General features: G+C 25.9%; 1 protein-coding gene and 1 pseudogene across 5 annotated transcripts; both read left to right on the top strand.

The window, feature by feature from the left end:
• Positions 1 to 21,592: 21,592 nt before the first annotated feature.
• LOC149511919 (1,4-alpha-glucan-branching enzyme 1, chloroplastic/amyloplastic-like) lies at positions 21,593 to 32,211 on the top strand. 4 transcript variants are annotated; one of them, XM_089753327.1, is made up of 14 exons: positions 21,598 to 22,675; positions 22,817 to 22,911; positions 23,717 to 23,776; positions 24,410 to 24,490; positions 25,300 to 25,403; positions 25,595 to 25,714; positions 26,680 to 26,801; positions 27,064 to 27,192; positions 27,752 to 27,786; positions 28,549 to 28,628; positions 29,190 to 29,283; positions 30,765 to 30,886; positions 31,060 to 31,179; positions 32,191 to 32,211. In XM_089753327.1, exons 2-7 carry the CDS (start codon positions 22,858 to 22,860, stop codon positions 26,756 to 26,758), a joined length of 498 nt encoding a protein of 165 aa, XP_089609453.1. In that variant the 5' UTR covers positions 21,598 to 22,675; positions 22,817 to 22,857; the 3' UTR covers positions 26,759 to 26,801; positions 27,064 to 27,192; positions 27,752 to 27,786; positions 28,549 to 28,628; positions 29,190 to 29,283; positions 30,765 to 30,886; positions 31,060 to 31,179; positions 32,191 to 32,211. The 4 variants fall into 4 exon arrangements, with proteins under 4 accessions (XP_089609456.1, XP_089609453.1, XP_089609455.1 ...); XM_089753330.1 differs by lacking the exon at positions 29,190 to 29,283 and having other exon boundaries at positions 21,593 to 22,675; positions 26,468 to 26,801; XM_089753329.1 differs by lacking the exons at positions 29,190 to 29,283; positions 30,765 to 30,886 and having other exon boundaries at positions 32,191 to 32,210.
• Positions 26,767 to 39,094, top strand: LOC149511920 (1,4-alpha-glucan-branching enzyme 2-2, chloroplastic/amyloplastic-like; annotated as a pseudogene). Its single transcript, XR_016333115.1, has 17 exons — positions 26,767 to 26,801; positions 26,935 to 26,956; positions 27,064 to 27,192; positions 27,262 to 27,324; positions 28,569 to 28,628; positions 29,167 to 29,283; positions 30,765 to 30,862; positions 31,060 to 31,156; positions 32,191 to 32,270; positions 32,802 to 32,918; positions 33,410 to 33,492; positions 34,237 to 34,358; positions 34,531 to 34,650; positions 35,419 to 35,548; positions 35,654 to 35,763; positions 36,037 to 36,165; positions 37,077 to 39,094. The product of XR_016333115.1 is annotated as a 1,4-alpha-glucan-branching enzyme 2-2, chloroplastic/amyloplastic-like (transcript).
• The last annotated feature ends 32,995 nt before the right edge of the window (positions 39,095 to 72,089 follow it).

The following is a 72,089-nucleotide window of genomic DNA, read 5'->3' on the forward strand; positions in this document are numbered from 1 at the left end:
TATATATTATAAACTATCATAATTAAATAAATAGATAATAATTTATTATTATTTTAAATAATATTATTAATTATTATATTATATACTATAATTATATTTTATTAGCAATAAAATAGATATATCAAATATTATCAAAAAATAACTAATATATATTATAATTCAAAATAATTTAAAAATATTATTATGAACAATAATATTATTTTATTATATACTATTATATAAATATTATAAAATATATTATATTTTAAGTATTAGATATAATAATTCATTTTATTTTAAAATATTAAATAATATTAAAATTAAATTTGTTAATATAATTATCTAATAAATTAAAGATTTTAATTATATTATTAATTTAAATATATAGTATATAGTATATAGTATATTTTTACTTTAGTAAAATGAAAATAGTATATTTGTTAATTAAATTTATGATACTTGTAATTAAAATAAGGTTTTTTTATAATACTATTTTTAATAAATAATATGACTATTAATATTAAATTGAATTAACAAAAATATAAATACGAAAATAAACTTTAAAACATAGCTAGTTTTATAATAAATTCATAATATATAATTAATATAGTTTATTAATTTATAAATTAATTTGTAACGTGATAAAATATCATTTTATAATTGTTAAATGACTTATGATAATAGTAACATATAATATTAATAATTATGTAATTATTAATAAATCATTATGGCTATATTATTATTTTATAAGTTATTAAATATGATATATTTATTTTATTATTTATAAATAACTAATATTAAATAATTTACTATAAATAATACTAAATATTAATATTACCTAAATTAATAAGTAAGAAATTTTAAAAATAAATATATTTATTGAATTAGTTAAAATAATTATGTAATAATTATTATTATTCAAAATAATAATAAAATAATACTATATCCAGTTACAAAATGTGAAGAGTTTATTATGATATTAATATAAAATAATTTCAATATTTTCCAATGTTAACTATTAATAATTATTATGTTATTATTACAAATATTTTTGTTATTAATAATATTAATTTTACTTATTAATAAATTACTAATAAATTAATATTTACACTATAATATCTATATAATAATTTTAATATTATTATATTTAAGTAATCAACTCTATAAGTAAAAACTTATTATTAATTTATAGTTGGTTTATTTTATGTTATATACAATATTATTTATAAATAATAAATTGTTATTTAAACTTATAATGATAAGTTTAATGATATAACAATAAGAATGGATATGATTTAATAATAAATATGTGTTATAAATTATTTTTAACTATTTATAAATATAAAATTATTTGTAAATAATTACTTTATTAACAAATTATTTTAATTTGAAATATAATATTATATTTATAGTCTTAATATAATTAAATCATTTCAAACATACCTATGACCTTTTGTTTCTAATTCTGATATATAAGGGTTTATTCAAAATTAATTTAATTAATTAAAGCTTTATACCAATTTTATGATTATTCATTATTATAAATATATATAATAGGAACATTAATTCAAAAAAAAAACAAATTATAATAAAATTATTAATTATTAATAAGTAATTTATTATTAATAAATAATAAATTATATTTATAATTTAATTGTAAGTATGGATAATCTTTTATGATTATTATAATAAGTACTATTTAATAATTATTGCTTATAATTTATATTATTGAAATAATAATTATATAATATTATTATATTATTTATTATTATTATTAATTAATTTATATATACTTATAAATATACATATAAGTAATATATTATATTAATTATAGTTATAAATATAATAAACAAAAGTAGAATATATAATAAGATTAATAAATTTGTAATTATTTATTTTAATTTGGTTTGTATATATAAATTTGTTTAAAGATTAAATTTAAAATATTTGCAAAATAATTACAATTTTGTAATTATATTATATATATAATTATTAATTTATATAAATATTAATTATAATTATAAATATTTTAATAATAAATTATATACTATAATTATATTATTATAATATTATAATATATTATATAATAAATTTATTTTTTAAATCTTTTATTAATTCTAGAAATATTAATAAATGAATAGATAATAATAATATCTATTATTAATAACAACTATTTCAATTATTTCCAATATAATCATAATGTTAATTATAATTAACAATACTGAATAAAATTAGTATAATTAAAATATTATGACTAATAATAATTAAATTATAATAATCTAATTTTGAAAAAAGCCTTTTTCAAAATTAAGTTATATAAATTATATCATTTTTATTATGTACTATATAAATCCTAAACCGATTATTATATGTAAAATAATATAAATTAACAACTTATTACTATATTTAATATATTGTAATAAATTTAAATAATAAATTTATATTTAAATATATAAATATAATATTTTTATAATTATATAATTATAATTAATTATAATTATTAATTATTAATTATTAATTATAAATTTAATATTTATAAATATAGTTAATAATTTAAAATTTTATAATAACAAATAATATTTATATATATTATAACACTATCATAAATTATTATAAATAATTTATCAGATTATTTGACTATAATATAATAATATAATTTATTAAAATAATTTTTTTAGTTCATACATGCTTATTCAGAATAAAATAATACTAATAATTTATTAACATTCAAAAAATTAATAAATAAATTACATTACTTTATTTCGAATAAAATTGTATGAATAGACAACACTGGTTATTAATTGTTCAAATTAATAAGTAATTTATTAATTACTTATTTAATTTATTATAAAAATTAAATAAGTTAAACAATAACCTTCAAACACCAACACCCAAGCATCAGCTTATGCCCAAGCGCAAACCCTAACACCCTATGCCACCTAGCCTTAGTATAGACCCTACCTAAGATATCGGCTAACACTAAAAAATCCCTTCACCTGGCCTTCACTTACTCTAGTATAAACCCTACCAGTACCAACCGAACCTGCACACACCAAACTTTTCTCCTGTTGGTACTAGCCCTTGGCCTACCCCTTAACATTAATCCCTACTCTCACGCAAATCCAATCTCATCCTCACTTGGATCACCCACTTGAGCAATAAAGCACCATCGACCCCAGCCAAAACATACCACTAACACTAAGCCAAACACCAACATCAACCTCACACACCACAAAATAGTTTTTTCCCATCCAAAATGTCCCTTATCAAATAATATTTAACAATAAATATAGTTATGTCAATATTTTAATAACAAAATATTAATAAATTGTTTTATAAGCTATTTTCAAAAATTAATTAATAAATTTAACAATTAAAATATTAAATCTCTTACTTATATTAAACTCATATTTTAGTTAAATTAGTTTATTTTTTAAATTTTTACGTATTACCTATAACTTTTAAATATGTTTACTGAATAAGTTCGAATAATTATGGCTATTTGAATAATTATTTATTTAAAATAATTATGACCATTTGTTTTGTCATAAACAATTGTTTTAGTTCATAAAAGTTTTTCGATATAAAATAATACTACTTTAGTAATATTTCAAAAATTAAAAAGTAACTAATTTAAAAGAATAAATTAAGTTACCCAATTAGCTTAAATAATTATAGCCATTTAAACAACTATCTATTTTAAATTATTATTACCTTTTGTTTTGTCATAAAATAATTGTTTTTCAACATACAAGCTTATTTGAAATAAAATAATACCAATTTATTAATATTTGAAGAATTAATAAGAGATTTAAAAAAATAAATTAGTTTATTGAAACTAATTCAAATAGTTATGACTATTTGAACAGTTTTCTATTTCAAATTGTTACAACCTTTTGTTCTATCATAAAATAATTGTTTCTATTCATACAAGCTTATTCGAAATAGAATAATACTAATTTAGCAATATTCTAAAAATGAATAACTAAGAGATTTAAAAAATAATAATTTAGTATAGGGAATATTATTATTTTATTGAAATTATAATTAATAATTAATAATAGATCTAAAAAATAAATCTTTTTAGATATCTATTAATTAATAAAAATCAATAATTAAAATATCTAAATTAAAATCAATATTCAGATAATTATATATAAATTTAATTGTTAAATATTTTATTATAAATTAATATAATCTAATTAAATATTTATTAAAATCATAACCCCTTAAATTTAATATGAATTATTGATTAATAATTTATTTATTTATTTTATTTATCATAATAAAAGTTCATACTTTTAATAATTTAATACAATAATCCTTATTAATTATAAGGATTTATAATAATTATTAAAATATTTAATTGTTCAAATCGTTATCAATTAATAAAAAGCTTAATATTAATATCAATATTAAATTAGTATTAATATTAAACAATATTGATAATTGTTCTTATCAATTATATTATTTGAAATAATAAAACTATAATTAATAATTATTTATTATTATAATTAATATTATTACTATTATAATAATAATTAACAATATTATTATTTAAACTAACTAAGAATTTATAATTAAATTATTAATTATATATTATTTATAATTATATTGTAAATAGATTAAACGGGTTCATCAATAATAGTTATATATAATTGTTATAATATAATTTAGTTATGTTAATATATTATTAATAATTATTTATTATATTTAAATTTATTGATTAATAAATTATTATAATAATTCCTATTTTTTAATATTACTATTACTTATAATCTATTAATTATAATACATAATTATTAGTATCATTATAAAATTGAATAATTATCTAATTTATTAATATAATTATATATTATAGTTATATTAAATTATAGTAATATTATAATTATATGATTAAATATTAGATAAACTTATTTATAGAAAAAATATATTTATAATATATTATAGTTTATAATTTATAATTTATTCATATAATTATAAATCTAAATAACTAATATTTATATGTTATAATGTTACTTATAAATATATATTATAACTATTTATTATAATTAAGTAGTCTTAATTATTTATAAATAAATAATTCTTTAAGTATAAGTAAACTATTTATTATAATAAATTTTATTATAAATAATAAAAGCTTATTATAAATTATCCAATTTAATATTAAGTTATTACTTAATTATTATTTTATTGTATTATAATATAATATTTAGTGCAAGCCTCATCTATTGATATATAAAATAACAATATATATTATAAATATTTCAAATCATTATGATCTTTTGTTTTGTTATAAAACAATTGTTTCTATTCATACAAGTTTATTTGGAATAAAATAATACTAATATGTTAACATTCTAAAAATTAATTAGTTTAAATAGTCATATCCATTTGCAATATTATCTATTTCAAATTGTTATGACATTTTATTTTGCTGCAAAACAACTATTTCTTATCGATCAAGTTGAAATAGTTATGATTATCTAAACAATTATCTATTTCAAAACATTATGAAAATTTGTTTTGTCATAAAATAATTGGTTATGTTGATGCAAGCATATTTGGAATAAAATAATATAAATTTATTAATATTCCAAAAATTAACAAGTAAAATTTTAGAAAATAAAGCTATTTTGTTAAATTAATAAATTATTATTGATAATTTTAATAATTATAATATTTTTATTAAAATTATTATTCTTATATAATATAGTAATAATTAATTGTTCTAATTAATATTTAAATTAATTAACTTATTAAAACTAATCATTACTATTTAATATATTATAATTTTATTAAGAAAATTATTTGTTTAATATGCTTATTTATTAAACCCAATTATTGGATAATAATTATATATTTTATTAATTAAACCATAATTATTACAAAAATTATATTATGATTAAGCTTGTATGATAATAAGATAAAGATATTAATATGAATTATTGATTTTAATTTAATATAACTAATAAATAAATAATTATATTTATTAATTTTCAAAATATTTAACAAATATTTTAATAATTATTATTAAATATATTCTTACTAGTTATATTTAATACTATAATATATATTAATTTTAAATATTAAATCTAATTTATTTATATAATTAAAATAATTGTTATAATAAAATAATAATCAATTTATAATAATATAATAATATTATTATATAAGTAATTATATATCATATAATAGTTATTAAATTACATATATTATAAACTATATTTAATAATTGACCTATGAATAAAATATAATTTAATTATATTTAATTTTAATTATTTATAAATATAATTATTATTTTATTTATAGTAATTATAAATAAATATTATTTATATAATATAATTAGATTATTGATTCGATGAACATATATTTTTTAATTTTTTTACTTATTAATTTAGAAAATATTAATAATTTATTATTATTAATATTTAACAATAAATATAGTTATGTCAATATTTTAATAACAAAATATTAATCAATTGTTTTATAAGCTATTTTCATAAATTAATTAATAAATTTAACAATTAAAATATTAAATCTCTTACTTATATTAAACTCGTATTTTAGTTAAATTAGTTTATTTTTTAAATTTTTACGTATTACCTATACCTTTTAAATATGTTTACTGAATAAGTTCAAATAATTATGGCTATTTGAACAATTATTTATTTAAAATAATTATGACCATTTGTTTTGTCATAAAACAATTGTTTTAGTTCATAAAAGTTTTTCGATATAAAATAATACTACTTTAGTAATATTTCAAAAATTAAAAAGTAACTAATTTAAAAGAATAAATTAAGTTACCCAATTAGCTTAAATAATTATAGCCATTTAAACAACTATATATTTTAAATTATTATTATCTTTTGTTTTGTCATAAAATAATTGTTTTTCAACATACAAGCTTATTTGAAATAAAATAATACCAATTTATTAATATTTGAAGAATTAATAAGAGATTTAAAAAAATAAATTAGTTTATTGAAACTAATTCAAATAGTTATGACTATTTGAACAGTTTTCTATTTCAAATTGTTACAACCTTTTGTTCTATCATAAAATAATTGTTTCTATTCATACAAGCTTATTCGAAATAAAATAATACTAATTTAGCAATATTCTAAAAATGAATAACTAAGAGATTTAAAAAATAATAATTTAGTATGGGGAATATTATTATTTTATTGAAATTATAATTAATAATTAATAATAGATCTAAAAAATAAATCTTTTTAGATATCTATTAATTAATAAAAATCAATAATTAAAATATCTAAATTAAAATCAATATTCAGATAATTATATATAAATTTAATTGTTAAATATTTTATTATAAATTAATATAATCTAATTAAATATTTATTAAAATCATAACCCCTTAGATTTAATATGAATTATTGATTAATAATTTATTTATTTATTTTATTTATCATAATAAAAGTTCATACTTTTAATAATTTAATACAATAATCCTTATTAATTGTAAGGATTTATAATAATTATTAAAATATTTAATTGTTCAAATCGTTATCAATTAATAAAAAGCTTAATATTAATATCAATATTAAATTAGTATTAATATTAAACAATATTGATAATTGTTCTTATCAATTATATTATTTGAAATAATAAAACTATAATTAATATAAATATCAAATAAAATAATATTAATCTAATTAATTACATGAAAATTAATTAAAATAATTAATTATAATTATTAATTATAAATATTTGTTTTATGATAAGCTTAAAATTTAATAATGTTTAATTAAGTCAAAATATAAGAATTATAATAAAATATAATATATATTATTTAATATTTTATAATTAAAACTTATTAACATATAAATTATATTTAATTATATAATTTTTAAAAAATAATACAATATTATTGTATTAATTATTATAATAACTATTTATTACAAATTCCAATTATAATATAAATATAATATATAATTGGAAATTAATTGTTTATCAATTTAAAATAATAATAGACTAATTATTTATTTACTTTTTAAATCTCTTACTAATTAATTTTCTAAATATTAATAAATTAGTATTATTTTATTTTGAACAAACTTATCTTAACAAAAACAATTGTTTTATGACAAAACAAAAAGTAATAATGATTTGAAATAAATAATTGTTCAAATAATTATAATTATTTCAACTGGTTCGGTAAATAAAATTAGTTTCTAAATCTCTTATAATTTTTGAAGTATTAATAAATTAGTTTTAATATTAAATGTATTATTTTATTAATAACTAATATTTAAATGAACATTTAAAGATTTGTTAATATTATTAATAAAGTAGTAATATCAATTAGTACTTATTAAATAGTTTATTCTTATCGATTAATATTATCGATATTATAGTATAATTTGAATAATATTAATAATAAAGCTTATCATTATTAAATAAGATAATCATTTAATTAATATTTTAAATTATTATTAAATATTAATTATTTATTTTAAACATTAAATTTTAATAATTATAATTAATAATTATGTTATTAATAGTTATTATTTAAAGTAATAATTATATCAATAACATTTAATATAATAAATTTATTAACGATAATTTGGAAGATTTTTATATATATTAATTTAAATATTAATATTATTCATATTATAATAATTATTATTCAAATTAGGATATAAATAGTATAATTAGTATTGTTTTTAACCGAATAAGCTTCTATTATTAGAGATAATTGTTTTATGATAAAACAAAGATCTTAATGATTTAATATTGATAATTATTCGAATAGTCATAACTATTTAAACCGGTTCGGTAAACAGATTTATTTTTTAAATCTCTTATTAATTTTTGAAATATTAATAAATTAGTATAATTTTATTTCAAATAAGCTTGTATGATCAAAAACAATTATTTTATGACAATACAAAAGGTCATAATGATTTAAAATATTAACTGATTCACTAAACATATTTATTTTTTAAAATTTCTTACTTATTAATTTCAAAAAATTAATAAACTAGTATTATTTTATTTCATCTAGGCTTGTATTAACTAAAATAATTATTTTATGACAAATCAAAATAATTAAATTATTCAAATAGCTATTTATTTAATCAATTAATAAATAAACATATTTAATTTTTAAATCAATTACTTAAATAGTAAAAATTAAACAATAAATTTAGTAACAAAATATTTAATAGATAATTATTAAATATTTTAATTAATAGATATAATATTGACATAGCTATTACCTATTTTTAATCAGGAAACCAAAAAAATAATATATTATATAAATATACAATCTATTAAATAGATTTAATAATTAATAAATTATTTAAAACAATTGCAATCAGTAATAGCATAATAATATTAATAAGTATATAATATATTATTAATAATTAATAATATAAAATTAATAATTGTTTATAATTATTACTAAATTAATTACTAATATCTTATAATAATTACTATTTTGAATTATAATGTAATAATAATAATTATAGTATAATTATTAGTTAATATAGAGATTATAATATTAATAATTTAAATAGTAACTAATTTTATAATAATTAATAATTATAGGTATTATAATCTCTATATAACAATAATTATTAATTTTATAAATTGATATATTGTTATTATTATTATTATAATTAATCTAAATTAGATTAATTAGTTATAATCGCAACTATTTTTTGAATCTCTTATTAATTTTTAAAATATTATTAAATTAGTTTTATTTTTACCTAAATAAGCTTGTATGATCAGAAACAATTATTTTATGAGAAAATAAAGATCATAATGATTTGATATTGATATTTGTTCAAATAGTCATAACTATTTGAATTGGTTTGGAAAACAACTTTAGTTTTTAAATCTTTTGCTTATTAATTTTTGAAATATTAATAAAGTATATTATTTTATTTTAGATAAGTTTTTATCAACTAAATAGAAATAATTATTTTATGACAAAACAAAAGGTCATAATGATATGAAATAGATAATTGTTCAAATAGACATGACTATTTGAACTTGTTCGGTAAATAAATTTATGTTTTAAATCTTCTACATATTAATTTTTAGAATATTAATAAATTAGTATTATTTTATTTCGAATATGCTTGTCTAAATAGAAACAATTGGTTTATGAGAAAACAAAAGGTTATAACAATTTGAACATGTTCAAAAAATAGATTTATTTTTTAATTATTTACTTATTAATTTTTGGAATGTTAATAAATTTATATTATTTCATTTATAATAAACTTGTATTAACAGAAATAATTATTTTATGATAAAACAAAATATCATAACAATTTGAAATAGATAATTGTTCAAATAGTAATAATTATATGAACTTGTTTGGTAAATAGATTCATTTTGAATAAATTAATATTATTTTATTTCGAAAAAGCCTATATGAACTTATACAATTATTTCATGATGAAACAAAAGGTCATAACATTTTGAAATAGATAATTATTCAAATATAACTATTTAAACTTGTTCAATAAATATATTTATTTTTAAAATCTTTTACTTATTAATTGTCAAAATATTAATAAATTAATATTATTTTAATCTAAATAAACTTGTATGAACAAAAATAATTATTTTATGACAAAACAAAAAGTCATAATAATTTGAAATAAATAATTGTTCAAATAGTTATAACTATTTGAACTTATTCAGTAAACAGATTATTTTTTAAATCTTTTACTTATAATTGTTTGAATATTAATAAATTTGTATTATTTTAATGAAATAAGCTTATATAAGCAAAAAAAAAATTATTTTATGACAAAACAAAAAAGTTATAGCAATTTGAAATAACTAATTATTCAAATAGTCATAACTAATTAAACTTATTCGATAAATAGATTTAGTTTTTAAATCTCTTATTAATTTTTAAAATAATAAATTAGAATTATGTTATTCTAAATTAGCTTGTATGAATAGAAACAATTATTTTGTAACAAAATATAAGGTCACAATGCTTAAAAATAGATAATTGTACAAACAATTATAACTATTTATATTGGACAAGCTAACATATTCATTTTTTAAATCCGTTACATATTAATTTTTAGAATATTAATAATTAGCATTACTTTATTTCAAATAAGACTTTATCAATAGAAACAATTATTTTAAGACAAAATAAATGGTCATAATGATTTGAAATAAATAAATTTTAAATTGTTATAACTAATTAAACTAATTCGGTAAATAGATTTATTTTTTAAATCTCATATTAATTAAAATATTAATAAATTAATATTATTTTATTCTAAACTAGATTATATGAACGAAAACATTCGTTTTACGATAAAACAAAAGGTCATAATGATTTGAAATAAATAATTATTCATATAGCTTTAACTATTTAAATTTGTTCAACAAACAAATTTATTTTTTAAATCTTTTAGTTATTAATTTTCATAATATTATTATATTAGTATTTTTTATTCTGAATAAGCTTGTATGAAAATAAATAATTGTTCTATGACAAAACAAAAGATCATAATGATTTGAAATATATAATTGTTCAAATAATCATAACTAGTTGAACCAGTTTGGTAAGCATATTTATTTTTTAAATCTCCTACTTATTAATTTTTGAAATATTAATAAATTAGTATTATTTTATTCTAAATAGGCTTGTATGATGAAAAACAATTGTTTTATGATAAAACAAAACTTCATAATGATTTAAAATAGATAATTGTTTAAATGGCCATAATTATTTTAACTGATTCTAGAAATTGATTTATTTTTTAAATCTCCAACTTCTCAATTTTTGAAATATTAATAAAATAATATTATTTTATTTTGGATAAGCTTTTGTGAACTGAAACAATTGTTTTATAAACAAAAGGTCATAACAATTTTAAATATATAATTGTTTAAATAGTCATAACTTTTTGAATTTGTTCGGTAAACATATTTAATTTTTAAAATTTTTTGCTAATTAATTTTTTGAATGTTAATAAAATAGTATTATTTTATTTCGAATAAGCATGTATGAACTGAAACAATTATTTTATGACTAAACAAATTGTCAAAACGATTTAAAATAGATAATTGTTCTAATAATCTTAACTATTTGAACTGGTATGGCAAACATATTTATTTTTTAAATGTCTTACTTATTAATTTTTATAACATTATTAGTTTTGTAATATTTTACTCTAAATAAACTTATATGCACTGAAACAATTGCTTTATGACAAAACAAATATCATAATGCTTTGAGATAGATAATTGTTCAAATAGTCATAACTATTTGAACTAGTTTGGTAAATAATTTAGTTTTTAAATCTCTTATTAATTTTTAAAATATTAATAAATTAATATTATTTTATTTTGAATAATTTTGTATGAATAAAAACAATTATTTTATGACAAAACAAAATATCATAATGATTTAAAATAGATAATAGTTCACATGAACATGACTATTTGAACTTGTTCGATAAATAGAGTTATTTTTCAAATCTCCAATTTATTAATTTTTAGAATATTAATAAATTAGTATTATTTTATTGTGAATAAAATTGTATGAATATAAACAATTGTTTTACGACAAAACAAAATAACATAACGATTTATAATAAATACTTGTTCAAATAATCATAACATTTAAACTCGCTAGGTAAATAGATTTAAAAAATAAATCTTAATAACTTAATATTATTTTATTTTGAATAAGCTTATATAAACTGAAATAATTTTTTTATGACATAACAAAAGGTCATAATAATTTGAAATAAATATTTATTTAAATAGTCATGGCTATTTGATCTAGTTCAGTAAATATATTTATTTTTAAAATTTTTTACTTATTAATTGTCAAGATATTAATAAATTAATATTATTTTAATTTGAATAAGCTTGTATGAATAGAAACTATTATTTTATAACGAAACAAAAAGTCATAATAATTTGAAATAAATAATTGCTTAAATAATCATAACTATTTGAACTGATTTGATAAACAAATTTATTTTTTAAATTTCTTATTATTTTTTGAAATATTAATAGATTAATTTTTTTATTTTGAACAAACTTATATGAACAAAAACATTTGTTTTATGACAAAACAAAATGTCATAATGATTTGAAATAGATAATTTTTCAAATAATCATAATTATTAGAACTAGTTAGGTAAATAGAATTATTTTTTAAATCTCTTACATATTAATTTTTGAAATATTAATAAATTCATTTTATTTTATTTTGAATAAGTTAGTATGAATTCAAAAAAACCTTATTTTAGGACAAAACAAAATATCATAACGATTTGAAATAGATAATTATTCATATAGTCATAAATATTTAAACTAGTTCGACAAACAAATTTATTTTTTAATTCTCTTAGTTGTTAATTTTTGAAATATTATTAGATTATTATTATTTTATTTCGAATAAGCTTGTATGAATAAAAATAACTATTTTATGATAGAACTAAAGGTTATAATGATTTAAAGTTTACAATTATTCAAATAGTCATAACTATTTGAACTAGTTCAATAAAAAGATTTATTTTTTAAATATCTTACTAATTAATTTTTGAAAGATTAATAAGAAAAAATTATTTCATTCCGAATAAGCTTGAATGTTCAAATACAATTATTATATGGCCAAACAAAAGGTAATAATGATTTGAAATAGATAATTATTGACATTGCCATAATTATTTAAACTACTTTGATAAACAGATTCACTTTTTAAATCACTTATTAAAATTTAGAATATTAATAAATTAGTTTTATTTTATTTCGAATAAGCATGTATGAACTAAAATAATTATTTTATGATAAAATAAAAAATCATAATGATTTGAGATAGATAATTGTTCATATAGTCTTAACTATTTGAACTATTTTGACGAACAAATTTATTTTTTAAATCTCTTAGTTATTAATTTTTGGAATATAATTAAATTAATATTATTTTATTTCGAATAAGCTTGTATGAACTGAAACAATTATTTTATAACAAAACAAAAGGTTATAAGAATTAAAATAGATAATTATTCAAACAGAAACTAGTTCGATAAACAGATTTCTTTTTTAAATCTCTCACTCATTAATTTTTGAAATATTAATAAATAATGTATTATTTTATTTCGAATAGGCTTGTATGGTGAAAAACAATTGTTTTATGACAAAACAAAAGTCTTATAGATTTGAAATACATAATTGTTTAAATAGCCATAATTATTTGTACCGATTTGATAAATTGACTTGTTTTTTAAATCTCCACCTTATCAATTTTTTTAATATTAATAAAGTACTATTATTTTATTTCAAATAAGCTTTTATGAACTGAAATAATTATTTTATGATAAAAAAAAGTTATATTTACTTTAATTAGATAATTGTTCCAATAGTCATAACTATTTAAACTTATTCCATAAACATATTTATTTCTTAAATCTTTTACTTATTATTTGTCAAAATATTAACAAATTAATATTATTTTAATATGAATAAACTTGTATGAATAGAAACAATTATTTTATGACAAAACAAAAAGTCATAACAATTTGAAATATAAAATTGAACTTGTTCGATAAAAAAATTTATTTTCTAAATCTTTTACTTATTAATTGTCTTAATATTAATGAATTTGTCTTATTTAATTTGAAATAAGCCTGTGTGAATAAAAAATTATTTTATGACAAAACAAAAGGTTATAGTGATTTCAAATAGATAATTATTGAAATATTCACAATTATTTAAACTTGTTCAATAAATAAATTTATTTTTTAAATCTCTTAATTATTAATTTTTGAAATATTAATAACTTAGTATTATTTTATTTCAAATAAGCTTATATGAATTAAAATAATTTTTTAATGACAAAACAAAAGGTCATAATGATTTAAAATAGATATTTATTCAAATAGTCATGACTTGTTGAATAAATATCTATTTTAAATCGTTATGACCTTTTGATCTAGTTTGATAAACATATTTATTTTTTAAATCTTTTACTTATTAATTATTGAAATATTAACAAATGAGTATTATTTTAATTTGAATAAACTTGTATGAACAAAAACTATTATTTTATAACAAAACAAAAAAGTCATAACAATTTGAAAGAAATAATTGCTCAAATAATCATAACTATTTGAACTGGTTTGATAAATAAATTTATTTTTTAAATCTCTTATTAATTTTTAAAATATTAATAGTTTAGTATTTTTTTATTCTGAACAAACTTATATAAACAAAAACATTTGTTTTATGATAAAAGAAAAAGTCATAACAATTTGAAATAGATAATTATTCAAATAGTCATAATTATTTGAACTAGTTAGGTAAACAAAATTATTTTTTGAATCTCTTACATATAAATTTTTGAAATATTAATAAATTCAATTTATTTTATTCCAAAAAAGCTAGTATGAATTGAAAAAATTATTTTATGACAAAACAAAAGCGATTTGAAATAGATAATGGTTCATATAGTCTTAACTATTGGAATTAGTTCGGCAAACAAATTTATTTTTTAAATATCTTAGTTCTTAATTTTCTAAATATTATTGTATTAGTACTATTTTATTTCGAATAAACTTGTATGAATAAAAATAATTGTTTTATGACATAATAAAATGTTATAACAATTTAAAGTATACAATTATTCAAATAGTCATAAATATTTAAATTGGTTCGATAAATAAATTTATTATTTAAAACTCTTATTAATTTTTGAAAGATTAATAAATTAGTATTATTTTATTTCGATTAAACTTGTATGATCAAAATTCATTTTTTAAATCTCTTAATTATTAATTTTTGAAATATATATAATTGTTTATTTCAAATAAGCTTATATGAACTGAAATAATTTTTTAATGACAAAACAAAAAGTCATAACGATTTGAAATATATATTTATTCAAATAGTCATGACTATTTGATTTAGTATGGTAAACATATTTATTTTTTAAATTTTTACTTGTTAATTATTAAAATATTAATAAATTAGTATTATTTTAATATGTATAAACTTGTATGAACAGAAACTATTGTTTTATAATAAAACAAAAAGTCATAACAATTTGAAAGAAATAATTGCTCAAATAGTCATAACTATTTGAACCAGTTTGATAAACAATTTTATTTTTTAAATCTCTTATTAATTTTGAAATATTAATAGTTTAGCATTTTTTTATTCCAAACAAACTTATAGAAACAAAAACATTTGTTTTATGACAAATTGATTAAAAAAATTTAGTAAAAAAATTCTAAATTTGAATGAAACAATGATGTTATTATATAAAAAGAAAATTATCTCATATATTGTAATTCATTGATAAATTAATAGTAAATCATAAATAACTTAGTAGTAATTCAATTGATAACCTAATAGTAAATAATTGATAACTTAATAGCTAATTATTAAAAAGTTAGTAATAGATCAATGGTAATTAGTAAATGCATAATAATGTAGTAGTAAATCATTGAATTTAGTAGTAAATTACTAATAACATACTAATAAATCACTTATAATTTAGTTGTATATCAATGATAATTTAGTAATAAATTAGTTAATTATTAATAATGTTATAGTAAATCATCGATAACGTCATAGAAAATTAGTTATAACTTTATAATAGATTATTAATAACTTAAAAGTAAATCATTCATAACTTAATAGTAAATCATTGATAATTTAATAATAAATCACTAATAACATAGTTATAAAGTAGTGATAACTTAAACGTCAATTGGTGATAATTTTTTTATAGTTGAAGTTTTTAATAATTAAACTTTGGTTACTAGCAAGAGTGAAGTCAAAACTTACAAATAAATTATTTACAATAATAAATCAGTGTTAACTTAGTCGTAATTTATTGATAACTTAATGATAAATAAATTATAATTTAATTATAAGTCAGTGATAATAATAAATTAATGATAACTTATAATAAATCAATTTTAGCTTAGTAGTAAAGTATGGATAACTTAATAATAAATTATTCATATTTTAATAGTAAATTAATGACATAACTAAGTTGTAAATTATTGATAATATATAGTAGTAAATCATTGCTAACTTAGTAATTTTTTTTTTGTTTTGTTGAATATTGATATAGAGCTATATTTTTTCTAATATATGTAACATATTTGATTCATTTAAAAAATTATATTTATTGCCACTTAATATTAAAGTATTGAATTACAAATATTTTTGGATATTGTACACATATATAAATAATTAAAACAATATTCATGTACCAATTACTATAACAACATAATTTTATTGGAAAAAATAAGTTTTTGAAGTGACAATTTGGAATGACTTTATCTAAATTTGAATGTCATCGATCGTCTACTTGATAATAAATTAATTGTAACTAGATTAATGCTATGTCTTTACTAAAAATAAATTGTTCTGTTACGTGGTATCTTTATAACACTAATAGCAACTATACAAAAAATTATTGTCTTTAAAGATACTTTTAAAATGAAAAAAACAAATAGTGAGTCTAAACTTATTAGAAAACACCATAGAAAAATTACCTATAAGTTATTTTCTCAAGTATATAATATTTTAAATTAAAATATATGATTTATTAATATTAATAATAGTACAAATTCTATAAATTATAATTTTATAACAATATCAGTTAAAGGATTAATTTTTTATATGACTTATACTATACATATAATTAAGTGTTCGTCGAATAAAAAAATTACTCTATTTTAATTAAAAAAGAGTTCAAATATTAAAAATATATTCATTATCAATTTTGAAGTCTAAGATTTAAAATATAGTTAAACTTTAAAATATAATAATATCTTTTGATATTTGTCTAAAATATGTCAAATCTATTAACTTTAGAATTCTTATATTTCATTATTTTAACAAACAATAAAATATTGAACCAAAATTAATTGAGAAATGTAGTTCAATATTTAAAGAACAACATAAAAATACTATTTAATTATGATAAAATATACCTTTAAGTAAAGTGTGTTATTTAAACCCTTATTATAACATATTTTAATAAGTTATGCATATTTAATGGCTTTTTAAGAAATCAATTTTCGATATTAAAAGTAGTTTTAGTCAATATCCCTTATAAATATATAAATAAACATCATTGCTAATTATATCGAGATAATAATAGTTCTTGATTACTTAAAATCTTTTTTTTAGAATATGTTTATAAATTAATATTTTTTAATTAGTAAAATTCATGTAAGTATGCATTTTTTTACTATAAAATTAAACTACAAAATGATTTATATGACATAAATAAGTACAAATAAAAATATGAAGTAAATGATCATGAAAAAGAAAACATTATGTATTTACTTTATTTGAAGCAACAAAAACTTTATAACAATATGGTTTCAAATCAAAATAAAGAATTTAAATTTTCAATAGCAAATAGATGAAAAGCAAGAGTTTAAATGAATTTAATGATGATCAATTACTTCACAAATTTATAAAATTGAAGATAAAAATCCACTACAAAAAAAGTTAAAAGAAAAAGCTTGAGAAAAAGCATAAAATAAAGAAGAAAAAGAAGTACAAAATCCAATTTGATTGTGATAGAAAACAATTATATGAAAAAATTAAAAAAAAAAGAAAAATATATAAAAAATGAATGAAGATGATGACCTAAAACCAAAAAACTTAAAAGAAAACTTCTAGAAAAAGTTAAAATAGAGAAAGATTAAATATTTATTCTTTATTAGAATTTTAATTTAAAATTTTTGTTCTATTTATTTTTTTCAAACTTAAATTTATATTTCCAATTTAATTTAGTATAATGATAGTTATTTCAATTTTATTACTATAAAAGTATTAAAATGATTTTTATTATATTAGAATTGTAATTTAGTTAACAATTTTGAGCTATATAATATATATTTATAACAAATTTCTTGATTTTAAAGGTTTGTAAGTAATAATTTAATATTTTATATCAAAAAAATTTTTAAGTACTTAAATGAAGATGATTTAAGGATCTATCCCATTTGCTTGTAAAACTACATTTTGGCATCTTCTGCTTCATGGTTTGCGCTTGGAGGAATGTCTTTTTTGATGTTCCAAGTAGGTGGGGAGCTTAATTTTCTCCAGATAATTGAGATTGCTTTCTACAATATAGTAATGATCAAAAATTTGATATGGTATGCATGAATTAGTCTTGCATATAACAGCAGCTAAAAGTGACAACCAAGATAAAAAAAATGCATTGTGTACTAATTTTCTAATAAAAAAATATAAGCTAGTTAATTATCTTCTTACCTTGGGAACTGTTAGACATGATTCTCTTATGGAATGATCAATATGAAATACAGTTTGGTCATTTTTGCTTTTGTTTCTTTGATCCATTCTTTTATCCTATATCAAGTATCGAACTATCCAAATTTTCCTTCCAATTGTTGCCAAATGCAAAGGCATATTTCCATCATTATCAGGCTGGTTTATGAGTCCTTTTGTTTCTACTGTTTCCAGCATATACCTGATGACATTACCTTTCCCACTAAGGATAACAACATGTAGAGCATTGCACCCATATAAATCAAGAAGTTATACAGATTCTGGACATTTTCAAATGATCTTTCTTATAATATTAACATGACCATTGCTAGTTGCAACATGAAGTGGTGAGTGACCATGTTTGTCCAATATATATACAACATTATTATCAAGATCTAGTAATTGTTTCACTATTTTATGGTCTCTTAGAGATGCTGCATAGTGGAGAGAGGTTCTTCTATGATGGTCAACTTCTTTGATCAACGTGGTTTGGCTCTTAGGAGGGCTTGCATGATACCTTACGTTTACATAAAAAATTTGTTAAGATAAAGCAAACCAGAAGCATTATCAAAGGGAAATACTTAGCAAAAATCTAATATCTCTATTTTGGTATAGAAATTAGAATTGCAAGAGTTTTGAAACAGCAAGAACTACAATGTTGTGTAAGAGAAATTTGTGAAAATAAATGAACCAAATATGAAAATTACCATATGGCTTTCACTGACAGCAGCATGCAAAGTTATTTAGCCATCAAACCCCCATAAGCTACGAACTTATTTGTTGATGTCATAATTTCATTCACTATCTCTAGCTTTCCTTCTCTGGAAGCAAGATACAAAGGCAATTCACCAGCAAAATTTTCTAAAAAAGTCAACTTAGGATCGATCTTTAGCAAGAGTTAAACCACTTTAAGATGAACATTCTTGAGAGCTTCATGCAAAACTATGTTGTTTTCCTTGTTAACCATTCTCAGAATCTCAAACTTGCTAATGATTTCATCTTCATCAGTTTCTCTCCAACCTACCTTTGTAGCAATATGTAGAGGTATATCTTCATCTAAATTCTATTTTATCAGAAGTGATCCATGCTTGTCATAAATCTCACTGATAATAATCTTGTGTCTAAATTTTACAGCTATGTTTTCTTGGGGAGTTACCTTTAAAAGTAGTATTGGATTTTGATATAGAAAATGTTTGAGGGAATAAACTTTGCCTAACTTTACATATTGGTTGAATTTTGGATCCATTGAATGATCATATCTAGAATTGTTAATAGGTAAAGCTTTTGATTCCCTAACTACATTATGAAAAAAAAAGTTATATTCTCTTTTACAATCTAGCTCTATACAACATTTAGTCAAAATATCACTGGCTTGCCTTTTCATAGATTGAAATATAGCTTTTGCTTTAACTTTTACTAAATGAAAATAAAATATACATAGGTAGAAAATCATTCCAGGTAACAATTCAATATAATTGGCCAACATGGACTATTTTAAAGGGTCCAAGTTTGTGACTTGACCGAAGCATAATATTATAGAAAATTACATGAAGGAAAAAGACAATGGAAAGTTATGTACAAACTTAGAAAGAAAAACAAAATTTTAAAGTTTCCAAATGTGACAAGCTTCATGACTTTTCAAGCTATATGCAATTTAATAGTCTAAAGTTTTGTTCTTGTTTCTTTGGATAAAAGTTACTTAAAGGCACAAAACATGAAAACAAATGCTAATCTTCTAAATATAAAATATTTGAGGCAGCTTAACAAAACAGGGCTATCTCATTTTGCAAAAAAAATTTTCTACTGCATTTGCCTCAACATTATCCTAAGCTATATGACTGATTGAAATTATTGAAATCAACATTTATTTTGTTGCCAAACATAACCATAAACCATAAACCGACCAATTTCAAAACATAATAATTCATTTCATATGACACAAAAAATGTGTATTTATCAGATTTTGTTTAGATTAAATTTAAAATTGAATCAAAATAATTTGTTAAACAATTTTTATTTTATTTGAATCTATTCAATTTAAAAAATATTATAATTAATTATTATCTTAATAAATATTTTGAATTTATTAAATTATCAAATAAATTGAACAAATTAAATCTCATTCTAATTAATTTGGATTTAAAATTATTTTATCCAAATTATTCTAAGAGGGCTTAATAAAATAGTGTGCCCTATCTCATTTTGAATTCTTATTATTTTATTTTTTAATTTTAATTTCTTTGAAAAAGGGTCAAAATAATAATAAATAAAAACAGAAAGCTTGAAAACCCTGAACAGTCAAAATTCAAAAAAATCCACTATTGAATTCAAGTCAATTGCCCACTGTATTGTTGTCTAACTTTGCAGCACAAAAACTGTAAAGTCTTTCTCAAATCTCATAAAATCGAAAATTTGAATTAAAGTGTTTCTCAAATCTAAAAAAATTGGGGATTTGAACTGGATCTGACAAAAAATTCAGGCAAGAGAGGAGGCCAATCTTTTCTAAAAAAACTTTTGAAAGGCATTTTTTTCTTGAGGTCAATTTTTGGATCAAAGAAGGCAATGCCAAAAATCCAACAAGCCATTGCCTCCACCGGCAACCATGTGTACCACCATACCTTCCCACTTTAAACCACCACCATCCTATTCCCTTTCCTTTGCCAGCCGATCACCAACCCAACCCCGTCGATCTCCCAACCACCCCCCCAGGAACAGCTCTCATCTCCCACCTACCCACCACCCACAGCCCTACTGAGATAGCCATCGAAACTGCCAACAAATAAATAGCAACTGTCACATCCAAAAACAAAAAGTCAAAAAGCCAAGCCAACAAAGCCAAAAAAAAAAAAATTCCAAACAACCACAGTCCTCTACTGAGGAATCCATCGGGAAAAAAAAAAAGAAACAGAAAAGGGCCCGTTGAGGATGAAAAGGGCTTTCGGTCATGGGATTTTTTTTTTTGTTTTTATGAGTGATTTGGGAGAGTATTTTTAAGATTTTTTGAAATGAGAGAAAAGAGCTATTTTTTTGGGCGGTGGGAGCGACAGCAGCGTATGGAGGTCAGCGCGGGTGAGGAGACTTTTGGATGATCTGAACCGGTAGAAAGGAAGGATGGAAAGGGAGAAACAACATACTTTGGTTTCAGGACGACCGGAGTGAACGGCGGTTTAAAATTTCGGGTTAAAGTTTCAGATCTAAGCTATTATGAGGTGATTTGCGAAAAACAGAGGCTGAATCTGAGACAAGAAGGAAGAGAGGAGTCCACGGCTGAAATTTTGGAGTCAACTGACGCCGAACGGCGGCCGGGTCGGCTACCGTCGCCGGGATCTGGGTTGGGGGAGAGCGGCCGGGTGTGTCTTTTTTGTTGAGAAAATGTTGCATTTGATACAAAAAAGGGAAAACTCAGGTTTGATGCTCCTGACCCGACCCTCTTACAATGTTTTTATTTAGCAAAGTGATCAATGAATATGGAATTGTCTAATGATGTTATAGATAAGGTATATGTCACTGACATTTTTATTATCTTGTATATCTTATTTAATTATAGGTATGCACAATACAAAAGAATATTAAAGGAAATTGATAAGTATGAAAGTGTTTTGGAGTCATTTTCTCTTGGCTATGAGAAGCTTGGCTTCACATGTAGGTTATCATTCTTCCAAATATCTAATTGTTAGCATGTGCTTATTTTTCATAACTGTAATGTTCCATATTAATTGTAGCTCCCATGGTTGCATGTTATTGCTTTTTATGCTAAATGTAATTTGTTTTGATTTATTACTCTTTCCAGTTCAAATGAGCAATTTTCAATTAAATAAAATTAGTGTTGGAATATTCTTGTGATTGATTTGTGTGGGATTAGTGTACATGATTTTCTAGATCTTTTATCTTTATATGTTTAAAATTTAGGCAGATCAATCTAAAAAAAAAACCAGTTCCTTGATGCTTAACAAAGTGTGGAGCAAGTATTTGGTTCTTTGGTGCAAGGAAAAAATGAGAATTTTATTAAAGCCCTTAGAATTAGTCCTTTCTCTATTATTTCACTTTTATATGTTTATTTTATTTATTTATTTATTTATTTGTTAATGTCTTATCCTTGTTTCCTTTATCATTTCTTTGTATTACATTGCTTAATAGCTGTCTTGTTAACTTTAATTTTTAGTAAAAATGTTATTCTCCATTCATGTTTTTTTTTTTGTCTTAGAAGTTGTTTTATGATAAACTGATATTGCTATTTTTTGATATAATCTCATCTGGCTTTAAGTGAGACAAGAATAACTTACAGGGAGTGGGCACTAGGAGTTAGGGTTTTTTATGCATCATTTTAACATTTTGAGATTTTAACCATTAATCTTACTAACTTCTATGCAAAAAAAGTCTTATTAACTTCTAGGTGTTTTGCTTTCTCTTCAATTTTTGTGATTTTTTACCGCGTTTTCTTTTTCAGTCAGCAACACTGATTGGAAATTTTAACAATTGGAATCCTAATGCAGATATTATGAGCTGGGTATGTTATGCTTTCTTGTGCAAGAATAAATGCCACTTGTGCATTGAATTGATATTTTCCATGTCTGTAAGAATTGACCTGCCATTGATGGGTTACTTGACATTAAGTGAAGTTCATAATAATTGAGCAATAATTTAGTAGGTGCACCTGCAAGTGATTTTCTTTGATTGCTTTCTGAATCTTCTCCTTCTATACATGACATAAATAATGCAGTCACAAGATGGAGTTGGTGCAGTCAAAATATCAGTAACTCCACACTTTGTTTCTGAGGCAGTTTTCTTGCAATTTTATATCTATTGATGAACTACACATCATTTGTGTTGCTTTTAATGAGCTACTGTCTCCCCTGTTTTTCTCTTTGACTCAGACCAATGTGCTCTACGATGTATGCCTAAGAAACTATAGTGTTCGCAATACTAGCCATTCATAAGTAAATGCTTATATCTTCTTTAAATGCACATGCTGAAAGAAGTTAAAAGTTATGTAAGTTTGGTTTGTCAAAACACTTAGCTTAATGTTGAATCTGAATGTAAACATGTGTGTTGATTTACATTGGCAGTGATCTATTGTCTATTTCTATATTTAAATAACATCTAGTGTTTAATACTACAAATATTAATTGTTTTCTAACAGAATGAGTTTGGTGTCTGGGAGATCTTTTGGCCTAATAATGCTGCTAGTTCACCACCAACTCCCTATGGTTCTCAAGTGAAGGTAAACTACCTATAGATGAATATAAGTTTGGCTCTTGAAAGTTATTGTGCTTACATTCAAATGCTACTTGTTTATTATTTCCTTTTTCCACTTTTTAAGTCAGTAAAAAGAAACTATAAAAACTTGCAACTCTTTCCTTGTAGATCAACAATGTATTTAACCTTTTGATCATGACCTGTGGACCAGGAACCTTTTAAGTATGATGCTTTTTTTTTTTACACTGATCCTATTGCATGTGTATATGGTTTGAATAAATCATTGGTTTGTACTACAACCTTCTCGATAATTAATTACTAGAATTCATGACATAAAGGCATTGAAGTATTTAATGGGGTGGTCTCCGAGTCAAGCAAAATTATTCAAGGTAGCTAAGTTCAAATCCAACTAACTTCCGGCCTAAAAAGAAGGGAGAAAGAAAGAAAAGATGAAGATGAAAAAAAAAAAAACATTTCTCTGGTATTACTAAATAATGAATATTACTTTAGTTACTGAAAATGCAAATGCCAAATAGCTAGTGACTTGGATCTTTGTTAACTGCTTTATGTATAGAAATATCTTAAATAGCAGTTTCAAATCAATAACATGGAAGTTGGTTCGATTGCATTTTATTATGATTCTTCACCCATTTCTAAAACCCATTAAGAAGCCTAAATTTGCAATTAAACCAAAATTTATCTCTAGTTTTCATCATACTGTCATTCCAAGAAAATTTGTCCCACAAACACCTTCAGTCTTTATCTTCCATGCTACATTATGATATGGCTAATCCGTTTCCTAGTTTTCTTAATATTATCAACTCTGAGATGCAGGAGCCAATAATTAACACATATGCCAACTTTAGAGATAATGTGCTTCCCCACATTAAAAGACTTGGATATAATGCTGTTCAAATCATGGCTATTCAAGAGCACTGGTATTATGCTAGATTTGGTTATTATCTCCATCAAAATGTCAGCTCATCTTTATTTGTTGCTGTTTATGTTTGTTAACTTGTACTAAAATGTTATGTTTTGGATATAAACATAAATATTTCTTCAGAATTTAGTTTTGGTTATGGAAACTAACCTCTTCTACTTTTAACAAATTGCATTTAATATGTTGTAGGTATCATGTGACAAACTTTTTTGCACCAAGCAACCATTTTGGAACCCTTGATGATCTTAAGTCACTGATAGATAGGGCTCATGAGTTGGGTCTACTTGTTCTTATGGATATTGTGCACAGGTAATAATTGGACTTGCAGGAGAATATCATTTCTAGAAAGACACCCTTCAGCTTTATTAGCTGTTACAGTTTTTGTGCAAACGATTTTTCCCAGCTTTTTGGTACCAAAAATGAAAATATAAACTCTTTTTCTTCTTTTTTCTTGCTTAGATTGTATTGTCCTTCTTCTAGTAGACTTGATGCAAATAAGGCCATGAGAATTTGGGATGTTATTGGTCCTTACTCTTACTATGTTTTTTCTAGTTGTTTTTGGCTTCCTAAAAGGTTTCTAAAGAACAAACCTAAATGGGAGAAAGCAAAGTCATAATTGTTTGAAAATATATATGATTAAATGCAATAGAATTTGTAGTATAATTGTTCTATTAAAAGAGGAATCATAATATTTTGTTCTACAAGAGATTATATTTTTTATTTTTAATTGTTTTAAAGTATTATTGTCTTTTCTACCCAAATGTACTTTCTGCTTCTGGAAGCAAAAAGCTAGTAGCAAAACAACTACCAAATGGAATCTTACTGTATTGTTTACAATGAAAGTTTTTATCTTTTGCATGTCATTAATGTTAAATTATTTTCTAAGCTGTAGCAAATTTTTATTCAAGTATTTGCTCTATTGCTTTGAGTAAGTAACTTTTGCTATAAGTCTCAGTTAATTTTTATTCTTTAGTTAAATTAAGTTATTAATTAATTTTGTCATCCATCTTTGTATCTGACTGATGTTTGACGAATATGGCCATGGATCTAATAATGTGTTAGATGGATTGAACATGTTTGATGGAACCAATGCTCATTACTTCCACTCGGGGTCAAAGGGTCACCACTGGATGTGGGATTCTCACCTTTTTAATTGTGGAAGCTGGGAAGTATGTACTTCTATTGAAACTTCTCTTAAACAATAGCTTGTTGAAAGATTTTGGCTTCCTTCCATCCTATTGTGTGTAAATATTAATTTTTACTTGTTGCTTTAGGTACAAAGGTTTCTTCTTTCAAATGCAAAATGGTGGCTGGAAGAATACAAGTTTGATGGGTTCAGATTTGATGTTGTGACTTCAATGATGTACACTTATCATGGGTTGCAATTAATATCTGAGTGAGTTTGCAAATTTTCTATTCTGCTTGGTGTTATATAATAAGTTACTCGCATGTTTAGATGTTAATTATTGAAGTTTTGACTTTATGTTATATAGAGAAGTAGAACTGATGTAACATTTGGTTCTTGTAAGTGGTGAAGCATCGTTTCTCTATGTTTGTTTCTTAGCTAAATTCTCTTGAGGACTAAAGGTTTTTAGTGTCATTGCATTTTTATAATGTATTATCCCGGCTTAACCTTTGTTTTCTTGAACTTGCTGTAGATAGCATTTACTAGAAACTACAATGAATACTTCGGAAATGCAACTGATGTTGATGCTGTTGTCTATCTGATGCTGGTTAATCATATGATTCATGGGCTATATCCTGAGGCTGTAACCATTGGTGAAGATGTATGTTCTATAACTCCTTTTTGAGTCACATTGAGCATACTTCGATTTATAATCGTTTATCTGTTCCAGAATTATGATATCTGCTTTAAGTCCCCTATCTCTTCTACAACAATACTTGTTGAACTGGGTTGCGTAAATGGAATGGGGTTTCAATACTTTTTTATGTGATCTGTGAAGATGCTAAGTGTAGAAATGGTTTTGAAAAAGTTTGCACACGTACTTGTGTGTGAAGCTTACCAACATTTGTGTATTGTACATGTTTTTCTAATTCTCTACTGCTGCATCACTTCTCTTCATGCATCAATTGAATCCATATGCCATGAATAAGTAGGTTACCTTGCTAGTAGTTAAGTGTTTTGATATTGTAGAATGAACTAAAGAATTGTTAAAAATGCTTGTTGTAAATTGAACTAATTTTTATTGTAGACCAAGAGTTTTGGAAACATAGCAACTAAAGATGCCAAAAATGAAAATTCCAAAAACACTTGAAGGGAACAAACAAGCATCTCTAGAAATCTTAAAATATCCTTGCTTTTCACATATTTTATCTTTTGTGCAGATAATTCACCTAAAGAGCTACTAGCACAATAAAAGGTAATTTATGTTTTACCCTTTAGAAATATTAGCATAGTAAGGAACATTTAATAGATAAAATGTTTATATTGGAGTGATTTAGTTGCAGATTTTCATATATTATTTGCAAAAATAACATTCTTTAAGTTCTATGAATATTGAAAAGGAAAAGAAACAATAGTTGAAGGTAGACTTCCACCATCTTAAAATGTCATCTGTCATAATAATCAATTCTCCTCTTCTTTTCTTTTTTACTCTGACCCATGTGCTCTAAGAGGTATGCCTTAAGAAACTGTAGGATTTGCAATACCAGCTGTTCATAAGTCAATGCTTGTATCTTCTGTAAATGCACATGCTGAAAAAAGTTGAAAGTTATTTAAGTTTGTTTGTCAAAACACTTAGCTTAATGTTAAATCTGAATGTAAATATGGGTCTTTTTATATGTATGTGGGCATGAATATTTTTCTTAATGGACCAAAGATTAGGTGTATAGTCTGGTGCAGTTGATATTCTTAAAAGCTCCAAATAGAAAAGTTAAGAAGATAAACGTTGTCAAAGTTTTTATAATTAAGTGCAAAAGCCACCTTGCTTATGTAACAATTAATTGTATCAGCTAATTCATATATTTTATGCCATGCAGTCTCAAGTATAAAAGGGAAGGTGACTGTGTTCTAAGTACTTAGAAAGCTGTGTTGATTTACATTGGTAGTGATCTATTGTCTACTTCTATATTTAAATAACATCTAGTGTTTAATTCTACAAATATTAATTGTTTTTTAACAGAATGAGTTTGGTGTCTGGAGATCTTTTGGCCTAATAATGTTGACGGTTCACCACCAATTCCCCATGGTTCTCAAGTGAAGGTAAATTACCTGTAGATGAACATAAGTTTGGCTCGTGAAACTTATTGTGCTTACATTCAAATGTTACTTGTTTATTATTTCCTTTTTCCACTTTTTAAGTCAAAGTAAAAAGAAACTATAAAAACTTGCAACTCTTTCCCTGTAGATCAACAAGGTGTTTAGCCTTTTGATCATGATCTGTGGACCAGGAACCTTTAAGTATGATGCTTCTTTTTAACATTGATCCTATTGCATGTGTATATGGTTTGACTAAATCATTGGTTGTACTAAAACCTTCACAATAATTAATTACTAGAATTCATGACATAAAGGCATTGAAGTATTTAGTGGGGTGGTCTCCAAGTCAAGCAAAATCATTCAAGGTAGCTGAGTTCAAATCCAACTAACTCCCATCCTAAAAGGAAGGGAGAAAGAAAGGAAAGATGAAGATGAAAGAAAAACCATTTTTCTGGTGGACTGTTATGATCATGTCAATTATCATTCATCCAAACCTCTTTTTCCAAGTGTACATTTTAAGTTTTTGACCACATAATTCTAGACTCATATGGAAACTCCATCTAGGATTAAGGACTCCATTCCTGCTTGGATCAAGTTCTCTGTTCAAGCACCGGGTGAAATCCCATACAACGGAATATACTATGATCTGCCAAAAGAGGTATAGTTGGTGGCTATTTGCTCTTTTGGTTTTGTTGGGAAAATTAGATAACTTATTCTTTTCAAACTATAAGCAGCTGAAATATTTGGAGCTTGGGGAAAATCAGAAATACCAATTAATGTTTATGATAATTTTAAAATGACTGCATGTGTATGAAGATACATAGACAAAAGCATGCATGCCTGCACACAAATATGATTAATTGATTATATAAACAAATAATGAATTTCTTATTCATCTTAGAGTAGGTTGTTTTGATGAACGTCTTCTTTTATAACATTAATATTAAGAGCAATGCCCTTAAAGGTTTTTAAGAAAACAATTTTGATTGGTTCTTTTTCATATATGAAGTCAGTTTCTAAATTGTGTTATCGCTTGTTCAAGTTTAATCACTGCACAGCACAGTCAACTTAGTTTAGTCTGTAATATGTGTCTTATCTCAAATTTTTGTACTCTCTAACTTGACTAATGATTTTTATACTATAATAGGAAAAGTATGTATTCAAACACCGCCAGCCAAAAAAACCAAAATCACATAAGTTCATGAATCACATGTCGGAATGAGTAGCATAGTATGCATCTTTCTTTCCCTTGCATGTAGCAAATTGTTATTCAACTCTTCTGTATCTGCACTGAATTGCATTTCCTTGATTTATTTAATCTTAAAAAAGGAAACCTTAAGTTTGATAAAAAGCTTCATTAAATGCTATCATGTGTGGGATCATATTTTTTATGCTATTTCTTTCAACCCTTCCTATGAAGTGTTCTTGCAAGGTTTTGAGACTGAACAGTAAAGCAAGAGGTTTTATAAGACAATACATTTTACAAGAAAACTTATCTTAGTATCTGTATTTAAACTATCAATTTTACACCCCCCCCCCCCCCCCAAAAAAAAAAAAAAAGGAAGATAGAGAGACATTTTGGCTTGTGTTGAACATCTTTAAGAGCATCAAACAGTATAGCTGTCTGGAAAGGCCTGTAAATTTTGAAATGGAACTTTCCTACATCCCATAGGCAGGGTGGCCTCTCTTAAAGAGAAAATCTGTCAAATTAAGCTAGCAAAGAGCCACGTAGGTGTATACGGCCTACTTTTCATGTTCTTTGGTTAAAGGAAGTCCTTCCATTTGAATTATACTAAATAATGAGTATTACTTTAGTTAATGATAATGCAAATGCCAAACAGCTAGTGACTTGGATATTTGTTAACTGCTTTGTGTATAGAAATATTTTAAATGGCAGTTTAAAATCAATAACGTAGAAGTTGGTTTGATTGCATTTCATTATGATTCTTCACCCATTTCTAAAACCCATTAAGAAGCCTAAATTTGCAGTTAAACCGAAATTTATCTCTAGTTTTCATCATACTGTCATTCAAAGAAAATTTGTCCCATAAACACCTTTAGACTTTATCTTCCATGGTACACTTTGGTATGGTTAATCCATTTCCTAGTTTTCTTAATATTATCAACTCTGAGATGCAGGAGCCAATAAATAACACATATGCCAACTTTAGAGATGATGTGCTTCCCCGTATTAAAAGTCTTGGATATAATGCTGTTCAAATCATGGTTGTTCAAGAGCACTCATATTATGCTTGATTTGGGTATTATCTCCATCGAAATATCAGCTCATCTTTATTTGTTGCTGTTTATGTTTGTTAACTTGTACTAAAATGTTATGTTTTGGATGTAAACAGAAATATTTCTTCAGAATTTAGTTTTGGTTATGGAAACTAACCTCTTCTACTTTTAACAAGTTGCATTTAATAAGTTGCAGGTATCATGTGACAAACTTCTTTGCACCAAGCAGTCGTTTTGGAACCCCTAATGATCTTAAGTCACTGATAGATAGGGCTCATAAGTTGGGTCTACTTGTAATTGTGGATATTGTGCACAGGTAATAATTGGACTTGCAGGAGAATATCATTTCTAGAAACACAGCCTTCAGCTTTATTTGTTGTTACAGTTTTTGTGCAAACGGTTTTTCCCAGCTTTTTCATACCAAAAATGAAAATATAAACTCTTTTTCTTCTTCTTCTTCTTTTCCTATTTAGACTGTATGGTCATTCTTCCAGTAGACTTGCTTTTCACATATTTCATCTTTTGTGCAAATAATTCACCTAAAGAGCTAATAGCACAATAAAAGGTAATTTATGTTTTACCCTTTAGAAATATTAGCATAGTAAGGAACTTTTAATTGATAAAATGTTTATATTGGGGTGATTTGGTTGCAGATTTTCATATATTATTTGCAAAAATAACATTCTTTAAGTTCTATTAATATTGAAGTGGAAAAGAAACAATAGTTGAAGGTAGACTTCCACCATTTTAAATTATCATCTGTCATAATAATCAATTCTTCCCTGCTTTTCTCTTTGACTCAAACCGTGTGCTCTAAGATGTATGCCTTAAGAAACTGTAGTATTTGCAATACCAGCTGTTCATAAGTCAATGCTTATATCTTTCTCTAAATGCACATGCCGAAAGAAGTTAAAAGTTATTTAAGTTTGGTTTGTCAAAACACTTAGCTTAATGTTAAATCTGAATGTAAACATGAATCTTTTTATATGTATGTGAGCATGAATATTCTTTTTAATGGACCAAAGATTGGGTGTATAGTCTGGTGCAGTTGGTATTCTTAAAAGCTCCAAATAGAAAAGTTAAGAAGATAAACGTTGTCAAAGTTTTTATAATTAAGTGCAAAAGTCACCTTACTTATGTAACAATTAATTGTATCAACTAATTCATATATTTAATGCCATGCAATCTCAAGTATAAAAGGAAGGTGATTGTGTTCTAAGTGCTTAGATAGCGGTGTTGATTAACACTGGCAGTGATCTATTGTCTATTTCTATATTTAAATAACATCTACTGTTTAATTCTACAAATATTAATTGTTTTTTAACAGAATGAGTTTGGTGTCTGGGAGATATTTTGGCTAATAATGCTTATGGTTCACCACCAATTCCCCATGGTTCTCAAGTGAAGGTAAATTACCTGTAGATGAAGATAAGTTTGGCTCTTGATACTTATTGTGCTTACATTCAAATGCTACTTGTTTATTATTTTCTTTTTCCACTTTTTAAGTCAGAGTAAAAAGAAACTATTAAAACTTGCGTCTCTTTCCCTGTAGATCAACAAGGTATTTAACCTTTTGATCATGATCTGTGGACCGGGAACCTTTAAGTGATGCTTTTTTTTAACACTGATCCTATTGCATGTGTATATGGTTTGAATAAATCGTTGGTTGTAGTACAATGTTCACGATAATTAATTACTAGAATTCATGACATAATGGCATTGAAGTATTTAGTGGGGCGGTCTTTAAGTCAAGCAAAATTATTCAAGGTAGCTGAGTTTAAATCCAACTAATTCCTGTCCTAAAAGGAAGGGAGAAAGAAAGGATGAAGATGGAAAAAAATTATTTTTTTGGTGGACTGTTATGATCATGTCAATTATCATTCATCGAAACCTCTTTTTCCATGTGTCCATTTTAACTTTTTGAAAATATGATTGTAGATTTGTATGGAAACTCCATTTGGGATTAAGGACTCCATTCTTGCTTGGATCAAGTTCTCTGATCAAGCACCAGGTGAAATCCCATACAACGGAATATACTATAATTGGCTGGAAGAGGTATAATTAGTGGTTGTTTGATCTTTTGGTTTTGTTGGAAAGATTAGATAACCTATTTTTTTCAAACTATAAGCAGCTGAAATATTTGGAGCTTGGGGAAAATTAGAAATACCAACTAATGTTTATGATAATTTTAAAATGACTGCATGTGTGTGAGGATACATTAAAAAAGCATGCATGCATGCCTGCACACAAATATGATTAATTGATATACAAACAAATAATGAATTTCTTATTCTTCTTAGAGTAGGTTGTTTTGATGAACGTCTGCCTTTATAACGTTAATATTAACATCAATGCCCTTAAAGGTTTTTAAGAAAACAATTTTGATTGGTTCTTTTTCATATATGAAGTCAGTTTCTAAATTGTGTTCTCGCTTGTTCAAGTTTAATCACTGCACAACACAGTCAACTTAGTTTAGTTTGTAATATGTGTCTTATCTCAAATTTTTGTACTCTTTATCCTGACTAATGATTTTTATACCATAACAGGAAAATCATGTATACAAATACCCCCAGCCAAAAGGACTAAAATCACTTAAGTCTATGAATCACATGTTGGAATGGGTAGCATTGTATGCATATTCCTTTCCCTTGCATGTTGCAAATTGTTTTTCAACTCTTCTGTCTCTATTCTGAATTGCATTTCCTTGATTTATTTAATCTTAAAAGAGGAAACCTTAAGTTTGATAAAAAGCTTCATTAAATACTATCATGTGTGTGATCATATTTTTTATGTTATTTCTTTCAACCTTTCCTATGAAGTGTTCCTGCAAGGTTTTAAGACTCAAAAGTGAAGTAGGAGGTTTTATAAGACAATACATTTTAAAGGAAAATTTATCTTAGTATTTGTATTTAAACTATCAATTTTACCTCCCCTCCCCATCCCAAAAAAAAAAAAAAAAAACAAAAGGAAGATAGAGAAACATTTTGACTTGCATTGAACATCTTTAAGAGCATCAAATGATATAGCTGTCTGGAAAGGCCTGTAAACTTTGAAATGGAACTTTCTTGCATCCCATAGGCAGGGTGGCCTCTCTTAAAGAGAAAATCTGTCAAATTAAGCTAGCAAAAAGCCACATAGGTGCATACGGCCTACTTTTTGTGTTCTTTGGTTAAAGGAAATCCTTCCATTTGGATTATACTAAATAAGAAGCCTAAATTTGCAATTAAACCGAAATTTATCTCTAGTTTTCATCATACTGTCATTCAAAGAAAATTTGTCCCATAAACACCTTTAGACTTTATCTTCCATGGTACACTTTGGTATGGTTAATCCATTTCCTAGTTTTCTTAATATTATCAACTCTGAGATGCAGGAGCCAATAATTAACACATATGCCAACTTTAGAGATGATGTGCTTCCCCGCATTAGAAGACTTGGATATAATGCTGTTCAAATCATGGTTGTTCAAGAGCACTTATATTATGCTTGATTTGGGTATTATCTCCATCAAAATATCAGCTTATCTTTATTTGTTGCTGTTTATGTTTGTTAACTTGTACTAAAATGTTATGTTTTGGATGTAAACAGAAATATTTCTTCAGAATTTAGTTTTGGTTATGGAAACTAACCTCTTCTACTTTTAACAAGTTGCATTAATATGTTGCAGGTATCATGTGACAAACTTCTTTGCACCAAGTAGTCGTTTTGGAACCCCTGATGATCTTAAGTCACTGATAGATAGGGCTCATAAGTTGGGTTTACTTGTTATTGTGGATATTGTGCACAGGTAATAATTGGACTTGCAGGAGAATATCATTTCTAGAAACACAGCCTTCAGCTTTATTTGTTGTTACAGTTTTTGTGGGAAAAACACAGCCTTCAGCTTTATTTGTTGTTACAGTTTTTGTGCAAACGGTTTTTCCCAGCTTTTTCATACCAAAAATGAAAATATGAACTCTTTTTCTTCTTTTTTTCCTATTTAGACTGTATGGTCATTCTTCCAGTAGACTTGATGCAAAAATGGTCATGAGAATTTAGGCTGTTGTTAGTCCTTACTCTTACTATGTTTTTTCTAGTTGCTTTTGGCTTCCTAAAAGGTTTCTAAAGAACAAACCTAAAAGGGAAAAAGCAAAGTCATAATTGTTTGAAAATATATATGATTAAATGAGTAGAATTTGTAGTATAATTGTTATACTAAAAGAGGAATCATAGTATTTTGTTCTACAAGAGATTATTTTTTTTATTTTTACTTCTTTTAAAGTATTATTCTCTTTTCTATCCAAATCTACTTTCTGCTTTTGGAAGCAAGAAGCTAGTAGCAAAAACAACTACCAAATGGAATCTTACTATATTGTTTACAATGAAAGTTTTATCTTTTGCATGTCATTAATGTTAAATTCTTTTCTAAGCTGTAGCAAATTTTTATTCGAGTATTTGCTTTGAGTAAGTAATCTTTTGCTATAAGTCTCAGTTAATTTTTATTCTTTAGTTAAATTAAGTTATTAATTAATTTTGTCATCCATCTTTGTATCTGACTGATGTTTGACAAATACAGCCATGCATCTAATAATGTGTTAGATGGATTGAACATGTTTGATGGAATCGATGCTCATTACTTCCACTCGGGGTTAAGAAGTCACCATTGGATGTGGGATTCTCACTTTTTTAATTATGGAAGCTGGGAAGTATGTACTTCTACTGAAACTTCTCTTAAACAATAGCTTGTTGAATGATTTTGGCTTCCTTCCATCTTATTGTGTGTAAATATTAATTTTTACTTGTTGCTTTAGGTACAAAGGTTTCTTCTTTCAAATGCAAGATGGTGGCTAGAAGAATAGAAGTTGATGGGTTCAAATTTGATGTTGTGACTTCAATGATGTACACCTATCATGGGTTGCAGGTAATATCAGAATGAGTTTGTAGATTTTCTATTTTGCTTGGTGTTATATAATAAGTTACTTGCATGTTTAGATGTTAATTATCAAATTTTTGACTTTATGTTATATAGAGAAGTAGAACTGATGTAACATTTGGCTTTTGTAAGTGGTGAAGCATCATTTCTCAATGTTTGTTTCTTAACTAAATTCTCTCGAGGACTAAAGGTTTTTAGTGTCATTGCATCTTTATAATGTATTATCCCAGCTTAAGTTTTGTTTTTTTGAACTTGCTATAGGTAGCATTTATTGGAAACTACAATGAGTACTTCAGATATGCAATTGATGTAGATGCTGTTGTCTATCTGATGCTGGTTAATCATATGATTCATGGCGTTTATCCTGAGGCTATCACCATTGGTGAAGATGTATGTTCTATAACTCTTCTTTGAGTCACATTGAGTATCCTTCGACTTATAATCATTTATCCATCCTAGAATTATGATGTCCGCTTTAAGTCCCCTATCTCTTCTACAGCAACATTTGTTGTATTGGGTTGCATAAATGGAATGGGGTTTCAATACTTTTTTACGTGATCCATGAGGATGCTAAATGTAGAAATGGTTTTGAAAAAGTTTGCGTAATCCTACCAAACATTTGTGTATTGTACATGTTTTTCTAATTCTCTACTGCTTCATCACTTCTCTTCATGCATCAATTGAATCCATATGCCATGAATAAGTAGGTTATCGTGCTAATAGTTAAGTGTTTTGATATTGTAGAATGAACTAAAAAATTGTTAAAAATGCTTGTTGTAAATTGAACTAATTTTTATTGTGGACCAAGAGTTTTGGAAACATAACAACTAAAGATGCCAAAAATGAAAATTTCAAAAACACTTGAAGGGAACAACCAAGAATCTTTAGAAATCTTAAAATATCCTTGCTTTTCATGTATTTCATCTTTTGTGCAAATAATTCACCTAAAGAGCTACTAGCACAATAAAAGGTAATTTATGTTTTACACTTTAGAAATATTAGCGTTGTAAGGAACTGATAAAATGTTTATATTAGAGTGATTTAGTTGCAGATTTTCATATATTATTTGCAAAAATAACATTCTATAAGTTCTATGAACATTGAAGAGGAAAAGAAACAATAGTTGAAGGTAGACTTCCACCATTTTAAATTGTCATCTGTCATAATAATCATTTAAATAATTAGTAAAACCAATAGGGGATAATACTTGGAGGAATGTAATCGAGATGAGTAATTCTTTTGGGAAAATGTCAATATTCTTTATCTTTGTTATGCTAATTGTGCAATTATGTATGCTGCAGGTGAGTGGAATGCCTACATTTTGCCTTTTTGTCCAAGATGGTGTCATATTTGATTATCCACTGCACATGGCCATTGTTAATAAATGGATTGAGCTTGATTATTGAAAAATGCTAAATTGATTATTTCTTGATTTTTTGTGAAAATTTTGAAATATATTTTATGCTTGATTGTTATGTTACAATTTATTTGATTGCAATGAAATATTTTAAAATATGCTCTTGTGGTTACTTGACTTATTTCTTGATTTGTGATTTTAATTTGATGCATGATTAGCTAATTTATCTTAACTAAAATATATTATTGGCTCATTTATTGTTCATGTCATGTGTGCTTATATGAATATGATTGAGCTTTACTTGATATGGTTGCAACATGAATTAAGTAAGTGATTTTCTTATAATGCTTATGTTTGTCTTAAATCATTGTTGATTATGGCCTATAATTTGTGTAGATATATTTATGCTTTTGTGGTGAAATTTTCTTAATTATGTTTTGATGATAAGTATGTCTTTTTTGAGTTTTTTGAATTTTATAGGGCTTTAATTGGTTTTTGACATATTTCTTGGTGATTTACTGAATATATATGAATATTGAATATGTTCATTTTGTGTTCATAAATAATCTAAAAGGTTTGATTTTTGTATATTGCATAGGAACTTTAACTTTAGTGATAATATTGTGATATATGATGCTTAACTTGATACATGATTTTTAGTAAGTTCATATATATACACACACACACACACATGCACATATCTCTTTTCTAATTGAAAAATTGGGTTTAGTGAACAAAATTTCATTTGTCTATAATGATTTAGAATATGAAATTTATTTCGAACAATTGGTATAATTTTTATCAATTGATTTTCTTGATGTTTCTAATGAAAATATTGTCAAGAAATTTTTTTAAGTTTATAGTAGGAGAACTTGAAATAAGCATGAACTAACATTTTTGGGATTTTAAGTGGAACAAGTAAAGCAAATCATCTTCATCAATCAAGCTTAAATGCATCAAAGACTAGCTTAAAAATGTGAAAATGGAGGATTCAAAGCTTCACTCAACTACAATGAGCATAACATCATAACTTAATAAGGATGGAGGTAATTGTATTGAATCTATGTTATGTGCTTATGATTTATAATGTTTAATACATGGTTTGATAAATGCTTATCTGATATATGCAAAAATGAGATATTATTTGTGAACAATATATACAAATTAATTATCAAATGACTTGATAGAATTTGTCTTAATTTTGTTAAATGCTTGGATTGATTAATATACATGTTTATTTTTTGATTGCTTTAATTAATAGTTTTTATTACATGAATATTCGTTTGAGTCTTGAACATTGATATGAGTTAAATAGATTGATTTTTTTAAACATATTCATTGATTGAAATCATTGAGATAGCATGTACCACATTATGTCTAAATATTTGTATTTTATTGGTATACTGTTATATGTAATTTGAAATGTTTTTGCATGTGTTTGTATGATTTTATTGAAAAATGTTTGATTGTATTTATGTACTTGCATATGTTTGGATTAAAAATATTGTTTTATATTGAAATAATTTGGATTATATTTAAATAATTATGCTTTCATTATTTTTTTACTATAACGTATGTGTTAATTATATTTGAAAATCATGATTGTATAATTATTTATTATAATATGATTAAATATTTGTTTTAGATAGGATACGTTTATGAAAGAATGTTATTATACATGTATTGATTGAACATTTTCATATGCTTGAAATATATTGTGATCGTTAAAAGTTTGTGAATAAAATAACTAACAATTGGTAAATTGCTAAAGAATTTTTCAACTTTCATTGACATTTGTTTATGTACCTATCATTGATATAGGTTGTACCTTTCATATTGTCTTAAATTGATTTACCTTATTTTAAAAAAGAGAAAAAATCTTAGAATATAATTTTGTTTGATTTGTTTTTTGATAACAATTGGTATGTTTTGTGATAATATATCTTTAACAATTGATATGAGTTTCTATGCATGTGCTTAAATTTATACTTAATTGTTATTAATGTTTTAAATTCTAAGTACATCTTATGATAACATGATTTATGAGTAGCTTATATATCATTTATTATTTTTTTTGCTCATAAATTTCATGTGGTTAGGTTGAATGAATGATTTTGTGCTATAACATTTTAATTGGATGCACTTATGTTTTTGTACTTGAATATATGTATGTGAAATTTATTGTGTATATTATACTGATTACATGCATTTAAAATACTCTTAGTATTATTGGTATCAAGCATTTTGTCTCGTCTTGAATTGATTTTTTTTTTTTTTTTACAATGACAAAATAGGAATTTATAAATATTTATTCTTATATGTATATAGTATTTGGTATAAGAGTTTTAATATAACTTTTTTTTTGTGTTTATTTGCTCATCTTTTTGCTATGACAAAAAGGGAGAGAAATATCATTGATAAATTTGCTTGTGCTTGACATGTATATGTTTGATTGTGTTTATTTGATATATTTAATTAACATATATTTGTTGAATTGTGTTGGATTATGATACATTAATTAAAGGAGAATTTTCTCATGCAAAATTTGAAGAGAAAAGTTTCAAAATGTTTTTTAAAAATCTTAAAATGTCTTAAAATAAATTTTTTTTATCAAGTAAATTTATCTTTAAGTTTTGTCATATTAAAAAAAGAGATTGTTAGCCTTTAATTGATTTTTATTTTGAAATGATAAAACATTAAGCTAAATAAGCTTGATCAAGATTTTGAAAAAGATTTATTTAGTACATGTTTTTAGGTTTTATTATTTTGGTACAAAATAAATAAAATGATTTTCAAAGTTTAAACAAATTTTTTTTACTACAACAAAGTTTTCTAACATTGAATTTTTTTAATTTTTTTGTATTAATTCACAAAGCTTTAATATTTGAATTTTATATGGTTGAAAAGCTCTTTAAGTATACTTTCTAATGGATCAAACAAAATTAACATTCAAATTTTTTAAAGATTTTGATTTTTTACTAAGCATTTTGTAATTATTTAAAAATTGCACAATGAGTAGATTTGAAAATTCACTATAATTGAATTTTATATGGATAAAAAATTTTTTAAGTTTAGTTTTTAAATCTTTAAACAGTTTTTTTTATATGGAAATACATTACTTAAGGTACGATCAAATTAGTGAGTAAAGTATAAAATAGAATATAATCACCTAGCTTGACTAGATTTGTCTATTAGGTTATAGGATCGATCTCTTAGGTTACAAGATCAATCCTCTGACTAAACCAATCGATCCTTTTTTATAATGGATTAATTCTTGTTCTTATAAAAATAAAATGGATTTGAAAAACACCAAAAAGGATCAATCTTTTACAAGAAATGATTGATCGGTTAAGGTACATGATTGATCCTTTATCAAAACCAATTGATCTTTTATGTCTAGAAAAGCTTCAATGGTTAGTTTTTCAAGCTTCAATGTTTTTTTTTTACTCCATACCATCTTCGAGTTTTTCAATTTCACTATAAATTGAGAATTTCAACACATCAAGAAGGTTGATGAATCAAGAAAGTAAAATCAAATAAGTTATATTTTCATTCTATTAAAAAAATCAAGAGTTTTAAAGCTTAAATTCAATATCTTTTGTATTTTTTGTATCCAAAATATTGTTGTGTTTCATTTATCATTTTTTTGGTACTTCATTAGGTAAACACTCAACCTTGTGAGGTATTTTATTTTACAAAAATTATTTGGGTTATCTTGTAAGTAAGAAGTGATGTATCTTTTTGAGTGTGTAAGGGTAGATGTTTTTATCTTAAACGTTAGGAAAAAAAAGATAGGGTTGTTTTCTTAATTCAAGATTAGTGATTGAAACATTGGTATAGATAACCAAAAGAGAGGACATAGGTGCCTTATGAAAAAAGATTTAACTTTAATAAATCTTTGTGTTTGATTTCTCTATCTATATCTTTTTATTTTGATTATAGTTTATATTTGCTTCTAGTTTATCAATTTATTATTATTTGTGTTATATTTTTATATTGGTTTTAGTTTCTATTCAATTATATACAAATGTAGTTTCGAGAAAAAATTTAAAAAGATCCAATTCACCTTTTTCTTGAATATCATCTCACTTAGAAAGTTAACAATTGGTATTAGAGCTTTGGTTTTTTTTTTATAGATTTAACCACCTTGAGCAAAAATCAAATGGCTCAATTTAAGTTAAAAAAATATTGAAAAAGTCCTCAAAGCTATTATGGTTGATAAATTTAAAATTTGTGAATGAAAAATAAAGATGAAGGTGTCCATAATGGTCCAAGATTTTAGAGTTTGAAATGTAATAAAGAAATGGCTTGAAATTCTTTCAAATGATGCAAACTACATGAGAAAAGTGATGATAATGCCAAGGTCAAGTGTTTATTATATGGAGTTTTTGACTCTCATAACTTCAACTTGGTATCAAAGTGTTCAAACTCAAATGAGATATGAAAGAAGTTGGATGAAATACATGCAAGACAACAATCCAACCAAAATGAACCATGTCTCATGGCCTTTAAAGATCCGGAGATAACTTCTAATTCTATTGATTCAAATTCATATACATTTGATAAATTATAATATACTTATAATGAGTTATATGTTGAATGTGAATCAATTAAGATAAATCACTGTTAATTTTTCACAATGTTAAGTGTAAGTTATGAAAGATTTTTTACATCAAAATTAAAACATCAAAATTTCGTTTCTAAACAATTATGGGCATAAAAATCATTTGCATAATTTCAGATTGCGATATAAAAATCATTTCCACGATTTTAACCTTTAATACTGACTCACTTTAGATGCATTTTTAGGAGGATTTATGAATGCCCCAGGAAATTTGTGGGATGATATTTGAATGTCATTTGCGAAATTATTATTGCCGCTTGATGTGATTAACTGTGTGCTAACTTGTTTTTATATATTATGTATAAACTCAAAGCTCAATGTTTTTGAAGCTTTTATGTTTTGCTTTGAAAATCATTTCTGTTGGAGCCAAGCTTTAAAAGTATGAAATATTTTTTAAGCTAGTTTTTTAGATGAAAATGAATATTTTGAATCGAATGTTTTAAACTTACTCGAACACAGAAACATGACAACTTGCATTAATTTTAACTTTTCATAGTGTTAAGTGTAAGTTACGATGGATTTTGGAGTTTAAAACATCAAATTTTCGTTTCTGAATAATTATGGGCATAAAAGCCATTTGTACAATTTTCAATTGCGATATAAAATCATTTGCATGATTTTAATTTTTCATACTTATTTGCTTTATATGCATTTTTAGGAGGATTCATGAATGCCTTAGGGAATTTGCGGGATGCTGTTGATATTTAGATTTCATTTGTGAATTTGTTATTCATGCTTAATGCAATTAACTATGTGCTAACTTGTTTTTATATATTATGCACAAACTCAAAGCTGAATTTTTTTAGGCTTTTTTGTTTCACTTTGAAAACTATTTTTGCTAGAGCCGAGCTTTAAAAGTATGAAATATTGCTTAAGCAAGTTTTTAAAATAGAAATGAATATATTGAATTGAATGTTTTAAACTTGCTCAAACACAAAAACATGAAAACTTGCATTGGTTTTAACTTTTCACAGTGTTAAGTTTAAGTTACGAATGATTTTGAAGCTTAAAATATCAACATTTCGTTTCTAAACAATTATGGGCATAAAAATTATCTGCACAATTTCAAATTCAGATATAAAAATCATTTGCATGACTTTAATTTTTCATCCTTATTTGCTTTAGATGCATTTTTAAGAGAATTCATGAATGCCAAAGGGAATTTGCGGGATGCTGTTGATTTTTGGATGTTATTTGTCAAATTGTTATTGTCGCTTGATGCAATTAGCTGTGTGCTAACTTGTTTTTATATATTATGCACAAACCCAAAGCTCAATGTTTCCAAAGCTTTTATGTTTTGCTTTGAAAATCATTTTTGCTGGAGCCGAGCCTTAAAAGTATGAAATATTGTTTGAGCAAGTTTTTTAAATGGAAATGAATATCTTTCCAATGTTTTAAGCTTACTCAAACACAGAGACATGATAACTTGTATTGGTTTTAACTTTTCACAGTGTTAAGTATAAGTTACGAATGATTTTGGAGCTTAAAACATCAAAATTTCATTTCTAAACAATTATGTGCATCAAAACCATTTGCACAATTTCAAATTACGATATAAAAACTATTTGCACGATTTTAATTTTTCATACTTGCTTCAAATGCATTTTTAGGAGGATTCATTAATGCCCCAGGGAATTTACGGGATGCTGTTGATATTTGGATGTCATTTGTAAAATCGTTATGCACGCTTGATGCGATTAACTGTGTCCTAACTTGTTTTTATATATTATGCACAAACTCAAATCTCAATGTTTCTAAAGTTTTTATGTTTTGCTTTGAAAACCATTTCTGCTGGAGTTGAGCTTCAAAAGGATGAAATATTGTTTGAGCAAGTTTTTTAAATGGAAATGAATGTCTTGAATCAAATGTTTTAAACTTGTTCAAAACACAAAAACATGATAACTTGCGTTGGTTTTAACTTTCCACAGTGTTAAGCGTAAGTTATGAAGGATTTTCGAACTTAAAATATCAAAATTTCGTTTCTGAACAATTATGAGCATTAAAGCAATTTGCATAATTTCAAATTGTGATATAAAAACCATTTGTGCGATTTTAACTTTTCATACTTATCCGCTTTAGATGCATTTTTAGGAGGATTCATGAATGCCCCAAGGAATTTGCGGGATGCTGTTTGTATTTTGATGTCATTTGTCAGATCGATATTGGTGCTTGATATGATTAACTATGTGCTAACTTATTTTTATATATTATGCACAAACTCAAAGCTCAATGTTTCTGAAACGTTTATGTTTTGCTTTGAAAACCATTTCTGCTAGAGCTGAGCTTTAAAAGTATGAATTATTGTTTGAGCAAGTTTTTTAAATGGAAATGAATATCTTGAATCCAATGTTTTAAACTTGCTCAAACAAAGAAACATGACAACTTGCATTGGTTTTAACTTTTCACAATGTTAGGTGTAAGTTACAAAGGATTTTGGAGTTTAAAACATCAAATTTTCGTTTTTGAACAATTATGGGCATAAAAACCATTTGTACAATTTCAAATTGCGATATAAAAACAATTTGCATGATTTTAATTTTTCATACTTATTTCCTTCAGATGCATTTTTAGGAGGATTCATGAATGCCCAAGGGAATTTGCGGGATGCTGTTGATATTTGGATTTCATTTGTGCAATTGTTATTGGCACTTGATGTGATTAACTGTGTGCTAACTTGTTTTTATATATTATGCACAAACTCAAAGCTCAATGTTTTTGAAGCATTTATGTTTTGCTTTAAAACTATTTCTACTGGAGCCGAGCTTTAAAAGTATGAAATATTGTTTGAGCAAGTTTTTTAAATCAAAATGAATTTCTTGAATCGAATGTTTTAAACTTGCTCAAACCCAAAAACTTGAAAACTTGAATTGGTTTAAACTTTTCACAATGTTAAGCTTAAGTTAAGAATTATTTTGGAGCTTAAAATTTCAAATTTTCGTTTCTAAACAATTATGGACATAAAAATCATCTGCATAATTTCAAATTGAGATATAAAAATCATTTGAACGATTTTAATTTTTCATACTTATTTGCTTGAAATGCATTTTTAAAAGGATTCATGAATGCCATAGGGAATTTGCGGGATGCTGTTGATTTTTGGATGTCATTTATCAAATCGTTATTGGCGCTTGATGCAATTAGCTGTGGGCTAACTTGTTTTTATATATTATTCACAAACTCAAAGCTCAATGTTTCTAAAGCTTTTATGTTTTGCTTTGAAAACCATTTCTGCTAGAGCCGAGCCTTAAAAGTATGAAATATTGTTTAAGCAAGTTTTTTAAAGGGAAATGAATATCTTGAATCCAATGTTTTAAACTTGCTCAAACACAGAAACATGATAACTTGCATTGGTTTTAACTTTTCACAGTGTTAAGTATAAGTTACAAATGATTTTGAAGCTTAAAACATCAAAATTTCATTTGTAAACAATTATGGGCATCAAAACCATCTGCATAATTTTAAATTACGATATAAAAACTATTTGCACGATTTTAATTTTTCATACTTGCTTCAGATGCATTTTTAGGAGGATTCATTAATGCCCCAGGGAATTTGCGGAATGCTGTTGATATTTGGATGTCATTTGTGAAATCGTTATGCGCACTTGATGCGATTAACTGTGTGCTAACTTGTTTTTATATATTATGCACAAACTCAAAGCTCAATGTTTTTGAAGTTTTTATGTTTTGCTTTGAAAATCATTTTTGCTGGAGCTGAGCTTCAAAAGGATGAAATATTGTTTGAGCAAGTTTTTTAAATGGAAATGAATGTCTTGAATCAAATGTTTTAAACTTGTTCAAAACACAAAAACATGATAACTTGCGTTGGTTTTAACTTTCCACAGTATTAAGCGTAAGTTATGAAGGATTTTCAAACTTAAAACATCAAAATTTCGTTTCTGAACAATCATGAGCATAAAAACAATTTGCATAATTTCAAATTGCGATATAAAAACCATTTGTGTGATTTTAACTTTTCATACTTATCTGCTTCAGATGCATTTTTAGGAGGATTCATGAATGCCCCAAGGAATTTGAGGGATGTTGTTGGTATTTTGATGTCATTTGTGAGATCGATATTGATGCTTGATGCGATTAATTATGTGTTAACTTATTTTTATATATTATGCACAAACTCAAAGCTCAATGTTTCTGAAGCTTTTATGTTTTGCTTTGAAAACCATTTCTGTTGGAGTCAAGCTTGAACAGTATGAAATATTATTTGAGCAAGTTTTTTAGAAGGAAATGAATATGTTGAATCCAATGTTTTAAACTTGCTCAAACACAGAAACATGATAACTTGCATTTGTTTTAACTTTTCACAGTGTTAAGTTTAAGTTACAAAGGATTTTGGAGCTGAAAACATCAAATTTTCGTTTCTGAACAACTATGGGCATAAAAACTATCTGCACAATTTCAAATTGCGATATAAAATCCATTTGCCCGATTTTAATTTTTCATACTTATTTGCTTCAGATTCATTTTTAAGAGGATTCATGAATGCACCAAGGAATATGCAGGATGCTGTTGATATTCGATGTCATTTGTGAAATTGTTATTGGCACTTGATGTGATAACTGTGTGCTAAATTAGTTTTATATATTATGCACAAACTCAAAGCTCAATGTTTCTGAAGCTTTTATGTTTTGCTTTGAAAACCGTTTCTGCTGGAGCCAAGCTTTAAAAGTATAAAGTATGAAACATTGTTTGAGCAAGTTTTTAAAAGGGAAATGAATATCTTGAATCCAATGTTTTAAACTTGCTCAAACAGAGAAACATGATAACTTGCATTTATTTTAACTTTTCATAGTGCTAAGTTTAAGTTACGAAGGATTTTAGAGCTTAAAAGGTCAAAATTTCGTTTCTAAACAATTAGGGAATAAAAACAATCTGCACAATTTCAAATTGCGATATAAAAATAATTTGCTAGATTTTAGTCTTTCATACTAGTTTGCTTCATAAGAATTTGTAAGAGGATTCATGAATGCCCCAAGGAATTTGTGGGATGCTGTTAATATTTGGTTGTCATTTGTCAAATCGTTATTGGTGCTTGATGTGATTAATTGTGTGCTAACTTATTTTTATATATTGCGCACAAACACAAAGCTCAAAGTTTCTGAAGCTTTTTATGTTTTGATTTGAAAACCATTTCTGCTGGAGCTAAGCTTTAAAAGTATCAAATATTGCTTAAGCAAGTTTTTTGAATTGAAATTAATATCTTGAATCCAATGTTTTCAAACTTGCTGAAACACAGAAACATGATAACTTGCACTGGTTTTAACTTTTTACAGTGTTAAGTGTATGTTACGAAGGATTTTGGAGCTTAAAACATCAAATTTTCGTTTCTGAACAATTATGGGCTTAAAAATTATCTTCACAATTTCAAATTGAGATATAAAATCCATTTGCACGAGTTTAGTTTTTCATCTTTATTTGCTTAAGATGCATTTTTAGGAGGATTCATGAATGCCACAAGGAATTTGTAAGATGCTATTGATATTTGGATGCCATTTGTAAAATCGTTATTGGCGCTTGATGTGATTAATTGTGTGCTAACTTGTTTTTATATATTATGCAGAATCTCAAACTCAATGTTTCTAAAGGTTTTATGTTTTGCTTTGACAACCATTTTTGCTGGAGCCCAGCTTTAGAAGTATGAAATATTGTTTGAGCAAGTTTTTTGAATGGAAATGAATATCTTGAATCCAATGTTTAAATTTGCTCAAATACAGAAAAATGATAACTTGCATTGGTTTTATCTTTTCGCAGTATTAAGTGTAAGTTACGAAGGGTTTTGGAGTTAAAACATCAAATTTTCGTTTCTGAACAATTATGGGCTTAAAAATCATTTGCACAATATCAAATTAGGATATAAAAACCATTTTGCATGATTTTAATCTTTCATACTTATTTGCTTCAAATGCATTTTTAGGAGGATTCATGAATGCCCCAATGAATTTGTGGGATGATGTTGATATTTGTATGTTATTTGTGAAATTAATATTGGCGCTTGATACGATTTACTGTGTGCTAACTTGGTTTTATATATTGTGGACAAACTCAAAGGTCAATGTTTCAGAAGGTTTTATGTTTCGCTTTGAAAACCATTTCTGCTGGAGTCGAGCTTTAAAAGTATGAAATATTGTTTGAGCAAGATTTTTAAATGGAAATGAATATCTTGAATCCAATGTTTTAAATTTGCTCAAACAAAGAAACATAATAAATTGCATTGGTTTTAACTTTTCATAGTGTCAAGTGTAAGTTTCGAAGGATTTTGGAACATCAAATTTTCGTTTCTTAAGAATTATTGGCATAAAAACCATTTTCACAATTTCAAATTGTGATATAAAAACCCTTTGCACAATTTTAATTTTTCATACTTATTTGCTTTAGATGCATTTATAGGAGAATTCATGAATGTCCCATGGAATTTGCGGGATGCTGTTGATATTTGGATGTCATTTGTGAAATCGTTATTGGTGCTTGATGCGATTAACTGTGTGCTAACTTGTTTTTATATATTATGCACAAACTCAAAGCTTAATGTTTTTTATGCTATTATGTTTTGCTTTGAAAATCATTTCTGCTGGAGCTGAGCTTTAAAAGTATGAAATGTTGTTTGAAAAAATTTTTTAAATGGAAATTAATGTCTTGAATCCAATGTTTTTAACTTACTCAAACACAGAAACATGATAACTTGCATTGGTTTTAACCTTTCATAGTGTTAAGTGTAAGTTACGAAGGATTTTGGAGCTTAAAACAACTAAATTTTGTTTCTAAACAATTATGGGCTTAAAAACCATACGCACAATTTCAAATTGTGATATAGAAACCATTTCCCCAATTTTAATTTTTAATACTTATTTGCTTCAGATGCATTTTTAGGAGGATTCGTGAATGCCCTAGGGAATTTGCAAGATTCTGTTGATATTTTGGTTGCCATTTGTGAAATCGTTATTGGCGCTTGATGCGATTAACTGTTTGCTAAATTGTTTTTATATATTATGCGCAAACTCAGAGCTCAATGTTTCTGAAGGTTTTATGTTTTGCTTTGAAAACCATTTCTGGTGGAGCCAAGCTTTAAAAGTATGAAATAATGTTTGAGCAAGTGTTTTAAACGGAAATAAATATCTTGAACCGAATGTTTTAAACTTGCTCAAACACATAAACATGATAACTTGCATTGGTTTTAACTTTTTGCAGTGGTAAGTGTAAGTTACGAAGGATTTTAGAGCTTAAAACATCAAATTTTCGTTTCTGAACAATTATGGGCATAAAACCCATCTGCACAATTTCAAATTGTGATATAAAAACCATTTGCCCGATTTTAATTTTTCATTCTTATTTGCTTAAGATGCATTTTTAAGAGGATTCATGAATGCACCAAGGAATTTGCGGAATGCTGTTGATATTCGAATGTCATTTGTGAAATTTTTATTGGCGCTTGATGTGATTAACTGTGTGCTAACTTAGGTTTATATATTATGCTCAAAGTTTCTGAAGCTTTTATGTTTTGCTTTGAAAACCATTCCTGCTGGAGACAAGCTTTAAAAGTATGAAATATTGTTTGAGCAGGTTTTTTAAAAGGAAATGAATATCTTGAATCCAATATCTTGCTCAAACACAGAAACATGATAAATTGCATTTGTTTCAACTTTTCATAGTGCTAAGTTTAAGTTACGAAAGATTTTAGAGCTTAAAAGGTCAAATTTCGTTTTTGAACAATTATGGGAATAAAAACCATCTGCACAATTTCAAATTGCGATATAAAAATCATTTGCAAGATTTTAGTCTTTCATACTTGTTTGCTTCATAAGAATTTTTAAGAGGATTCATGAATGCCCCAGGGAATTTGCGGGATGTCATTAATATTTGGTTGTCATTTTTCTAATCGTTATTGATAACTTGCATTTGTTTTAACTTTTCATAGTGTTAAGTTTAAGTTACGGAGGATTTTGGAGCTTAAAACAACTAAATTTCGTTTTTGAACAATTATGGGCTTAAAAACCATCTGCACAATTTCAAATTGTGATATAGAAACCATTTGCCCGATTTTAATTTTTAATACTATTTGCTTGAGATGCATTTTTAAGAGGATTCATGAACGCCACAAGCAATTTGCGGGATGCTGTTGATATTTGGATGTCATTTGTAAAATCGTTATTGGCGCTTGATGTGATTAACTGTGTGCTAACTTGTTTTTATATATTATGCACAATCTGAAAGCTCAATGTTGCTAAGGGTTTTATGTTTTGCTTTGACAACCATTTCTGCTGGAAACCAAGCTTTAAAAGGATGAAATATTGTTTGAGCAAGTTTTTTAAATAGAAATGAATATCTTGAATCCAATGTTTTAAACTTGTTCAAACACAGAAACATGATAACTTGAATTGGTTTTAACTTTTCGTAGTGTTAAGTGTAAGTTACGAAGGATTTTGGAGGTTCAAACATCAAAATTTCGTTTCTTGAGAATTATGGGCATAAAAACCTTTTGCACAATTTCAAATTACGATATAAAATCCATTTGCATGATTTTAATTTTTCATACTTATTTGCTTTAAATTCCTTTTTATTAGGATTCATGAATGCCCTATGGAATTTGCGGGATGCTATTGATATTTGGATGTCATTTGTGAAATCGTTATTTGTGCTTTATGTGATTAACTGTGTGCTAACTTTTTTCTACATATTCACAACTCAAAGCTCAAAGTTTCTAAAGCTTTTATGTTTTGCTTTGAAAACAATTTATGTAGGAGCAGAGCTTTAAAAGTATGAAATATTGTTTGAGCAAGTTTTTTTCATGGAAATGAATATCTTGAATCAAATGTTTTAAACTTGTGCAAACACAGAAACATGATAACTTGCATTGGATTTAACTTTTCACATTGTTAAGTGTATGTTACAAAGGAATTTGGAGCTTAAAACATCAAATTTTCGTTTCTGAACAATTATTAGCATAAAACCCATCTGCACAATTTCAAATTGCGATATAAAAACCATTTGCATGATTTTAATTTTTCAAACTTATTTGCTTCAGATGCATTTTTAGGAGGATTCATGAATGCCACAAGGAATTTGTGAGATGTTGTTGATATTTGGATGTCATTTTTGAAATCGTTATTGGCGCTTGATGTGATTAACTGTGTGCTAACTTGTTTTTATATATTTTGTACAATCTCAAAGCTCAATGTTTCTGAAGATTTTATGTTTTGCTTTGAAAACTATTTTTGCTGGAGCCACGCTTTAAAAGTATGAAAGATTGTTTGCACTAGTTTTTTAAATGGAAATTAATATCTTGAATCCAATGTTTTAAACTTGCTTAAACACAGAAACATGATAACTTGCATTTGTTTTAACTTTTCGCAGTTTTGAGTGTAAGTTACGAAGGATTTTGGAGCTTAAAACATCAAATTTTCGTTTTTGAACAATTACGGGCTTAAAAACCATCTGCACAACTTCAAATTCCGATATAAAAACCTTTTTGGAAGCTTTTAATCTTTCAGACTTGCTTTAGATGCGTTTTTAGGAGGATTCATGAATGCCCCAGTGAATTTGCGGGATGCTATTGATATTTAGATGTTATTTGTGAAATCAATATTGGCACTTGATGCAATTAACTGTGTCCTAACTCATTTTTATCTATTATGGACAAACTCAAAGCTCAATGTTTCTAAAGCTTTTATGTTTTGCTTTGAAAACCATTTCTGCTAGAGTAGAGCTTTAAAAGTATGAAATATTGTTTGAGTAAGTATTTTAAATGGAAATGAATATCTTGAATCCAATTTTTTAAACTTACTCAAACATAGAAACATGATAACTTGCATTGTTTTTAACTTTTCACAGTGTTAAGTGTAAGTTACAAAGGATTTTGGAGCTTAAAACATCAAATTTTCATTTCTGAAGTATCTGCACAATTTCAAATTGCGATATAAAAACCATTTGTGCGATTTTAATTTTTCATACTTATTTACTTTAGATGCATTTTTAGGAGGATTCAAGAATGCCCCAGGGAATTTACGGTATACTATTGATATTTTGATGTCATTTGTGAAATCGTTATTGGCGCTTGATGTGATATACTAACTTGTTTTTATATATTATGCACAAACTCAAAGCTCAATGTTTTTGAAGTGTTAATGTTTTGCTTTGAAAACCATTTCTGCTAGAGCCGAGCTTTAAAAGTAGGAAATATTGTTTTAGTAAGTATTTTAAATGGAAATGAATATCTTGAATCCAATGTTTTAAACTTGCTCAAACATAGAAACATGATAACTTGCATTATTTTTAACTTTTCACAGTGTTAAGCATACACTACGAAGGATTTTGGAGCTTAAAATATAAAAAATTCATTGCTAAAGAATTATGGGCATAAAAAAAATCTGCACAATTTCAAATTGCGATATAAAAGCCATTTGTGTGATTTTAATTTTTCATACTTATTTGCTTTAGATGCATTTTTAGGAGGATTCATGAATGCTTCGGGGAATTTTTGGTATGCTATTGATATTTTGATGTCTTGTGAAATCGTTATTGGTGCTTGAAGCGAGTAACTATGTGCTAACTTGTTTTTTATATATGATGCACAAACTCAAAGCTCAATGTTTTTGAAGTTTTAATGTTTTGCTTTGAAAACCATTTCTGCTAGAGCCAAGCATTAAAAGTAGGAAATATTGTTTTAGTAAGTATTTTAAATGGAAATGAATATCTTGAATCCAATGTTTTAAACTTGCTCAAACATAGAAACATGATAATTTGCATTATTTTTAACTTTTCACAGTGTTAAGCATACGCTACGAAGGATTTTGAAGCTTAAAATATCAAAATTTCATTGCTAAAGAATTATGGGCATAAAAAAAAATCTGCACAAAATATCAAAATAACCAAAGCAAGTTATCATGTTTCTGTGTTTGGGCAAGTTTAAAAATATTGGATTCAAGATATTCATTTCCATTTAAAAACTTGCACAAACAATATTTTGTACCTTTAAAGCTCGACTCCAGCAGAAATGGTTTTTAAAGCAAAACACAAAAGCAACATTGAGCTTTGAGTTTGTGCATAATATATAAAAACAAGTTAGCACACAGTTAATCGCGTCAAGCACCAGCAATAATTTCACAAACGAAATATCAACAGCATCCTGCAAATTTCTTGGAGCATTAATGAATCATCCTAGAAATTCATCTAAAGCAAAAAAGTATTAAAAATTAAAGTTGTGCAAATGTTTTTTTATATCACAATTAAAATTGAGCATATGGTTTTTATGCCCATAATTGTTCAGAAACGAAATTTTCATATTTTAAGCCCCATAATCCTTCAAAACTTGCACTTAACGCTGGAAAAATTAAAACCAATGCAAAATTATCATGTTTCTGTGTTTGAGCAAGTTTAAAACATTGGATTCAAGATATTTATTTCCATTTAAAAACTTGCTCAACAATATTTCATAGCTTTAAAGCTCGGCTCCAACAAAAATGGTTTTCAAAGCAAAACATAAAAGCTTCAAAAACGTTAAGCTCTAAGTTTGTGCATAATATATAAAAACAAGTTAGCACACAGTTAATTGCATCAAGCGCCAATAACGATTTTATAAATGACATCAAAATATCAACAGCATCCCACAAATTCCCTGAAACATTCATGAATCCTTCTAAAAATGCACCTAAAGCAAAGAAGTATGAAAAATTAAAATCATACAAATGGTTTTTTACATCAGAATTTGAAATTGTACACATGGTTTTTTGGGTCATAATTGTTCAGAATCAAAATTTTTATATTTTAAGCACCAAAATCCTTCATAACTTGCACCTAACGCTGTAAAAAATTAAAACCAATGCAATTTATCATGTTTCTCGGTTTCAGCCAGTTTAAAACATTGGATTCAAGATATTCGTTTCCATTAAAAAAACTTGCTCAAACAATATTTCATACCTTTAAAGCTTGCCTCCAGCAGAAATGGCTTTCAAAGCAAAACATAAAGGCGTAAAAAACATTGAGCTTCGAGTTTGTGCATAATATATAAAAACAATTTAGCACACAATTAATCACATCAAGCGCCAATAACGATTTCACAAATGACATTCAAATATAACAGCATCCCACAAATTCCTTGGGGCAATCATGAATCTTTCTAAAAATGCATCTAAAACAAATAAGTATGAAAAATTAAAATCAAGCAAATGGTTTTTTATATGACAATTTGAAATTGTTCAAATAATTTTGACGCCCGTAATTGTTCAAAAACAAAATTTTAATATTTTAAGCTCCAAAATCCTTCATAACTTACACTTAAAACGCTGCGAAATAATAAAACCAATGCAAGTAATTATGTTTCTGTGTCTCTGCAAGTTTAAAACATTGTATTCAAGATATTCATTTCCATTTGAAAGCATGTTCAAAAAATATTTCATTCTTTTAAAACTTGGCTCCAGCATAAAAGGTTTTCAAAGCAAAACATAAAAGCTTTAGAAACATTGAGCTTTGAGTTTGTGCATAATATATAAAAACAAGTTAGCACACAGTTAATCACATCAAGCAATAATAACGATTTCACAAGTGATATCCAAATATCAACAACATATTGTGTATTCCATGGGGCATTCATGAATCCTCGTAAAAATGCATTCGAAGCAAATAGGTATGAGAAATTAAAAATCATGGAAATGATTTTGATATCTCAATTTAAAATTGCGAAGATGGTATTTATTCCCATAATTGTTCAAAGATGAAATTTTCAGGTTTTAAGCTTTAAAAACCTTCGTAACTTACACTTAACACAGTAGAAAGTTAAAGCCAATGCAAGTTATCTTGTTTCTGTGTTTGAGCAAGTTTAAAACATTGGATTCAAGATATTTGTTTCCATTTAAAAAACTTGCTCAAACAATATTTCATACTTTTAAAGCTTGGCTCCAGTAGAAACAGTTTTTAAAGCAAACATAAGAGCTTCAGAAACATTGACCTTTGAGTTTGTGCATAATATATAAAAACAAGTTAGCACACAGTTAATCGCATCAAGCGCCAATAACAATTACACAAATGACATCCAAATATCAACAGCATCCGGAAAATTCCCTGGGGCAACGATGAATCCTCCTAAATATTTATCTAAAGCAAATAAGTATGAAAATTTTAAATCGTAGAAATCATTTTTATATCACAATTTGAAATTGCGCAGATGGTTTTTATGCCAATAATTGTTCAAAAACAAAATTTTGGTGTTTTAAGCTCCAAAATCCTTCGTAACTTACATTTAACACTGTAAAAAGTTAAAACCAATGTAAGTTATAACGTTTCCGTGATTGAGTAAGCTAAAAATATTGGATTCAAGATATTCATTTCCAATTAAAAAACTTGTTCAAACAATATTTCATACTTTTAAAGCTCGGCTGCAGCAGAAATGGTTTTTAAAGAAAAACAAAAAAGCTTTAGAAACATTCAGTTTTGAGTTTGTGCACAGTATATAAAAAGAAGTTAGCACATAGTTAAGTTAATCGCATCAGGCGCCAAAAATAATTTCACAAATGACATCAAAATTTCATCAACATCCCGCAAATTCCCTGGGGCATTCATGAATCCTCTTAAAAAAGCATCTGAATTAAATAAGTTTTAGAAATTAAAATTGTGCAAGTGGATTTTATATCGCAATTTGAAATTGCACAGATGGTTTTTATGCCCATAATTGTTTAGAAATGAAATTTTGATGTTTTAAGCTCCAAAATCCTTCGAAACTTACACTTAACATTATGAAAAGTTAAAGTCAATGCAAGTTATCATGTCACTGTGTTGGAGCTAGTTTAAAACATTGGATTCACGGTATTCATTTCCATTGAAAAAATGTGCTCAAACAATATTTCATACTTTTAAAGCTTGGCACCAGCAGAAATGGTTTTCAACGCAAAACATAAAAGCTTCGGAAACATTTGAGTTTTGAGTTTGTGCATAATATATAAAACCAAGTTAGCACATAGTTAATCGCATCAAGCACCAATAATGGTTTAACAAATGACATCTAAATATCAACAGCATCCAGCAAATTCCTTAGGGCATTCATGAATCCTCCTAAAAATGCATCTAAGGCAAATAAGTATGAGAAATTAAAATCGTGCAAAAGGTTTTTATATCATAATTTGAAAATTCACAGATTGTTTTTATGCCCATAATTGTTCATAAACGAAATTTTCAAGTTTTAAGCTGCAAAATCCGTCGTGACTTACACTTAACAATGTGAAAAGTTAAAACCAATGAAAGTTATCAAGTTTCTATGTTTGAGCAAGTGTAAAAGATTGGGTGCAAGATATTCATTTCCATTTTAAAAACTTGCTCAAAAAATATTTCGTACTTTTAAAGCCCGGCTCTAGAAGAAATGGTTTTCAAAGCAATACATAAAAGCTTCAGAAAAATTGAGCTATGAATTGTGCATAATATATAAAAAAAAAGCTAGCACATAGTTAATTGCATCAAGTAACAATAACAATTTCACAAATGACATCCAAATATCAACAGCATCCTGCAAATTCCCTGGGGCATTCATGAATCCTCCTAAGAATGCATTTGAAGCAAATAAGTATGAAAAATTAAAATCGTTCAAATGGTTTTTATATTGCAATTTGAAATTGTGCAGATGCTTTTTATGTCCATAATTATTCAGAAACGAAAATTTGATGTTTTAAGGTTCAAAATACTTTGTTACTTACATTTAACACTGTGAAAAGTTAAAACCAATGCAAGTTATCATTTTTCTATGTTTGAGCATGTTTAAAACATTGGATTCAAGATATTCATTCCATTTAAAAAACTTGCTCAAACAATATTTCATACTTTTAAAGCTCGGCTCCAACAGAAATGGTTTTCAAAGCAAAACATAAAAGATTCAGAAACATTGAGCATTGACATACAATAAATATCAACAGCATAGTTAATCATACATAGTACATTGAGCATAGTACATAGTACATAGTTAATCATAGCATTGACATACATAGTACATAGTTAATCATAGCAAGTGCAAATAACAATTTCACAAATGACATACAATAAATATCAACAGCATAGTTAATCATACATAGTACATTGAGCATAGTACATAGTACATAGTTAATCATAGCATTGACATACATAGTACATAGTTAATCATAGCAAGTGCAAATAACAATTTCACAAATGACATACAATAAATATCAACAGCATCTCGCAAATTCCCTAGTGCATTCATGAATCCTCTAAAAAATTGCATCTGAAGCAAATAAGTATGAGAAATTAAAAGTGTGCAAATGGTTTTTATATCGCAATTTAAAATTGTGCAGATGGTTTTTGTGCCCATAATTGTTCAGAAACGAAAATTTGATGTTTTAAGCTCCAAAATCCTTAGTAACTTACACTTAACACTGTGAAAAGATAAAACCAAAGCAAGTTATCATGTTTTTGTGTTTCAGTAAGCTTAAAACATTGGATTCAAGATATTCATTTCCATTTAAAAAACTTTTTCAAACAATATTTCATACTTTTAAAGCTCAGCTCCAGCAGAAATGGTTTTCAAAACAAAATATAAAAGCTTCAGAAACATTGAGCTTTAAGTTTGTCCGTAATATATAAAACTAAGTTAGCACACAGTTAATCACATCAAGCACCAATAATGGTTTAACAAATGACATCCAAATATCAACAGCATCAAGCAAATTCCATAGGGCATTCATGAATCAACCTAAAAATACATCTGAAGCAAATAAGTATGAGAAATTAAAATCATGCAAAAGGTTTTTATATTGTATTTTGAAATTGCACAGATGGGTTTTGTGCCCATAATTGTTCAGAGACGAAAATTTGATGTTTTAAGCTCCAAAATCCTTAGTAACTTACACTTAACACCGTGAAAAGTTAAAACCAATGCAAGTTATCATGTTTCTATGTTTGAGTAAGTTTAAAACATTGGATTGAAGATAGTTATTTCCATTGTAAAACTTTTTTAAACAATATTTCATACTTTTAAAGCTTGGCACCAGCAGAAATGGTTTTCAAAACAAAATATAAAAGATTCAGAAACATTGAGCTTTGAGTTTGTGCATAATATATAAAAACATATTAGCACACAGTTAACCGCATCATGTGCCAATAACGATAACCCAAATGACATCAAAATATAAACTGCATACCGCAAATTCCCTATGGCAACCATGAATCCTCCAAAAAATGCATCCAAAACAAATAAGGAAGAAAAATTAAAATTGGGCAAATGGTTTTTATATCGCAATTTAAAATTGCGAACACGATTTTTATGCCAATAATTGTTCAGAAACGAAATTTTGATGTTTTAAGCTACACAATCCTTCGTAACTTATGCTTAACACTGTGAAAAGTTAAAAACAATGCAAGTTATCATGTTTCTGCATTTGAGCAAGTTTAAAACATTGGATTCAAGATTTTCATTTGCATTTAAAAAACTTCGTCAAAAAATATTTCATACTTTTAAGGCTCAGCTCCAACATAAATGGTTTTCAAAGCAAAACATAAAAGCTTCAGAAACATTGAGCTTTCATTTTGTGCATAATATGTAAGAACAAGTTAGCACACAGATAATCACATCAAGCAACAATAACGATTTCACAAATGAAAACCAAATATCAATAGCATCCGGCAAATTCCCGGGGGCATTCATTAATCCTCCAAAAAATGCATCTAAAGCAAATAACTATGAAAAATTAAAATTGCAAAAATTGTTTTTATATCCCAATTTAAAATTGTGCAGATGGTTTTTTTGCCCACAATTCTTCAAAAATGAAATTTTGATATTTTAAGCTCCAAAATCCTTCATAACTTACGCTTAACACTGTGAAAAGTTAAAAACAATGCAAGTTATCATGTTTCTATGTTTGAGCAAGTTTAAAACATTGGATTCAAGATATTCATTTCCATTTAAAAAACTTGGTCAAACAATATTTCATACTTTTAAGGCTCAGCTCCAGCAGAAATGGTTTTCAAAGCAAAACATAAAAGCTTCAGAAACATTGAGTTTTCATTTTGTGCATAATATATAAGAACAAGTTAGCACACAATTAATCGCAGCAAGCACTAATAACGATTTCACAAATGAAATCCAAATATCAACAACATCCCACAAATTCCCAGGGGCATTCATGAATCCTCCTAAAAATGCATATGAAGCAAATAAGTATGAAAAATTAAAATCATGGAAATGGTTTTTATATTGCAATTTGAAATTGTGCAGATGCTTTTTATGCCAATAATTGTTCAGAAACGAAATTTGGATGTTTTAAGCTCCAAAATCCTTTGTAACTTACACTTAACACCGTAAAAAGTTAAAAGCAATGCAAGTTATCATGTTTCTGTGTTTGAGCAAGTTTAAAACAACGGATTCAAGATATTCATTTCCATTTAAAAAGCTTGCGCAAACAATCTTTCATACTTTTTAAATCTCGACTCCAGCGGAAATGGTTTTCAAAGCAAAACATTAAACCTTAAGAAATATTGAGCTTTGAGATTGTGCAAAATATATAAAATCAAGTTAGCACATAGTTAATCACATCAAGCATGCATAACAATTTCATAAATGACATCCAAATATCAACAGCACCCCGTAAATTCCTTGTGGCATTCATGAATCCTCCAAAAATTGCATCTGAAGCAAATAAGTTTGAAAAATTAAAATCGCACAAATGGTTTTTATATCGCAATTTGAAATTGTGGAGATGGTTTTTATGCCAATAATTGTTTAGAAACGAAAATTTGATGTTTTAAGCTCCAAAATCCTTTGTAACATACACTTAACAATGTGAAATGTTGAATCCAATGCAAGTTATCATGTTTCTGTGTTTGCGCAAGTTTAAAACATTTGATTCAACATATTGATTTCCATGAAAAAAACTTGCTCAAACAATATTTCATACCTTTAAAGCTCGGCTCCTACAGAAATGGTTTTCAAAGTAAAACATAAAAGCTTTAGAAACTTTGAGTTTTGAGTTTGTGCATAATATGTGTAAAAAAGTTAGCACACAGTTAATCACATCAAGCGCAAATAACGATTTCACAAATGACATCCAAATATCAATAGTGTCCAGCAAATTTCAAGGGGCATTCATGAATCCTAATAAAAAGGAATCTAAAGCAAATAGGTATGAAAGACTAAGATCGTGCAAATGATTTTTATATCACTAATTGAAATTGTGCAGATGGTTTTTATGCCCATAATAGTGAAGAAACCAAATTTTGATGTTTTAAGCTCCAAAATTCTTCGTAACATACACTTAACAATGCAAAAAGTTAAAACCAATGCAAGTTATCATGTTTCTGTTGATTTCCATTTAAAACAATTGCTCAAATATTATTTCATACTTTTAAAGCTTGGCTCCAGCAGAAATGGTTTTCAATGCAAAACATAAAACCCTCAGAAAACATTGAGCTCTAAGTTTGTGCATAATATATAAAAAGAAGTTAGCAAACAGTTAATCACATCAAACACTGATAACGATTTCACAAATGGTATCCAAATATCAACAGCATCCTAAAAATTCCCTGGGGCATTCACAAATCCTCCTAAAAATTCATCTGAAGCAAATAAATATGAAAAATCAAAATCATGCAAAGGGTCTTCATAACACAATTTGAATTTGTGCAAATTGGTTTGTATGCCCATAATTGTTTAGAAACGAAATTTTAATGTTTTAAGCCCCAAAATCATTCGTAACTTATACTTAACACTGTGAAAAGTTAAAAACCAATGCAAGTTATCATTTTTCTGTTTTCGAGCACGTTTAAAACATTGGATTCAAGATATTTATTTTCATTTAAAACAATAATATTTCATACTTTTAAAACTCGGCTCCAACAGAAATGGTTTTCAAAGCAAAAAACAAAAGCTTTAGAAACATTGAGCTTTGACTTTGTGCATAATACATAAAAACAAGTTAGTACACAGTTAATCCCAATATTAACAGCATCCTGCAAATTCCCTGGGGCATTCTTGAATTCTCCTAAAAATCCATTTGAAGCAAATAAGTATGAAAAATTAAAATTGCACAAACAGTTTTTATATCGTAATTGAAATGGTCCAGATGGTTTTGACGCCCAAAGTTGTTCCGAAACAAAATTTTGATATTTTAAGTTCCAAAATCCTTTGTAACTTACTTTTAACACTGTGAAAAGTTAAAAGAAATGCAAGTTATCATGTTTCTGTGTTTGAGGAAGTTTAAAACATTAGATTCAATATATTCATTTCCATTAAAAAAACTTGCTCAAACAATATTTCAAACTTTTAAAGCTCAACTGTGACAGAAATGGTTTTCAAGGCAAAAAACAAAAACGTTAGAAACATTGAGCTTTGACTTTATACATAATATATAAAAACAAGTTAGAACACAGTTAATCCCATCAAGCGCCAGTATTAATTTCACAACTAACAAATATCAAGAGCATCTCGCAAATTCCCTGGGGCATTCATGAATTCTCCTAAACATGCAATTGAAGCAAATAAGTATGAAAAATTAAAATCGCACAAATGGTTTTTATATTGTAATTGAAATGGTCAAGATGGTTTTTATGCCCAAAGTTGTTCCGAAACGAAATTTTGAAATTTTAAGTTTCAAAATCCTTTATAACTTACTTTTAACACCGTAAAAAGTTAAAACAAATGCAAGTTATCATGTTTCCGTGTTTGAGGAAGTTTAAAACATTAGATTTAAGATATTCATTTCCATTAGAAAAACTTGTTCAAACAATATTTCATACTTTTAAAGCTCAGCTGTGACAGAAATGATTTTCAAAGCAAAAAAACAAAAGCTTTAGAAACATTGAGCTTTGACTTTATGCATAATATATAAAAACAAGTTAGTACATAGTTAATCCAATCAAGCACCAGTATTGTTTTCACAATTAACATCCAAATATCAACAGCATCCCACAAATTCACTGGGGCATTCATGAATCCTCGTAAAAATGCATATGAAGCAAATAAGTCTGAAAGATTAAAATCGTGCAAAATGGTTTTTATATTGGAATTTGAAATTGTACAAATGGTTTTAAGCCCATAATTTTTCAAAAACGAAAATTTGATGTTTTAAGCTCAAAAATCCTTCATAACATACACTTAACACTGTGAAAAGTTAAAACCAAAGCAAGTTATCATGTTTGTGTTTGAGCAAGTTAAAAACATTGGATTCATTTCCATTTAAAAAACTTGCTCAAACAATGTTTCATACTTTTAAAACTTGGCTCCAACAGAAATGGTTTTCAAAGCAAAACATAAAAGCTTCAAAAGCATTGAGCTTTGAGTTTGTGCATAATATATAAAAAATATGTTACCACACAGTTAATCGCATCAAGCACCACTAATGATTTCGCAAATGAAATCTAAATATCAACACCATCCCACAAATTCCTTGAGGCATTCATGAATCCTATTAAAAATGCATCTAAAACAAATAAGTATGAAAAATTAAAATTTTGCAAACTGTTTTTATATCACAATTTTAAAATTGTGTAGATGGTTTTTATGCTCATAATGTTCACAAACGAAATTTTGATGTTTTAAGCTCCAAAATCCTTTGCAACTTACACTTAACACTGTGAAAAGTTAAAACAAATGCAGGTTATCATGTTTCTATGTTTAAGTAAGTTTAAAACATTGGATACAAGATATTTATTTCCTTTTAAAAAACCTGCTCAAACAATATTTCATTCTTTTAAAGCTTGGCTCCAGCTGCAATGTTTTTCCAAGCAAAACAGAAAAGCTTCAAAAACATTGAGCTTTGAGCTTGTGTATAATATAAAAAGAAGTTAGCAACAGTTAATCGTATCAAGCGCCAATAACTATTTCACAAATGACATCGAAATATCAACAGCATCCCACAAATTCCCTAGGGCATTCATGAATTCTCCTAAAAATGCATTTGAAGCAAATAAGGATGAAAAATTAAAATCGCACAAATGGCTTTTATATCGTAATTGAAATGGTCCATATGATTTTTATGCCCAAAGTGGTCAGAAATGAAATTTTGATATTTTAAGCTCCAAAATCCTTCGTAACTTACTTTAACATTGTGCAAAGTTAAAACCAATGCAAGTTATCATGTTTCTATGTTTGGGCAAGTTTAAAAGCTCCAGCAGAAATGGTTTTCAAAGGAAAAAACAAAAGCTTTAGAAACATTGAGCTTTAGAAACACAGTTAAATCCCATCAAGCGCCAATATTGATTTGACAAATAACATCCAAATATCAACAGCATCCAACAAATTCACTGGGGCATTCATGAATCCTCCTAAAAATGCATATGAAGCAAATAAGACTGAAAGATTAAAATCATGCAAAATGGTTTTTATATCGGAATTTGAAATTGTACAGATGGTTTTTAAGCCCATAATTGAACCAAACCGAAAATTTGATGTTTCAAGCTCCAAAATCATTCGTAACATACACTTAACACTATGAAAAGTTAAAACCAATGCAAGTTATCATCTTTCTGTGTTTGAGCAAGTTTAAAACATTGGATTGAAGATATTCATTTCCATTTTAAAAACTTGCTCAAACAATATTTCATGCTTTTAAAGCTCGGCTCTAGCAAAAATGCTTTTCAAAGCAAAACATAAAACCTTTAGAAACATTGAGCTTTGAGTTTGTGTATAATATATGAAAACAAGTTAGCACCAACAATGATTTCCGAAATAACATCCTAATATCAACAGCATCCCGCAAATTCCCTAAGGCATTCATGATCCTCCCTAAGGGTTTTTATATCACAATTTGAAATTGTGCAAATGGTTTTTATGCTCATAATTGTTCAGAAACGAAATTTTCATGTTTTAAGCTCTAAAATCAATTCGTAATTTACACTTAACACTGTGAAAAGTTAAAACCAATGCAAGTTATCATGTTTCTATGTTTGATTAAGTTTAAAACATTGGATTCAAGATATTCATTTCTATTTTTAAAAACTTGGTCAATCAATATTTCATACTTTTAAAGCTCAGCTCCAGCATAAATGGTTTTCAAAGTAAAACTTAAAAGCTTTATAAACATTGAGCTTTGAGTTTGTGCATAATATATAGAAACAAGTTAGCACACAGTTAATTGCATCAAGCTCAAACAACAATTTTACAAATGACATCCAAATATGAATAGCATCCCACAAATTTCATGGGGCATTCATGAATCCTAACAAAAATGAATCTGAAGCAAATAAGTATGGAAGATTAAAATCGTGCAAATGGTTTTTATATCACAATTTGAAATTGTGCAAATGGTTTTTATGCCCATAATTGTTCAGAAACGAAATTTTCAGGTTTTAAGCTCTAAAATCAATTCGTAATTTACACTTAACACTGTGAAAAGTTAAAACCAATGCAAGTTATCATGTTTCTATGTATGATTAAGTTTAAAACATTGGATTCAAGATATTCATTTCCATTTAAAAACTTGGTCAATCAATATTTCATACTTTTAAAGCTTAGCTCCAGCAGAAATGGTTTTCAAAGTAAAACTTAAAAGCTTTATAAACATTGAGCTTTGAGTTTGTGCATAATATATAAAAACAAGTTAGCACACAGTTAATTGCATCAAGCTCAAACAACAATTTTACAAATGACATCCAAATATGAATAGCATCCCACAAATTTCATGGGGCATTCATGAATCCTAACAAAAATGAATCTGAAGCAAATAAGTATGAAAGATTAAAATCGTGAAAATGGTTTTTATATCACAATCTGAAATTGTGCAGATGGTTTTTATGCCCATAATTGTTTAGAAATGAAAATTTGATGTTTTAAGCACCAAAATACTTCGTAACATATACTTAACACTGTGAAAAGTTAAAACCAATGCAAGCTATCATGTTTCTTTGTTTGAGAAAGTTTAAAACATCGGATTCAAGATATTCTTTTCCATTTAACAAACTTGCTCAAACAATATTTCATACTTTTAAAGCTCGACTCTAGCAGAAATGGTTTTCAAAGCAAAACATAAAAGCTTCAGAAATATTGAGCTTTGAGTTTGTGCATAATATATAAAAATAAGTCAGCACACAGTTAATCGCATCAAGCACCAATAACGATTTTGCGATTGACATCCAAATATCTGTCGCATCACGCAAATTCCCAGGTGCATTCATCAGTCCTCTTTAAAAAGCACCTGAAGCAAATAAGTATGAAAAATTGAAATAATGCAAATGGTTTTCATACTGCAATTTGAAATTCGGCAGAATGTTTTTATGCCCATTATTGTTCAAAAATGAAAAATTGACGTTTTAAGCTCCAAGAACGAAATTTCGATGTTTTAAGCTCCAAAATCTTTCGTAAATTAAAACATTGTGAAAAGTTAAAACAAATGCAAGTTATCATGTCTCTATGTTTGAGCAAGTTTAAAACATTGGATTCGAGATATTAATTTCGTTTTAAAAAACTTGCTCAAACAATATTTCTCACTTTTAAAGCTTGGCTCCAGCAGAATTGGTTTTCAAAGCAAAACATAAAAAGCTTTGAGTTTGTGCATAATATATAAAAATAAGTAAGCAGACAATGAATCGCATCAAGCGCCAATCAATTGCATCATGCAAATTCCCTGGGGCATTCATGAGTCCTCCTAAAAATGCATCTGAAGCAAATAAGTATGAAATGTTAAAATCGAACAAAAGGTTTTGATATTGTAATTTGGATTGTGAAGATGGTTTTTTTTGCCCATAATTGTTCAGAAACGAAAATTTAATGTTTTATGCTCCAAAATCTTTCGTAAGTTACACTTAAGATCGTGAAAAGTTAAAACCAATGCAAGTTATCATATTTATGTGTTTGAGCAAGTTTAAAACATTGGATTCAAGATATTCACTTCCATTTAAAAAACTTGCACAAACAATACTTCTTGCTTTTAAAGCACAGCTCGAGCAGAAATGATTTTCAAAGCAAAACATAAAAGCTTCGGAAACATTGAGCTTGGAGTTTGTGCATAATATATAGAAACAAGTTAGCACACATTTAATCATATCATTGTGCAATAATGATTTCACGATGGACATCCAAATATCAATGCAAGTTATCATATTTATGTGTTTGAGCAAGTTTAAAAACATTGGATTCAAGATATTCGTTTCCATTTAAAAAACTTGTTCAAACAATATTTCTTGCTTTTAAAGCATGGCTCTAGCAGAAATGATTTTCAATGCAAAACATAAAAGCTTCAGAAACATTGAGCTTTGAGTTTGTGCATAATATATAGAAACAAGTTAGCATACATTTAATCATATCAAGCACCAATAACGATTTCACGATGGACATCCAAATATCAATGCAAGTTATCATATTTAAAAGTTAAAACCAATGCAAGTTATCATATTTATGTGTTTGAGCAAGTTTAAAACATTGGATTCAAGATATTCGTTTCCATTTAAAAAACTTGTTCAAACAATATTTCTTGCTTTTAAAGCACGGCTCTAGCAGAAACAATTTTCAATGTAAAACATAAAAGCTTCGGAAACATTGAGCTTTGAGTTTGTGCATAATATATAGAAACAAGTTAGCACACATTTAATCGTATCAAGCGCCAATAACAATTTCACAATGGACATCCAAATATCAACAGCATCCAGCAAATTCCCTAGGCCAATCATGAATCCTCCTAAAAATGCATCTAAAGCAAATAAGTATGAAAAATTAAAATCATTCAAATGGTTTTTATATCATAATTTGAAATTGTGCAGATGGTTTTTATTCCCATAATTGTTCAGAAATGAAAATTTGATATTTTAAGCTCCAAAATCATTCGAAACTTATACACTTAACACTGTCGAAAGTTAAAATAAATGAAGTTATCATGTTTCTGTGTTTGAGCAAGTTTGAAACATTGGATTCAAGATATTCTTTTCCATTTAAAAAACTCGTTCAAACAATATTTCATACTTTTAAAGCTTGGCTCAGCAGAAATGATTTTCAAAGCAAAACATAAAAGCTTCAGAAACATTGAGCTTTGAGTTTGTACATAATATATAAAAACAAGTTAGCACACAGTTAACAGCATCAAGCACCAATAATAATTTCACAAATGACATCAAAATATGAACAGCATCCTGCAAATTCCTTGGGGGCATTCATGAATTCTCCTAAAAATGCATCTAAAGCAAATAAATATGAGATACTAAAATCGTACAAATGGTTTTTATATCACAATTTGAGATTGTACAGATGGTTTTTATCCCATAATTGTTCAGAAACGAAATTTTGATGTTTTAACCTCCAAAATCCTTCATACTTACACTTAACACTGTAAAAAGTTAAAACCAATGCAAGTTATCACGTTTCTGTGTATAAGCAAATTTAAAACATTGGATTCAAGATATTTATTTCCATTAAAAAAACTTGCTCAAACAATAATTCATACTTTTAAAGCTCAGCTCCTGCAGAAATAAATGGTTTTCAAAGCAAAACACAAAAGCTTTAGAATATTGAGCTTTGAGTTTGTGTATAACATACAAAAACAAGTTAGCACACAATTAATCACATCAAGGGCAAATAATGATTTCACAAATGAGATCCAAATATCAATAGCATCCCGCAAATTCCATGTGGCATTCATGAATCCTAACGAAAATGCATCTGAAGCAAATAAGTAAGAAAGACTAAAATCACGCAAACGGTTTTTATATCGCAATTTGAAATTGTGGTGATAGTTTTTATTCTCATAATTGTTCAGAACCCAAATTTTGATGTTTTAAGCTCCAAAATCTTTTTTAACGTACACTTAACACTATGAAAAGTTAAAACCAATGCAAGTTATCATGTTTCTGTGTTTGAGCAAGTTTAAACCATTGGATTGAAGATATTCATTTCCATTTAAAAAACTTGCTCGAACAATATTTCAAACTTTTAAAGCTCAGCTCCAGTAGAAATGGTTTTCAAAGCAAAACATAAAAGCTTCAGCAACATTGAGCAGTTTGTGGATATTGTATAAAAAAACAAGTTAGCACACAGTTAGTCGCATCAAGTGCCAATAACAATTTCACAAATTCACTGGGGCATTCATGAATCCTCCTAAAAATGCATCTGAAGCAAATAAGTATGAGAAATTAAAATCTTGCGAGTGGATTTTATATTGCAATTTGAAATTGTGAAGATAGTTTTTATGCCCATAGTTGTTCAGAAATGAAATTTTGATATTTTGAGCTCGAAAATCCTTCATAACTTCCAGTTAACACTGTGAAAAATTTTAAACCAATGCAAGTTATCATGTTTTTATGTTCAAGCACGTTTAAAACATTGGATTCAAGATATCCATTTCCTTCAAAAAAAATTTGCTCAAACAATATTTCATACTTTTAAGGCTCAGCTCCAACAGAAATTTATTTCAAAGCAAAACATAGAGCTGTGAGTTTGTGCACAATATATAAAACAAGTTAGCACAGACTTAATCGCATCAAACGCCAAAAATGATTTCACAAATGACATCTAAATTTCAATAGCATTCAACAAATTCCCTTGGGCATTCATGAATCCTCCTAAAATGCATCTGAAGCAAATAATTATGAAAAATTAAAATCATGCAAATCGTTTTTATATCACAATTTGAAATTGTGCATATGGTTTTTATGCCTATGATTGCTCGGAAGCGAAATTTTGATGTTTTAAGCTCCAAAATCCGTTTGTAACATACACTTAACACTGTGAAAGGTTAAAACCAATGCAAGTTATCAAGTTTATGTGTTTGAGTAAGTTTAAAACATTGGATTGAAGATATTCATTTCCATTGAAAAAACAAGCCCAAACAATATTTCATTCTTTTACAGCACGGCTCCAGCAAAAATGGTTTTGAAAGCAAAAAACATAAAAGCTTCAGAAACATTGTGCTATGAGTTTGTGCATAATATATAAAAACAAGTTAACACACAGTTAATCGCATCGAGCGCAAATAACGATTTTACAAATGGCATCCAAATATCAATAGCATCCTGCAAATTCCAAGAGGCATTCATGAATCCTAATAAAATCGTGCATATGGCTTTTTATATCGCAATTTGAAATTGTGCATTTTTATGCCCATAATTCTTCAGAAGTGAAATTTGGATGTTTTAAGCTCCAAAATCATTTGTAACTTACACTTAACACTGTGAAAAATTAAAACTAATGCAAGTTATCATGTTTCTATGTTTGAGCAAGTTTAGAACATTGGATTCAAGATATTCATTTCCATTTAAAAACCTTACTCAAACAAAATTTCCTACTTTTAAAGCTCAGCTCCAGCAGAAATGGTTTTCAAAGCAAAACATAAAAACTTCAGAAACATTGAGCTTTGAGTTTGTGCATAATATATAAAAACGAGTTAGCACATAGTTAATCGCTTCAAGCACCAATAACGATTTCACAAGACATCAAAATATCAATAGCATACCGAAAATTCACCGCAGCATTCATGAATCCTCCTAAAAATGCATCTAAAGCAAATAAGTATGAAAAATTAAAATCACACAAATGGTTTTTATATCGCAATTTGAAATTGTGCAGATTGTTTTTATGCCCATAATTCTTTAGCAATGAAATTTTGATATTTTAAGCTCCAAAATCCTTCATAGCGTATGCTTAACACTGTGAAAAGTTAAAAACAATGCAAGTTATCATGTTTCTATGTTTGAGCAAGTTTAAAACATTGGATTCAAGATATTCATTTCCATTTAAAATACTTACTAAAACAATATTTCCTACTTTTAAAGCTCGGCTCCAGCAGAAATGGTTTTCAAAGCAAAACATTAAAACTTCAAAAACATTGAGCTTTGAGTTTGTGCATAATATAGAAAAACAAGTTAGTATAATCACGTCAAGCGCCAATAACGATTTCACAAATGACATCAAAATATCAATACTATACCATAAATTCCCTGGGGCATTCTTGAATCCTCCTAAAAATGCATCAAAAGTAAATAAGTATGAAAAATTAAAATCGCACAAATGGTTTTTATATCGCAATTTGAAATTGTGCAGATAGTTTTTATGCCCATAATACTTCAGAAATGAAAATTTGATGTTTTAAGCTCCAAAATCCTTCGTAACTTACACTTAACACTGTGAAAAGTTAAAAACAATGCAAGTTATCATGTTTCTATGTTTGAGTAAGTTTAAACAATTGGATTCAAGATATTCATTTCCATTTGAAATACTTACTCAAACAATATTTCATACTTTTAAAGCTCGGCTCTAGCAGAAATGGTTTTCAAAGCAAAACATAAAAGCTTTAGAAACATTGTGCTTTGAGTTTGTCCATAATAGATAAAAATGAGTTAGGACACAGTTAATCACATCAAGTGCCAATATTGATTTCACAAGTAACATCTAAATATCAATAGCATCCAGCAAATTCACTGGGGCATTCATTAATCCTCCTAAAAACGCATCTAAAGCAAGTCTGAAAGATTAAAAGCATCCAAAAAGGTTTTTTATATCGGAATTTGAAGTTGTGCAGATGGTTTTTAAGCCCATAATTGTTCAAAAACGAAAATCTGATGTTTTAAGCTCCAAAATCCTTCGTAACTTACACTTAACACTGCAAAAAGTTAAAACAAATGCAAGTTATCATGTTTCTGTGTTTAAGCAAGTTTAAAACATTGGATTCAAGATATTAACTTCCATTTAAAAAATAGTTCTAACAATCTTTCATACTTTTAAAGCGTGGCTCCAGCGAAAATAGTTTTCAAAGTAAAACATAAAATCTTTAGAAACATGGAGCTTTGAGATTGTACAAAATATATATAAACAAGTTAGCACACAGTTAATCACATCAAGCACCAATAACGATTTCAAAAATGACATCCAAATATCAACAACATCCCACAAATTCCTTGTGGCATTCATGAATCCTCCTAAAAATGCATCTGAAGCAAATAAGTTTGAAAAATTAAAATCATGTAAATGGTTTTTATGCTAATAATTGTTCAGAAACGAAATTTTGATGTTTTAAGCTCCAAAATCCTTTGTAACATACACTTAACAATGTGAAAAGTTAAATCCAATGCAAGTTATCATGTTTCTGTGTTTGCGCAAGCTTAAAACATTTGATTCAAGATATTCATTTCCATGAAAAGAACTTGCTCAAACAATATTTCATACTTTTAAAGCTCTGCTCCTACATAAATTGTTTTCAAAGCAAAACATAAAAGCTTTAGAAACTTTGAGCTTTGAGTTGTGAATATGTATAAAAAAGTTAGCATACAGTTAATTGCATAAGGCACAAATAACGATTTCACAAATGACATCCAAATATCAATAGCATCCCGCAAATTCCATAGGGCATTCATGAATCCTAATAAAAAGGAATCTAAAGCAAATAAGTATGAACAATTAAAATCATGCAAATGGATTTTATATCGTAATTTGAAATTGTGCAAAAGGTTTTTATGCCCATAATTCTTAAGAAACGAAATTTTGATGTTTGAACCTCCAAAATCCTTCTTAACTTACACTTAACACTACGAAAAGTTAAAACCAATGCAAGTTATCATGTTTCTGTGTTTGAGCAAGTTTAAAACATTGGATTCAAGATATTCATTTCCATTTAAAAAACTTGCTCAAACAATATTTCATCCTTTTAAAACTTGGTTCCAGCAGAAATGGTTGTCAAAGCAAAACATAAAACCTTTAGCAACATTGAGCTTTCAGATTGTGCATAATATATAAAAACAAGTTATCACACAATTTATCACATCAAGCGCCAATAACGATTTCACAATGACATCCAAATATCAACAGCATCCCGCAAATTGCTTGTGGCATTCATGAATCCTCTTAAAAATGCATCTGAAGCAAATAAATATTAAAAATTAAAATCGGGCAAATGGTTTCTATATTGCAATTTGAAATTGTGCAGATGGTTTTTAAGCTCATAATTGTTCAGAAACGAAATTTGTTGTTTTAAGCTCCAAAATCCTCCGTAACTTATACTTAACACTGTGAAATGTTTTAAGCTCATAAATGTGCAATTTGTTATCATGTTTCTGTGTTTGAGCAAGTTTACAACATTGGATTCAAAATATTCATTTCCATTAAAAACACTTGCTCAAGCAATATTTCATACTTTTAAAGCTCGGCTCCAGCAGAAATGGTTTTCAAATCAAGACATAAAAAGTTTCAGAAACTTTGAGCTTTCTGTTTGTGCACAATATATAAAAATAAGTTAGCACACAGTTAATCGCATCAAGTGCCAGTAACGATTTCACAAATGGCAACCAAATATCAATAGCATCTTGCAAATTCCCTAGGGTGTTCACGAATCCTCCTAAAAATGCATCTGAAGCAAATAAGTATTAAAAATTAAAATTGGGCAAATGGTTTCTATATCGCAATTTGAAATTTGTGGATGGTTTT

Source organism: Durio zibethinus, chromosome 24 (genome assembly GCF_047325235.1).
Source record: "Durio zibethinus cultivar Kanyao isolate XHJ-2024 chromosome 24, ASM4732523v1, whole genome shotgun sequence".
Taxonomy (NCBI): Eukaryota; Viridiplantae; Streptophyta; class Magnoliopsida; order Malvales; family Malvaceae; genus Durio; species Durio zibethinus.

Excerpts from the sequence above, each read along its gene's own strand:
- LOC149511919 (XM_089753327.1), top strand. The coding sequence starts at position 22,858 with ATGAAAGTGTTTTGGAGTCATTTTCTCTTGGCTATGAGAAGCTTGGCT. Across the intron at positions 24,491-25,299 it reads CCTATGGTTCTCAAGTGAAG|GAGCCAATAATTAACACATA; the intron begins GTAAACTACCTA and ends TCTGAGATGCAG. Across the intron at positions 25,404-25,594 it reads ATGGCTATTCAAGAGCACTG|GTATCATGTGACAAACTTTT; the intron begins GTATTATGCTAG and ends AATATGTTGTAG.